The sequence below is a fragment of the Pristiophorus japonicus genome, chromosome 3, assembly GCF_044704955.1.
Source record: "Pristiophorus japonicus isolate sPriJap1 chromosome 3, sPriJap1.hap1, whole genome shotgun sequence".
NCBI classification, from domain to species: Eukaryota; Metazoa; Chordata; class Chondrichthyes; family Pristiophoridae; genus Pristiophorus; species Pristiophorus japonicus.
The window spans coordinates 4,862,141-4,934,229 of NC_091979.1; the positions used below are offsets into that span (position 1 = coordinate 4,862,141).

The 72,089-nt window shown below is 50.0% G+C and overlaps 1 protein-coding gene across 1 annotated transcript; it reads right to left on the reverse strand.

Annotated features, from left to right (window-relative positions):
• Positions 1-26,586: 26,586 nt before the first annotated feature.
• Positions 26,587-49,973, reverse strand: LOC139256677 (gap junction gamma-1 protein-like). The gene is made up of 3 exons (XM_070874282.1): positions 49,873-49,973; positions 27,050-28,194; positions 26,587-26,758 (listed from the first exon to the last, which is right to left on the reverse strand). The coding sequence occupies exons 2-3, from the start codon at positions 28,152-28,154 to the stop codon at positions 26,745-26,747; spliced, it is 1,119 nt and encodes a 372-aa protein (XP_070730383.1). The 5' UTR covers positions 28,155-28,194; positions 49,873-49,973; the 3' UTR covers positions 26,587-26,744.
• Between the last annotated feature and the right edge of the window lie 22,116 nt (positions 49,974-72,089).

Consider the following 72,089-nt stretch of genomic DNA (forward strand, 5'->3'; position numbering starts at 1 on the left):
ACACTCCCAGGGAACCCCTGTAAATACTGACACACTCCCGGGGCCCCCCTGTAAACACGGACACACTCCCAGGGGCCGCCTGTAAATATTGACACACTCCCAGGGATCCCCTGTAAACACGGACACACTCCCGGGGGCCCCCTGTAAATACTGACACACTCACGGGGACCCCCTGTAAATACTGACACATTCCTGGGGCCCCCCTGTAAATACTGACACACCCCCGGGGACCCCCTGTAAATACTGACACACTCCCGGGGACCCCCTGTAAATACTGACACACTCCCGGGGACCCCCTGTAAATACTGACACACTCCCGGGGACCCCCTGTAAATACTGACACGCTCCCGGGGACCACCTGTAAATACTGGCACACTCCTGGGGCCCCTGTAAATACTGACACACTCCTGGGCCCCCCTGTAAATACTGACACACCCCTGGGGACCTCCTGTAAACACTGACACACTCCCGGGGACCCCCTGTAAATACAGACACACTCCCGGGGACTCCCTGTAAATAATGACACACTCCCGGGGACCCCCTGTAAATACTGACACACTCCCGGGGACCCCCTGTAAATACAGACACACTCCCGGGGACCCCCTGTAAATACTGGCACACTCCCGGGGGCCCCTGTAAATACTGACACATTCCCAGGGACCCCCTGTAAATACTGATACACTCCTGGGGACCCCCTGTAAATACTGATACACTCCCGGGGCCCCCCTGTAAATACTGACACACTCCCGGGGACTCCCTGTAAATACTGACACATTCCCAGGGACCCCCTGTAAATACTGATACACTCCTGGGGACCCCCTGTAAATACTGATACACTCCCGGGGCCCCCCTGTAAATACTGACACACTCCCGGGGGCCCCTGTAAATACTGACACATTCCCAGGGACCCCCTGTAAATACTGATACACTCCCAGGGACCCCCTGTAAATACTGATACACTCCTGGGGACCCCCTGTAAATACTGGCACACTCCCGGGGCCCCCCTGTAAATACTGACACACTCCCAGGGACCCCCTGTAAATACTGACACACTCCCAGGGACCCCCTGTAAATACCGACACACACCCGGGCCCACTGCAAATACTGACACACTCCCAGGGAACCCCTGTAAATACTGACTCACTCCCGGGGGCTCCCTTTAAAGACTGACACACTCCTGGGAATCCCTGTAAATACAGACACACTCCCGTGGACTCTCTGTAAATACTGACACACTTCCGGGGACCCCCTGTAAATACTGACACTGTCTTGGTTCCGTCTGTAACTCTCAGCACAGTATTCCTCCAATAAATCAGATTATCCAGTCATTATCTCATTGCTGTTTGTGGGAGCTTGCTGTGCGCAAATTGGCTGCCGCGTTTTCCACATTACAACAGTGACTACACTTCAAGGAAAGTATTTCATTGGCTGTAAAGAGTTTTGGGAAGTCCTCAGTTCATGAAAAGTACTGAAAGGGGGCTTGAGAGGGTAGATGCAGAGACAATGTTTCCCCCCGTGGGGGAATCTAGAACTAGGGGGGGCATAGTTTCAGAATAAGGGGCCGCCCATTTAAAGCGATGAGGAGGAATTTCTTCTCTCAGAGGGTTGTAAATCTGTGGAATTCTCTGCCCCAGAGAGCTGTGGAGGCTGGGACATTGAATATATTTAAGGCGGAGATAAGCAGATTTTTGAACGATAAGGGAGTGAAGGGTTATGGGGAGCGGGCAGGGAAGTGGAGCTGAGTCCATGATCGGATCAGCCATGATCGTATTAAATGGCGGAGCAGGCTCGAGGGGCCGAATGGCCGCCTCCTGCTCCTATTTCTTATGTTCTTATGAATTTGTTTATGAGCAATCTGTCTTGGAGGTTTAGTTTGTTTATTAAGACCTTCCGCTATTACGAGGCAATGGGGACTGAAACAATGAGTAAGGGAAGGATCTTGCCTCTCTATAGCGCCTTTCTCGTCCTCGGGGCATCCCAAAGCGTTTCACAGCCACTGAAGTACTTTATTAAAGTGTGGTCACTGCGGTAATTTGGGAAACATCCATCTATTTTGCGCACAGCAAGATCTTTTACATCCACCAGACAGAGCAAACGGGGCCTGGGTTTATCGTCTCATCCGATGGTCGGAGAGACCGGAGACTGCGGTGAAACAGGCGAGCGAGAGGCAGGATGCAGAGGGCAGGAGCTGGCCAAGGAATGGCCAGTCAGAGAAATTTACAGCACGGCAGGAGGCCATTCGGCCCATCGTGTCCGCGCCGGCCGACAAAGAGCTACCCAGCCTAATCCCACTTTCCAGCTCTGGGTCCGTAGCCCTGTAGGTTACGGCACTTCAGGTGCATATCCAAATACTTTTTAAATGTGGTGAGGGTTTCTGTCTCTACCACCCTTTCAGGCCGTGAGTTCCAGACCCTCACCACCCTCTGGGTGAAGACATTGTTCCTTATCTCCCCTCTAAAACTCCCCTCAATTACTTTAAATCTATGCCCCCTGGTTGTTGACCCCTCTGCCAAGGGAAATAGGTCCTTCCTATCCACTCTATCCAGGCCCCTCATAATTTTATACACCTCAGTTGGGTCTCCCCTCAGCCTCTGTTCCAAAGAAAACAACCCCAGCCTATCCAATCTTTCCTCATGGCTAAAATTCTCCAGTCCAGGCAACATCCTCGTAAATCTCCTCTGTACCCTCTCCGGTGCAATCACATCCTTCCTGTAATGTGGTGACCAGAACTGCACGCAGTACTCCAGCTGTGGTCTAACTAGTGTTTTATACAGTTCAAGCATAACCCCCCTGCTCTTGTATTCTAGGCACCGGCCAATAAAGGCAAGCATCCCGTATACCTTCTTAACCACCTGTCCTGCTATCTATTAGGATCTGTGGACCTGCACTCCAAGGTCCATCAGTTCCTCCACACCTCTCAGTGTCCTCCCATGTATTGTGCCATTTATTGTACTTCCTCTGGGAAGAACAGTGACGCGAGGAAAGTACCTGAAGGGCGCCAATGGTTATTTATTGCCCAACTCTCATCATTGGACCATTTACCATTTCCTTTCCCATCACACAGGGGCAACCTGACTCAGCTGCTCCAAATTAATCCCAGTCACACATCCGTGATGAGGAAATGTTTCACAACAATAGTCCAGGACAAAACTCTTCAGCAGTTGGGAAACTATGGGCTAATACATGCAAGCCAGCAAGAATTTGTTAAAGGCAAATCGTGTTTGACGAACATGATTGAGTTGTTTGATGAAGTAACAGAGAGGGGTGATGAGGGTAGTCTGGTTCATGTTGTTTATATGAACTTTCAAAAGTTGTTTGATAAAATACCACATAATAGACTTGTTAACAAAATTGAAAGAAATATTGCATTTATATAGCGCCTTTCACAGCCACCGGACGTCTAAGTGCTTTACAGCCAATGAAGTACTTTTGGGAGTGTAGTCACTGTTGTAATGTGGGAAATGCAGCAACCAATTTGCGCACAGCAAGCTCCCATACACAGCAATGTGACAATGACCAGACAATCAGTTTTTGTTGTCTCGATTAAAGGATAAATATTGGCCCAGGACAACGGGGAGAACTCCCCTGCTCTTCTTCGAAATAATGCTGTGGGATCTTTTATCTTCATCTGATGGGACAGGTAGTTTAACATCTCATCTGAAAGACGGCACTTCCGACAGTACAGCACTCACCCTCTGACAGTGCAGCACTCCCTCAGTACTGCCCCCCTGACAGTGCGGCACTCCCTCAGTACTGCCCCTCTGACAGTGCGGCACTCCCTCAGTACTGCCCCTCTGACAGTGCGGCACTCCCTCAGTACTGCCCCTCTGACAGTGCGGCACTCCCTCAGTACTGCCCCTCTGACAGTGCGGCACTCCCTCAGTACTGCCCCTCTGACAGTGCGGCACTCCCTCAGTACTGCCCCTCTGACAGTGCGGCACTCCCTCAGTACTGCCCCTCTGACAGTGCGGCACTCCCTCAGTACTGCCCCCCTGACAGTGCGGCACTCCCTCAGTACTGCCCCTCTGACAGTGCGGCACTCCCTCAGTACTGCCCCTCTGACAGTGCGGCACTCCCTCAGTAACAGCACTCCCTCAGTACTGCCCCTCTGACAGTGCAACCCCTCTGACAGTGCAGCACTCCCTCAGTACTGCCCCTCCAACAGTGCAGCACTCCCTCAGTACTGCCCCCCTGACAGTGCGGCACTCCCTCAGTACTGCCCCTCTGACAGTGCGGCACTCCCTCAGTACTGCCCCCCTGACAGTGCGGCACTCCCTCAGTACTGCCCCTCTGACAGTGCGGCACTCCCTCAGTACTGCCCCTCTGACAGTGCGGCACTCCCTCAGTAACAGCACTCCCTCAGTACTGCCCCTCTGACAGTGCAACCCCTCTGACAGTGCAGCACTCCCTCAGTACTGCCCCTCTGACAGTGCAACCCCTCTGACAGTGCAGCACTCCCTCAGTACTACCCCTCTGACAGTGCAGCACTCCTTCAGTACTGCCCCTCTGACAGTGCAGCACTCCCTCAGCACTGCACTGCGAGTGTCAGCCTAGATTTTATGCTCAAGTCCCTGAAGTGGGACTTGAACCCACAACCCTCTGACTTGGAGACGAGAGTGCTGCCCACTGAGCCACAGCTGACAGCTGAATTAAAGAGACAGTAGCTGTGTGGATGTGAAACTGGCTAAGGGACAGAAAGCTGAGAGCAGTGGGTGTTTTTCAGACTGCAGGGACGTTTACAGTGGTGTCCCCCAGGGGTCGGTATTGAGACCACTTTTTGAGATATATTAATGACCTGAACTTGGGCATCATTTCAAAGCTTGCTGATGACACAAAACCTGGGAATGTATTTATTATGTCTGTAATGTACTTATGAATGACTCCATGAGGCAATGTGTTGTACTCAAACTGTAGTGACCTTGGTCCTTTATTCGTAACTCCAGAGTGAGACAGCCCCATGGAGGCTACCCTTTGATACAGCCCCTGCCACCAGGGCAGGAAACCCCGGTTTCCACCAGTTGCACCCTCTAGTGGTGCCAGCATAGTATATACACAGTGTAAACCTTAGTGATAGTACATCAGGTAACAAGTCTCCATCTTATACAACGATATAGTGACTACACAGAGAGTATATCTATAGTCTGCATATATAACAGTATTAAACGTGAGGAGGATAGAAACAGATTTCAGGAATGTTATGCTCATAATAAAGTAATGTAGACAGTGAGTAAGTGTGATCTTAGCTCCTTTATTTAAACTCCAGAATGTTGGTACAGCGTGGGAGGCCTGCTTATATACAGTGCTCCCAAGGGATGCTGGGATTCCTTGGGACTCCAACAGGTAGACCCTCTGGTGGTGGTGTGATACAGGTTGTCTAGGGTTACATACATCATCACCGTAGGCAGGCCCCGGGAATCGAGGAAGACTTGCTTCCACTCCCAAAGTGAGTTCTTTGATGGCTGAACAGTCCGATACGAGAGCCACAGACCCTGTCACAGGTGGGACAGATATTCGTTGAGGAAAGGGGTCGGTGCTGGTTTGCCGCACGCTCATTCCGCTGTCTGCGCCTGACCTCTTCACGCTCTTTGCGCTGAGATTCGAAGAGGTCAACACCCTCCCGGATGGACCTTCTCCACCTCGGGCGGTCTGTGGCCAGGGTCTCCCAGGTGTCAGTGGTGATGTCGCACTTTACCAGGGAGGCTTTGAGGGTGTCCTTATAATGTTTCCGCTGCCCACCTTTGGCTCGTTTACCGTGAAGGAGCTCCACATAGAGCATTTGCTGAAGGAGTCTCGTGTCTGGCATGTGAACTATGTGGCCTGCCCAGCGAAGCTGATCGAGTGTGGTCAGTGCTTCAATACTGGGGATGTTGGCCTGGTCGAGGACACCAACGTTGGTGCGTCTGTCCTCCCAGAGGATTTGCAGGATTTTGCAGAGACATCGTTGGTGATATATCTCCAACATAACATACATAACAAGGAGAACCCATAGACAGACTGGTGAAATGGGCGGGCACATGGCAGGTTAAATTTAACAGAGAGAAGTGCGAAGTGATGCATTTTGGGAGCAAAAATGAGGAGGGGCAATATAAACTAAAGGGTACAATTCTAAAGGGGGTGCAGGAACAGAGAGACCTGGGGGTATATGGGCACAAATTTTTGAAGGGGTTAGGACATGTTGAGAAAGCGGTTAAAAAGCATATGGTATCCTTGGCTTTATTAATAGAGGAGGTTATTGTCATGTATTCAACCAGCATTGTAACCCATCTGACCTAAGTTGTACACTGTGAGAACAATGACCACTAGGTGGGAGAGACTCCTAACCTGGACCTTCAGGTACAAAAGGGGAAGCTCCACCCACCTTCATCACTTTGAGTGCTAAGGAATAAAGGACAGGTCACAGACTGGCCTTCTCTCAAGCATGGGCCTCGTGTGCATTTATACTGTGTCGTAAGGACCTATCAATGGCGACGAGAAACTGGGATTTAAACCACGCAGCAGAACAGATGAGAGGTACTGTGTTAAGGAATGGTTGGGACAGAGATTCAACATTGTTAAAGCAGCACACAGTTCTCCAGGCAGACAAGGGCAGTCGGGCATGCCCCAACATGTAGTCGAACCCAGAGGGGGAGTACGACAGAGACAATGGCAAGCTGAACGGCGATTCACACCATTGCAAGGGACAATGCGGCCAGTAATGGGGCCATCAACACCTGTTAATGGCGCACTCAAGGACAATAACAGGGGCAGTCAGGGACGATCGACTGGCAAGCGACCTTTTGTTTCAAACTGCAACTCATGCTGGAGGCGTGGAGGCATACATTCAGCCGGAGTTTGCAGAGATGAGCAAAATACCTGCAGAAATTGCAGAAATGAACGCTGGGGGAAATCGCTGGAAGCTGAAGTTCAGCGAGTTCATGTGGAGCACGTATACAGTTCATACACCAGGACGCCACCGATAATGATGAAAGTGCTCCTCAATGGCATCCCAGTATCAATGGAGCTAGACACGGGGGTCAGCCAGTCCCTGATGGGTATCAAACAGTTCGAAAAGTTGTGGGCATCCAAGGCCAGGAGGCCAAAATTATCACCGATTGACGCACAGCTACGGACTTACACAAAGCAGATCATTCTGGTGCTAGGCAGCGCCACGGTAGTCGTGACCCACAAAGATTCGGAGAACAGGTTGCCACTCTGGATTGTCCCAGGGGACGGTCCCGCACTACTGGGGAGGAGTTGGCTTGCTCATGAACTGGAAATGGGGCGATGTCAATGCAATTTCCTCTGTGGAGCGAGTATCATGCTCACAGATCCTGGACAAATTTGACTCATTATTTCAACCCGGCATTGGCACTTTCATGGGGGCCAAGGTAGTGATTCACATAAACCCGGACGCCAGGCCAGTACACCACAAGGCCAGAGCGGTGCCGTACGTGATGTGGGAAAAGATAGAAGGCGAATTGGACCGCCTGTTGAGGGAAGGCATCATCTCGCCAGTCGAATTCAGTGACTGGGCGAGCCCGATTGTGCCGGTGCTCAAGGCGGATGGGTCGGTCAGGATATGTGGCGATTACAAGGCCACCATCAATCGGGTGTCACTCCAATACCAGTACCCGCTACCGAGAGCGGAGGACCTCTTTGCGACTCTATCCGGTGGCAAACTTATTTCAAAATTGGACCTGACCTCAGCTTACATGACCCAGGAGCTGGCGAGTGAGTCGAAGAAGCTGACCACCATCACGACACACAAGGGGTTGTTTGAGTACAACAGATGTCCGTTCGGGATTCGCTCGGCCGCCGCGATCTTCCAACGAAATATGGAAAGCCTCCAAGTCGATTCCAGGGACGGTGGTTTTTCAGGACGACATCCTCATCACAGGTTACGATACTGAAGAACATCTCCACAACCTGGAGGAGGTGCTACGCAGACTGGACCGGGTAGGGCTGCGACTGAAAAAGGCGAAGTGCGTCTTCCTAGCTCCAGAGGTAGAATTCCTGGGGATGAGGGTAGCAGCAGATGGGATCAGCCCTACTGCGTCCAAGACGGAAGCGATCCAGAGAGCACCCAGACCCCGTAACACGATGGAGCTGCGTTCGTTCCTGGGGCTCCTGAACTATTTTGGTAACTTTCTTCCCAAATTGAGCACGCTGCTAGAGCCGCTACACGTGCTCCTACGCAAAGGTCGCGAATGGGTCTGGGGGGACAGCCAGGAAAGGGCTTTTAATAGAGCACGCAATTTGTTATGTCCCAACAATCTGTTAACGCTATATGACCCATGTAAGAAACTTGTGTTAACGTGCGATGCGTCGTCCTATGGTGTCGGGTGTGTGTTGCAGCATGTCAATGCCAAGAGTCAGTTACAGCCGGTAGCTTATGCCTCCAGGAGTCTGTCCCAGGCAGAAAGGGGCTACGGGATGGTAGAAAAGGAGGCGCTCGCATGTGTATATGTGGTAAAGAAAATGCACCAGTACCTGTTTGGCAGGAAATTTGAGCTGGAGACAGATCACAAACCCCTAATGTCCCTTTTGGCCGACAACAAGGCCATAAATGCAAACGCATCGGCCGACATACAGAGGTGGGCACTCATGTTAGCCGCCTATGACTACACAATTCGGCACAGACCGGGCACCGAAAACTGCGCCGATGCACTCAGCAGGCTCCCACTAGTCACCACTGAGGGGGCAACCGAGCATGGTGCTGAGATGGTCATGGCTGTTGAAGCTTTCGGAAGCGAAGGCTCACCCGTGACAGCCCGTCAGATTAAAGTCTGGACAAATAGAGACCTGCTATTATCTCTAGTCAAGAAATGTGTCCTGAATGAGGACTGGGCAGCCATGTACAGGGCATGCCCTGAGGAATTTAAACCATTTCACAGGCGCAGGGATGAACTCTCGATTCAGGCAGATTGCCTACTGTGGGGAAACCGCGTAGTCATGTTCCAGATGGGCAGAGAGGTGTTCATCAGAGAACTCCGCAATGAGCACCCGGGCATTGTCACGATGAAGGCAATTGCCAGGTCACACGTTTGGTGGCCAGGGCTAGACGCAGATCTGGAACTTTGTGTTCGCAGGTGCAACACGTGTGCTCAGCTGGGCAATGCGCCCAGGGAAGCCCCCCTTAGCCCCTGGCCATGGCCCGCCAAGCCATGGTCACGCATCCATGTGGACTATGCAGGTCCCTTCATGGGGAAAATGTTTTTGGTTGTAGTAGATACCTCCTCCAAATGGATCGAGTGTGACATTTTAAATTCAAGCACATCCTTTGCCACGGTAAAAAGTCTACGGGCAATGTTCGCCGCCCACGGTCTACCGGACATCTTGGTCAGCGACAATGGCCCGTGCTTCACAAGCACTGAATTCCAGGACTTCATGGCAGGCAATGGAATTAACCATGTCAGAACGGTACCGTTCAAGCCGGCCTCAAACGGCCAGGCAGAACGAGCAGTGCAGATAATCAAACAGGGGATGCTCAGAATCCAAGGGGGTTCCCTACAAAGCCGCTTACCACGCCTCCTGTTGGCCTATAGATCCCGACCACACTCGCTCACAGGGGTTCCACCCGCAGAGCTGCTAATGAAAAGGACGCTCAAAACCCGGTTATCCCTTATACACCCCACCATGAAAGAAACTGTCGAGAGCAGGCGCCAGTCACAATATCACTACCATGACAGGAATGCGAGGGCGCGATGTATTGATGTAAATGACCCTGTTTTTGTCCTCAACTATGCTGCAAGGCCCAAATGGCTCGCAGGCACTGTGGTTGCCAAAGAGGGAAATAGGATTCTGGTAGTTAAACTTACCAATGGACAAATCTGCCGCAAACACGTGGATCAAACAAAAAGGAGGTTCAGCAACCCCATAGAAGAAGCAGAGGGAGAACACGATATAGACTTCACTCCACCACAGGTGACCGAACACCGGAACCAAAGGGAGGAGAGCCCAGTCACTGTGGGCAGTCCGGACAGGCCTGAGGCACCGCAAACAGCCGACACTCAGGCCAGCGCCCAACAACCGGAGCCCCAACTCAGACTCAACCTGTGATCCCAATAAGACTTTGGGGGGGGGGGGGAGGTGATGTCATGTATTCAACCAGTATTGTAACCCATGTATAAACTGACCTAAGTTGTACACCGTGAGAACACTGACCACTAGGTGGGAGACACTCCTAACCTGGACCTTCAGGTATAAAAGGGGAATCTCCGCCCACCTTCACCACTTGAGTGCTAAGGAATAAAGGACAGGTCACAGACTGACCTTCTCTCAAGCATGGGCCTCGTGTGCATTTATACTGTGTAGTAAGGACGTATCAGTTATTGCTAAACCTGTATAAAACACAGGTTAGGCCCCAGCTGGAGGAATGAGTAATTCTGGGCTCCGCACTTTAGGCAGGATGTGAAGGGCTTAGAGAGGGTGCAGGGGGGATTTACGAGAATGGTTCCAGGGATGAGGGACTTCAGTGACGTGGATAGACTGGAGAAGCTGGGGTTGTTCTCCTTGGAGCAGAGAAGGTCGAGAGGAGATTTGACAGAGGTGTTCAAAATCATGAGGGGTTTTGATAGAGTCACGAAGGAGACACTGTTTCCTGTGGCAGGAAGGTCGGTAACCAGAGGACACAGATTGAAGATGATTGGCAAAAGAACCAGAAGTGATGCTGCATTTGAGTATAGGAGCAGGGAGGTCTTACTGCAGTTGTACAGGGCCTTGGTGAGGTCTCGCCTGGAATATTGTGTTCAGTTTTGATCTCCTAAACTGAGGAAGGACATTCTTGCTATTGAGGGAGTGCAGCGAAGGTTCACCAGACTGATTCCCAGGATGGCAGGACTGACATATGATGAAAGACAGGATCGACTCGGCTTATATTCACTGGAGTTTAGAAGAATGAGAGTGGATCTCATAGAAACATAAAATTCTGACGAGACTGGATAGGTTAGATGCAGGAAGAATGTTCCCGATGTTGGGGAAGTCCAGAACCAGGGGTCACAGTCTAAGGATAAGGGGTAAGCCATCTAGGACTGAGATGAGGAGAAACTTCTTCACCCAGAGAGTGGTGAACCTGTGGAATTCTCTACCGCAGAGTGTTGTTGAGGCCAGTTCATTGGATATATTCAAAAGGGAGTTAGATATGGCCCTTACAGCTAAAGGGATCAAGGGGTATGGAGAGAAAGCAGGAAAGGGGTACTGAGGTGAATGATCAGCCATGATCTTATTGAATGGTGGTGCAGGCTCGAAGGGCCGAATGGCCTACTCCTGCATCTACTTTTTATGTTTCTATGACACGAGGGAAACATTTTTTTACGCAGCGAGTTGTTGTGATCGGGAACGCGCTGCCTGAAAGGGCGGTGGGAGCAGATTCAATAGTAACTTTCAAAAGGCAATTAAATAAACACTTGAAGGGAAAAAACTTAACGGGGCTATGGGGAAAATCTGGGGGACTGGGACTAATTGGATAGGTCCAACAAAGGATTCAATGGCACTATTTCGAAGAAGAGCAGGGGAGTTATCCCCGGTGACCTGGGGCCAATATTTATCCCCCAGTCAACATAACAAAAACAGATTATCTGGTCGTTATCACATTGCTGTGTGTGGGAGCTTGCTGTGCACAAATTGGCTGCCGCGTTTCCCACATTACAACAGTGACTACACTCCAAAAGTACTTCATTGACTGTGAAGCGGTTTGGGATGTCCCGAGGTTGCGAAAGGCGCTATATAGATGCAAGTCTTTTATGTTTATGCGCAACATGTTCTGTAACAGGAGGGGGCTTTCCCTGTGGAGTAAGACCTCCCACTGTTGGGAGGCAGTGGGGACGCAAGCAATGAGAAAGGAAAAGATCTTGCCTTTATATAAGCATCTTTCCCCACCCCAGGACATCCCAAAGCCCTTCTCAGCCAATGAAGTGCCTTTTGGAACTGTGGTCACTGTTGTAATGTAGGAAACGGGGCAGTCATTTTGTGCACAGCAAGCTCCATTACATCCACCTGTGAGGGCAGACTGGGCCTCGGTTTAATGTCTCATCCAATGGTCGGAGAGACCGGAGACTGTGGTGAAACAGGTGAGGGAGAGACGGATGCAGCCGGCCAAAGAACGGCCCGTCTGCTTTGATTCACCTGGGAGGAACGATGAGTCAGGGAAAGTACTGAAGGGCGCCAATAGTTATTCATTGCTTAACTCAAAGCACTGGAGAACATAAGAACATAAGAAATAGGAGCAGGAGTCGGCCATTCGGCCCCTCGAGCCTGCTCCGCCATTTAATACGATCATGGCTGATCTGATCATGGACTCAGCTCCACTTCCCCGCCCGCTCCCCATAACCCTTGAAGTACCACCAATGCTGCCTCTGTAAAATCCTGCAAATTCTCTGGGAGGACAGACGCACCAACATCAGTGTTCTTGCTCAGGCCAACATCCCCAGTATCGAAGCACTGACACACTCGACCAGTTCTGTTTGACGGCCACATTGTCCGCATGCCCGATGCTAGACTCCCGACACTAGCGCTCTACTCCGAGCTGTGTCACGGCAAGCGAGTCCCAGGAGGGCAGAGATAATATTTCACGGTCGTCCTCAAAGCCTCCTTGCAAAAATATCACATCCCCACCGACTCTTGGGAATACCTGGCGCTAAACCGCTCAAAGTGCAGGAGAAGCATCCGGGAGGGCGCCGAACACCTCGAGTCCCTTCGCTGGGAGCACCCGGGAGCCAAGTACAAACAGCGGAAGGAGCGCACGACAACCCAAGCCCCCCCACCCACCCGTCCCTCCAACCACCGTCTGCCCCACCTGTGACAGAGACTGTAGGTCCCGCATTGGACTCATCAGTCACCTGAGAACTCCTGTTGGTGTGGGAGCAAATCATCCTCCACCCCGCGGGACTGCCTAAGATCGCCTAACTCTCCTCATTGGACCGTTTACCACATCCCTTCCCTCACACAGGACCAATCTGTTACCCTTACTCAGCCGCTCCACATTAATCCCAGTCACACGTGAGAATACACAGTCAACAGGAAGCTTCAAGCCACAAAATTATTCCGTGTCAGCCAAGGCTGAGTGGGCAGTACACTTAGCTCTGAGTCAGAAGGTTGTGGTTTGAAGTCTCATTCCAGAAAACTGAGATTATAATCAAAATTTAATGAATTGACGCTCCCAGTGCAATACTACAGGAGTGCCTCCACTTGTGCATAACATCGCCCGTCTCCGCCCTCTGCTTCAGCTCATCTGCTGCTGAAACCCTCATCCATGCCTTTGTTATCTCTAGACTTGACTATTCCAACGCACTCCTGGCTGGCCTCCCACATTCTACGCTACGTAAACTAGAGGTGATCCAGAACTTGGCAGCCCGTGTCCTAACTCGCACCAAGTCCCGCTCACTCATCACCCCCTGTGCTCGCTGACCCCGTGTCCTAACTCGCACCGAGTCCCGCTCACCCATCACCCCCTGTGCTCGCTGCCCCGTGTGCTAACTCGCACCGAGTCCCGCTCACCCATCACCCCCTGTGCTCACTGCCCCATGTCCTAACTCGCACCGAGTCCCGCTCACCCATCACCCCCTGTGCTCGCTGCCCCGTGTCCTAACTCACACCAAGTCCCGCTCACCCATCACCCACTGTGCTCGCTGCCCCGTGTCCTAACTCGCACCAAGTCCCGCTCACTCATCACCCCCTGTGCTCGCTGACCCCGTGTCCTAACTCGCACCGAGTCCCGCTCACCCATCACCCCCTGTGCTCGCTGCCCTGTGTACTAACTCGCACCGAGTCCCGCTCACCCATCACCCCCTGTGCTCACTGCCCCATGTCCTAACTCGCACCGAGTCCCGCTCACCCATCACCCCCTGTGCTCGCTGCCCCGTGTCCTAACTCACACCAAGTCCCGCTCACCCATCACCCCCTGTGCTCACTGCCCCATGTCCTAACTCGCACCGAGTCCCGCTCACCCATCACCCCCTGTGCTCGCTGCCCCGTGTCCTAACTCACACCAAGTCCCGCTCACCCATCACCCCCTGTGCTCGCTACCCGTGTCCTAACTCGCACCGAGTCCCGCTCACCCATCACCCCCTGTGCTCGCTGCCCCGTGTACTAACTCGCACCGAGTCCCGCTCACCCATCACCCCCTGTGCTCACTGCCCCATGTCCTAACTCGCACCGAGTCCCGCTCACCCATCACCCCCTGTGCTCGCTGCCCCGTGTCCTAACTCACACCAAGTCCCGTTCACCCATCACCCCCTGTGCTCGCTACCCGTGTTCTAACTCGCACCGAGTCCCGCTCACCCACCACCCTCTGTGCTCACTGCCCCGTGTCCTAACTCGCACCAAGTCCCACTCACCCATCACCCCCTGTGCTCACTGCCCCGTGTCCTAACTCACACCGAGTCCCGCTCACCCATCACCCCCTGTGCTCGCTGCCCCGTGTCCTAACTCACACCGAGTCCCACTCATCCATCACCTCCTGTGCTCACTGCCCCGTGTCCTAACTCGCACCCAGTCCCGCTCACCCATCACTCCCTGTGCTCACTGCCCCGTGTCCTAACTCACACCAAGTCCCGCTCACCCATCAACCCCTGTGCTCACTGCCCTGTGTCCTAACTTGCACCAAGTCCCACTCACCCATCACCCCCTGTGCTCACTGCCCCGTGTCCTAACTCACACCAGTCCCACTCACCCATCACCCCCTGTGCTCACTGCCTCGTGTCCTAACTCGCAACGAGTCCCATTCACCCATCACCCCCTGTGCTCACTGCCCCGTGTCCTAACTCACACCAAGTCCCATTCACCCATCACCCCCTGTGCTCACTGCCCCGTGTCCTAACTCACACCAAGTCCCACTCACCCATCATCCCCTGTGCTCACTGCCCCGTGTCCTAACTCGCAACGAGTCCCACTCACCCATCACCCCCTGTGCTCACTGACCTACATTGGCTTCCGGTTAAGCAATGCCTCGTTTTCAAAATTCTCATCCTTGTTTACAAATCCCTCCATGGCCCTCGCCCCTCCCTATCTCTGTAATCTGCTCCAGCCCCATGTAATATTGTGTATACAGCTCCATCTCGTGGACTCCTGTGGCACTGCAGCCAGTGCTGTGTACAAATAAAGAGAGAGCTGGTCACTTGACTAGAGTTCCGGAGTGTTCTGCCATCTTAAGTGTTGTGTATTGCTCTGGTACATTGAAGTGATGTTGTGTATTGCTCTGGTACATTAAATGTATGATAAGTACAATGGTGCACCACAGAGGGTGCTGTGGTGGGAGAGCTGAAAGTACCTGCACGAGGCAGTATAAAAGGCTGCCCACCACACCTGTGGGGCACTCTGGAGCCGTTCAATAAAGGACAAAGGTCACAGCTGTTAGATCAACACCAGACCGTGTGGAGTCAGTGATTTGTGTGCTACATACACCACATTAAGGCTATGTGTGTGTTTGTGAGTTGTACTGAAGATATAACACACCACAACCCCCCCGAGATGTCTGCGCTCCTCTAATTCTGCCCTCCTGACCATCCCTGATTATAATCGCTCCACCATCGGTGGCCGTGCCTTCTGTTGCCTGGGCCCCAAGCTCTGGAACTCGCTCCCTAAACCTCTCCACCTCTCTACCTCTCTCTCCTCCTTCAAGACGCTCCTTAAAACCGACCTCTTTGACCAAGCTTTTGGTCACCTGCCCCTAATATCTCCGCATATTACTCGGTTTCATGACGTTTTATAACGCTCCTGTTTTACTACATTAAAGATGCTACAGAAACACAAGTTGTGTTTGCTGCTGTTGAGTGCTGCACTGTCGGGGGTGCTGCCTTTCAGGGAGACGTTAAACCGAGGCCCCGCCTGCCCTCTCAGGTGGACACAAAAGTTCCCACGGCCACTATTTGAAGAAGAGCTAGCAATTCTTCATGTTGACCTGGGCCGATATTTATCCCTCAACCAACATCAATAAGGTGATGGGAAAAAGAACCAAAGGCGATGAGGAAAAACGATTTTACGCAGCGAGTGGTTAGGATCTGGAATGCGCTGCCTGAGAGGGTGGTGGAGATAGACCCAATTGCGGCTTTCAAAAGGGAGTTGGATAAATACCTGAAGGAAAATTTTGCAGGGCTACGGGGAAAGGGCGGCGGGAGTGGGACTGGCTGAAGTGCTCTTGCAGAGAGCCGGCACGGGCTCGATGAAAGTTAGTATGCAGGTACAGCAAGTGATCAGGAAGGCCAATGGAATGTTGGCCTTTATTGCAAGGGGGATAGAGTATAAAAGCAGGGAAGTCCTGCTACAACTGTGCAGGGTATTGGTGAGGCCACACCTGGAGTACTGCGTGCAGTTTTGGTCTCCGTATTTACGAAAGGATATACTTACATTGGAGGCAGTTCAGAAAAGGTTCACTCGGTTGATTCCGGAGATGAGGGGGTTGACTTATGAGGAAAGGTTGAGTAGGTTGGGCCTCTACTCATTGGAGTTCAGAAGAATGAGAGGTGATCTTATTGAAACGTATAAGATAATGAGGGGGCTCGACAAGGTGGATGCAGAGAGGATAATTCCACTCATAGGGGAAACTAAAACTAGGGGACATAGTCTCAGAATAAGGGGCCACCCATTTAAAACTGAGATGAGGAGGAATTTCTTCTCTCAGAGGGTTGTAAATCTGTGGAATTCTCTGCCCCAGAGAGCTGTGGAGGCTGGGTCATTGAATATATTTAAGTGGAGATAGACAGATTTTTGAGCGATAAGGGAGTGAAGGGTTATGGGGAGCGGGCGGGGAAGTGGAGCTGAGTCCATGATCGGATCAGTCATGATCGTATTAAATGGCGGAGCAGGCTCGAGGGGCTGCTCCTATTTCTTATGTTCTGATGATGGGCCGAATGGCCTCCTGCTGTGCTCTAACCCTTCTAAGATTGTAGATCACTAGAAACAGATTATCAGGTAATTTACCTCCGTGCTGTTTGTGGGAGCTTGCTGTGCACAAATCGGGACCAGGTGGGATGCATCTGAGCTTACTGAGGGAAGTTAGGGTCGAGATTCCGGGGATGCTGGCCGATGTTTCCTGTAAGCCTCACTTTGTTCCGCGCAGGCCGTTTTACTCCCTGGTAAATGTCTGCGCACGTGCGGCATTCACGTGGCAGAGCCGGTGTGCGGCCTGCCCCTGGGGATTACTGCGTGTCCGCCCGGCATCAGCGCAAACATTGGTGCTGGTCACAACCTTTCACACCTCCTTAGGTACAGGAGTGAACAGATAGGAGCAGGAGTCGGCCATACATCCCCCTCGAGCCTGCTCCGCCATTTAATAAGATCGTGGCTGATCATCGATCCCAACTCGCCAGGATGGGTCGGAGAGGAACTTTCCCAGATTTTTTCCCCCAATTGGTCTGGGTTTTTTATCTGGTTTTTGCCTCTCCCAGGGGATCACATGGCTCCGGTTGGGGTGGAGCGTAGAATGTTTCAGTATAAGGGGTGTCGCAGTTGTGTGGGGCGGACTGGTTCATTGTTCATTGTTCATAGGTTTATATGTAACCTTCAGGGCTGCTGACCGAGGGCCGTGCGGCTCTTTGTCGGCCGGCGCGGACACGATGGGCCGAAATGGCCTCCTTCTGTGATAATAGCATGTGAAGGAGGCCCCCGTGGCCAATTCCTATAACGAAGATATCTCGCAATGCTTCGTTGAGGTGCGCGCCAAAATCACACGGTGCTACAAGTCTCCTGAGGTCGGCAACATATTTTGCAATCTCCTGGTCTGCGGTGAGTGTAGAATCTCTGCCTGGCTGTGAGGATACTCTCTTTTGGTTTAAGTTGGTCGCGAATTAGATCAGTCAGCTCATCGTATGTCTTATCCTTGGCCTTCGTGGGTGCCAGCAAGTCCCTGATGAGGTGGTAGACCTCGGGTCCACAACTGGTCAGCAGTATAGCCTTGCCCTTCTCCGCCAATGTGTCCATCTCCCCTGCCAGGTCTTTTCCGTGAAGGCATCCCAATCATCACCCTCTGCAAAGTCTTTTATTGTGCCAAAGGTAGCCATGATCGCGTGAAAGTCCTTTATTCTCGTCGCCAGTTGTTATGTCTATAATGTACTTATGAATGACTCCACGGGGCAATGTGTTATACTCAAACTGTAGTGACCTTGGTCCTTTATTCCAAACTCCAGGGTGCTGTACAAGTATGGTGGGCAGCCTTTTATACAGGGCCCTGCCACCAGGGCAGGAAACCCCCGGTCTCCACCAGTTGCACCCTCTAGTGGTGCCAGCATGTATGTACACAGTGTAAACCAGTCTCCATCTTATGCAATCACACAATGACTACACATAGACTACATCCATAGTCTGCATATATAACAGTTTACATGGGTCAATAATGTGCCAGCAGCTTGTTCGAGCAAAGCAGATTGGTGGCTTTCTTGAAGACTCTGTCTTGCAATGCGCCCCACACCCAGTTGTTGCCTTTTCTCAATAGCATGTGCAGTGGTTCTAGTAAGGTGCTCAATTTAGGCAGGAAGTTGCCAAAGTAGTTGAGTAGACCCAGGAATGAACGCGGCTCCGTCACATTCTGTGGCTTGGGTGCATTCTTGATGGCCTTGGTTTTCACATCAGTCGGTCTGATGCCATAAGCGGCGATTTTCCTCCCGAAGAATTCGACCTCCGGTGCCATGAAGATGCACTTCGAGCATTTCAGTCTGAGTCCCACTCTATCCAAACGCAGTGGAACCTCTTCCAGGTTGTTCAGATGTTCCTCGGAGTCACGAACGGTGATCAGAATGTCATTTTGGAACACGACGGTTCAGTAGACTTTTTATATTCCTCTGGAATATTGCTGCAGCCAAGCGAATTCCAAACGGACACCTGTGGTAAATAAACAGCCCTTTGTGCGTGTTAATGCACCTAAGTCTCTTCAACGTCTCAACCGACTCTTGCGTCATATCGGCCGACGTCAAGTCCAGTTTTGGGAACGACCTCCCTCCGGCTAGCGTCGCAAGCAAGTCATCAGCCTTCGGTAACGGGTACTGATCTTGTTTCGAAACCCTGTTGATCGTAGCCTTGTAGTCTCCACAGATTCTGACTGTGCCATCACTTTTCAGCACAGGAACAATGGGGCTGGCCCATTCATTAAATTCGACCGGTGCTATGATCCCTTCACGCTGGAGTCTGTCCAGTTTAATTTCGACCTTCTCCCTCATCATATACGGAACTGCCCGAGCTTTATGATGGACGGGTCTTGCATCTGAGTCCACGTGGATCTGCTCCTTGGCTCCCGTGAAGTTGCCGATATCCGGTTCGAACAGCGAGGGGAATTTGCTCAATACTTGAGCACATGTATCTTCCGACGACGATAATGCCTTTATGTCATTCCAGTTGCATCTGATTTTCTCCAACCAGTTCCTGACGAGCAGCGTTGGGCCATTGCCTGGAACAATCCACAGCGGTAACTCATGAACCGCACCGTTATACGACACGCTAATTTGTGCACCGCCAATCACCTTTATCAGCTCTTTGGTGTACGTGCGTAGCTTGGTGTTAACAGGGCTCAGCCTGGGCCTCACAGTCTTAGTATCCCACAGCTTATTAAATGCCCTCTCATTCATGATCGATTGACTTGCCCCTGTGTCCAGTTCCATCAATACCATTAAACTTCACATTAATCAAAATTGGTTTACTCTTGGTTATGAAGGAGTACAGGCCATACACTTCCTCCTCTGGCATCTCGGATTGCGTATCCGGATCCGTGCTAGTCTAACTCTCATCTTCCACGTGGTGTGTCGCAGCTCGCTTACTCATCTGCCAACACTTGCGCTGGAGATGCCCCACTCGAAGGACATTGAGGAAACCCTGAAGGACACTCAAGGGTGGGAACATGTATGGAATTGGGGAATGAATGTGAATATCCCTCCGTGGATTTGTATAGCCTCTCACATATTGGTGGTCATACAGTTAGGGCTAGCTGTCGGATGGGGAATTGGGTTATGCATGGCATACAGAAAAAGGCAACGGAGAAGGAAAACAGAAGCTTTAATTATGGAACAGCGAAAGTTGTTAGCAGAGTACCCTGAAATACTTTGAGACCTAGATCACGTCCCGAGTCCCCAAAGCGCGTGGCTGATCACCACAGAACGGAGCAGGGGACGCTGCTATTTCATCTTTAATGATTGATTCCAACATTTTCCCCACTACCGATGTCAGGCTAACCGGTCTATAATTATCAGTTTTCTCTCTCCCTCTTTTTTTAAAAAGTGGTGTTACATTAGCTACCCTCCAGTCCATAGGAACTGATCCAGAGTCTATAGAATGTTGGAAAATGATCACCAATGCATCCACTATTTCTAGGGGCACTTCCTTAAGTACTCTGGGATGCAGACTATCGGGCCCCGGGGATTTATCGGCCTTCAATCCCATCAATTTCCCTACTGCAAGGGACCTACATTTGTTTTCGCTAATGTGTTTCTCTTCACATATCTATCGAAGCTTTTGCAGTCTGTTTTTATGTTCCCTGCAAGCTTAATCTCATACTCTATTTTCCCCCTCCTAATTAAACCCTTTGTCCTCCTCTGCTGAATTCTAAATTTCTCCCAGTCCTCAGATTTGCTGCTTTTTCTGGCCAATTTATATGCCTCTTCCTTGGATTTAACACTTTCCCTAATTTTCCTTGTTAGCCACGGTTGAGCTACCTTCCCCGTTTTATTTTTACTCCAGACAGGGATGTACAATTATTGAATTGTTGATGTTCATCCATGTAATCTATAAATGTCTGCCATTGCCTAGTTGGAATAGTCAAGACTAGAGGTAACAAAGGCATGCATGAGGGTTTCAACAACAGAAGAGCTGAGGAAGGAGCAGAGGCGGGCGATGTTACGGAGGTGGAAAAAGGCGGTTTTAGTTATGTCGTGGATATGTGGCCGGAAGCTCATTTCAGGATCAAATATGACAACTAGGTCGCAAACAATCTTGTTTACCCTCAGATTAATGCTAGGGAGAGGGATGGAGTCAGTGGTTAGAGAACACAAATCTTGTTGTGCGAGGTTCCTTGGGGAAGAGTGACCATAATATGGTAGAATTCCTCATTAAGATGGAGAGCGACACAGTTAATTCAGAGACTAGGGTCCTGAACGTAAAGAAAGGTAACTTCGATGGTATGAGATGTGAATTGGCTAGGATAGACTGGTGAATGATACTCAAAGGGTTGACGGTGGATAAGCAATGGCAGACATTTAAAGATCATTGTTAAAGGCACTGTACAAATGCAAGTCATTGTTATTATGATTCCGTGATTCTTAGTGTACATTAAAAGGCCAATAGGGGACAGAGCAAAGTCACAGAGAAACAGAGAAACATAGAAAATAGGTGCAGGAGTAGGCCATTCGGTCCTTCGAGCCTGCACCACCATTCGATAGGTTCGTGGCTGAACATTCCCTCAGTAACCCTTTATTGCTTTCTCTCCATACCCCTTGATCCCCTTAGCTGTAAGGGCCATATCTAACTCCCTCTTGAATATATCCAATGAATTGGCATCAACAACTCTCTGCAGTAGAGAATTCCAGAGGTTAACAACTCTCTGAGTGAAGAAGTTTCTCCTCATCTCAGTCCTAAATGGCCTACCCCTTATCCTAAGATTGTGTCCCCTGGTTCTGGACTTCCCCAACATCGGGAACATTCTTCCCGCATCTAACCTGTCCAGTCCTGTCAGAATCTTGTATGTTTCTATGAGATCCCCTCTCATCCTTCTAAACTCCAATGTATAAAGGCCCAGTCGATCCAGTCTCTCCTTATATGTCAGTCCTACCATCCCGGGAATCAGTCTGGTGAACCTTCGCTGCACTCCCTCAATAGCAAGAATGTCCTTCCTCAGATTAGGAGACCAAAACTGAACACAATATTCCAGGTGAGGCCTCACTAAGGCCCTGTACAACTGCAGTAAGACCTCCCTGCTCCTATACTCAAATCCCCTAGCTATGAAGGCCAACATACGATTTGCCTTCTTTACCGCCTGCTGTACCTGCATGCCAACTTTCAGTGACTGATGAACCATGACACCCAGGTCTCGTTGCACCTCCCCTTTTCCTAATCTGCCACCATTCAGATAATAGTCTGTCTTCGCGCTTTTGCCCCCAAAGTGGATAACCTCACATTTATCCACATTATAGTGCATCTGCCATGCATTTGCCCACTCACCTAACCTGTCCAAGTCACCCTGCAGCCTCTTAGCATCCACCTCACAGCTCACACCGCCACCTAGTTTAATGTCATCTGCAAACTTGGAGATATTACACTCAATTCCTTCATCTAAATCATTGATGTATATTGTAAATAGCTGGGGTCCCAGCACTGAGCCCTGCGGCACCCCACTAGTCACTGCCTGCCATTCTGAAAAGGACCCGTTTATCCCGACTCTCTGCTTCCTGTCTGCCAACCAGTTCTCTATCCATGTCAGTACATTACCCCCAATACCATGTGCTTTAATTTTGCACACCAATCTCTTGTGTGGGACCTTGTCAAAAGCCTTTTGAAAGTCCAAATACACCACATCCACTGGTTCTCCCTTGTCCACTCTACAAGTTACATCCTCAAAAAATTCCAGAAGATTTGTCAAGCATGATTTCCCTTTCATAAATCCATGCTGACTTGGACCGATCCTGTCACTGCTTTCGAAATGCGCTGCTATTTCATCTTTAATAATTGATTCCAACATTTTCCCCACTACTGATGTCAGGCTAACCAGTCTATAGAACATAGAAACATAGAAAATAGGTGCAGGATAATTACCCGCTTTCTCTCTCCCTCCTTTTTAAAAAAAGCGAGTTCGAATCCCACCCGGAGAATTTTGCAATTTATTTTTTAATTAATCTGGAAATAAAAAAATCTTGTAACATGAAAAAGTACCATGAAGCTGTTGGACTGGCGTAAAAAACCCAACAGGCTCACTACTGTCCCTTTCAAAATTTAAAATTTCTCATCCTTGTTTTCAAATCCCTCCATGGCCCTCGCCCCTCCCTATCTCTGTAATCTCCTCCAGCCCCACAACCCTCCGAGATCTCTGCACTCCTCTAATTCTGCTCTCCTGACCATCCCTGATTATAATCGCTCCACCATCGGTGGCCGTGCCTTCTGTTGCCTGGGCCCCAAGCTCGGGAACTCCCTCCCTAAACCTCTCCACCTCTCTACCTCTCTTTCCTCCTTCAAGATGCTCCTTAAAACCCACCTCTTGGACCAAGCTTTTGGTCACCTGCGCTAACTTCTCCTTATGTGGCTCGGTGTCAAATTTTTAAAATATCATAATACTCCTGTGAAGCGCCTTGGGCCGTTTCACTATGTTAAAGGCTCTATATAAATACAAGTTGTTGTTGCTTAGGGAAGGAAATCTGCCCTTAACCCGGTTTGGGGGAAATCCCACGCCAATTACTATTTAATGTGATTGACGTACCAGGCCAGAGGGCTGTGGCTGGATTAGTTCAGGGAGCCCCAGATGTTTAGTAGAACTGGAGCGTGGCCCCCCCCAACCTTCCCCCCCCTCCCCCCCTCCACTTCCCCCCTCCCCCCCGCCTTCCCCCTCCCCCCCACCCGCCAAAGCTGTTTTTTGAAGGCATTGGGCAAGCTCCGCCCACTAGCGGAATGGGCCGTCCCAGAATGTAAACAATGCCCTGGGGCCAATATTTATCCCTCGATCAACATAAACAACAGAAAACAGATTATCTGGTCAGTATCACATTGCTGTGTGTGTGGGAGCTTGCTGTGCGCAAGTAGGCTGCCGCGTTTCCCACATTACAACAGTGGGTGCACTCCAAAAAGTACTTCATTGGCGTAAAGTGCCTTGAGACGTCCGGTGGTCGTGAAAGGCGCTATAGAAATGCCAGTCTTTCCTTTCTAAAGAAGCAGCTCTGTGACACGGGAAGGATCAGAGAGGACGCGATTCCGAAGCAGAGGGAGGAACCCAGAGAGAGAGAGGGAGAGAGGGAGAGAGGGAGAGAGGGAGAGAGGGAGAGAGAGAGAGGGAGAGAGAGAGAGGGAGAGAGGGAGGGAGAGGGAGGGAGGGGGAGAGAGAGGGGGAGAGAGAGGGAGAGAGAGAGGGGGAGAGAGGGGGGGAGAGAGAGAGAGGAGAGAGAGAGAGGGAGCGAGGGAGAGAGGGAGAGAGGGAGGGAGGGGGAGAGAGAGGGGGAGAGAGAGGGAGAGAGAGAGAGGGAGCGAGGGAGAGGGGGAGAGAGGGAGGGGATGCAGAGAAGGGCCAAGCTCTCAGTCTGTCCCTTACAACCAGCTGTCTCGCGGGGCTTGGTGCCTGTGGGTAGAATGACCTCAAGGGGTTGCAATGCTGTGAGGAGGATGTCGTGGCCAGAAGCAGGCCCCTCTGTAGCTCTCTTTAAAACAACCGACACCACAAATAAAAATGATAACTCAAAACTGCCCGTTACCAATTTCACCGGAGTCAGCTTAGGCCTGCATTACTCACATAGACAATTCAGATGAACAAGGTTCTAATGTATGCACCTGTCCCTACATTCCTGTTCTTTGGGCACCCTGTGCGGAGGGGAGCGGGCAGGTCAGAGGGCCACCTCGTGGGACTGCTCCTGGGCCTGGGCAAGGTGGTCATTAACCGGTCCAGGCAGCGGGCGGTCGAGGGGGTCGTTCAGCCCGACTGCCTGCCTCTCTTCCGCGGTTACATCCGAGCCAGGGTGTCCCTGGAGATGGAGCACGCGGTGTCCACCGGTACGCTCGCGGCCTTCCGCGAGAGGTGGGCGCCGGAGGGACTGGAGTGCATCATCACCCCCGGCAACAATATTAATTTGATTTGACATGGTTGCATTGTTAATTTGTGGGGGCACTTGATTTAATGTTGTACAAAAATAGTTGTAGAGTTGTTGCTGTGTGAGTAGATTAGCCAGACACATGATGTTCACAAGACTCAATAAAACCCCAGCCAATTGGGTTCTGGGGATCAATGATGAGGTATGCAGTTGTGAGCCTGGTGGATGACCCGGTAATGTGTAGTGTGATTGTTAAACCTTTGTCAATAACCCAACTCGTTTTTAATAGCAATGTGTTGCTATGAATTCTTTCACAAAGAACCCATGAAGCAAATACATTTCAATGGGGATTAAAATTATTTTACCAAGAGATTTGATGAAGGTTGTTCGGGGGGGGTGGTGGGGGAGAGGAGGAAGGGGGACAAAATGATGTGTAAACACGCACACCCAACCAAGAAATAAAGTGTGGCAACTGGGTGGTGGGATGGTGCGGCATTGAGCGGGGGGAGGGGGACCCGTAGGTAAGGCTGAGGTGCGGGGAGAACACAGTAGGCCCCGAAACCGAAACTGAGCGAAAAACGGGTCACAAAATGAAGCACAACAACTCATCGGAAGTTCCAACAATTAAAAAATGTTTTTAAATCAATCATTTTAAAAAATAAAGTAGAAACGCATTTGATCGTTGCTCTCTCTCTCAACGTACAAAGTTCTGGAATGTTCTAAGGCTGTAAACAATCGTAATTAAACAAACGAATCGCAATCGAAAGTCCTATCGCTACCAATTTTTTTTTTAAATGTAGTTTTATTTGTGTTATATATATATATATATAATATATAAACCCAGAAAAGAGAGAAAAAAGCAGAGCTTTTGTCGATAAGGATAGTGACCCCTGAGACCAAGTACACAGAATGAATTAATACAACACAAGGTTTTCTGCCGAGCCAGTTCGGTTGGGATTCCACCCGGTGGTATTGCAGCCGGAGATCACCCCCCCCCACTGCCCGCCCCCCAAACCCTCTCCCCACCCTACGGAATGGGGTGCCCCCACCTCTTAAAAGCCTCAGTGCTACAGTAGACACCTCAAGTTGCTGGAGAAATATCACCAACGATGTCTCCGCAGGACCCTACAAATCCCCTGGGAGGACAGACGCACCAACGTTAGCCAGGCCAACATCCCCAGCATCGAAGCACTGACCACACTCGACCAGCTCCGCTGGGCAGGCCACATTGTCCACATGCTCGACACGAGACTCCCAAAGCAAGCGCTCTACTCGGAACTCCTTCACGGCAAACGAGCCAAAGGTGGGCAGAGGAAACGTTACAAGGGACACCCTCAAAGCCTCCCTGATAAAGTGCAACATCCCCACTGACACCTGGGAGTCCCTGGCCAAAGGCTGCCCTAAGTGGAGGAAGTGCATCCGGGAGGGCGCTGAGCACCTCGAGTCTCGTCGCCGAGAGCGTGCAGAAACCAAGCGCAGGCAGCGGAAGGAGCGTGCGGCAAACCAGTCCCACCCTCCCCTTCCCTCAACCACTGTCTGTCCCACCTGTGACAGGGTCTGTGGCTCTCGTATTGGACTGTTCAGCCACCTAAGGACTCACTTCAGTAGTGGAAGCAAGTCTTCCTCGATTCCGAGGGACTGCCTATGGTGATGCCAAAAGAGGAGCGGGAATTGACGTTAGATCCTAAAGGTGGCCCCAAGAGGTATCGGACACGACTTGTGCAGGTTGCGCATGGAATGTTCCAGAATACACAAAAAAACAAAAAGCACCAAATAGGTGCACAAGCCACCAACCATCACCGGGGTTGGCATTAACTGCTCAGCCCTTGTCAAGTTCCTCCATACCGCGCTCCGTCCCCAGCCAAACCCACTCTCTCCCCACCCCACCGCCCCCCAACCCAGATTTTTCCAGTGGTTTATTTTCTTTTAAACATAACAAAAAATGTTGGCGTCATTATTGCCGAGGAAGTGATAATAAAATGCATTTCTTTCCAGTCGAGGTCCCTTTATTGCTTCAAGCGTCGACTCCCCCCGAACCCCACGGGCGAACGGACGCTTCCCCCATCGCAATCACGCCCTCAGACCTGCGGGGGAAAGGAAGAAATGGTTACCCAGGCAACCATTAATGGATTTTCCGCCGCGACCCCGCGATCTAACCTTGTTGTGTATGTGACCCTCACCGGTGTGTAAGAGTTACCACTAGGGGGCACACCTGTGGGAGGCCTATGGGTCACCTGTGGTACCCTGGAGCAAGCAGGTATAAAAGGCAGTCCTCCACGCTGCTGCCTCACCTTGGAGTTATATTAAAGAGACCAAGGTCACAATGGTTTGAGCTTACAACACAGTCTCATGGAGTTATTCTGAACGTAACAAACCTTTTCCTCCTTTCTCGGAACAGGCGCCTTCCTTCTCCTGGGCGAAGTTGAGTGGGTTCTGTTCGATGGCCGTACCGTTGGACTCGGGGCTGCTGCTCCTGGGGAGGTGGGGCACCTCGCCAGACGCCAGATAGGCCATGTTGAGCTGCTCCTGGGCCAGCTTGAGGTACCGGTGCACCGTGTCGGACATCTCGAAGCTGCCCGGCTCCGGCCCACCCAGGTTGTGGCTGTAGGCCATGTTGCCGTTGCCCAGCTTGGACCTCTCCTTGCGCAGCACCGAGTGGTAGCCCGGCGGCGGGTACTTGGGCCGGCGGAAGGCCAGCTGGCGGCCCCGCAGCCCGTCGCGGATGCCCCCACAGCCCAGGTGGAAGAGCTCGCAGATGTTGAGCAGTAGGCAGAGGCCGCTGACCACGTACATGACCAGCAGGAAGATGGTCTTCTCGGTGGGCCGCGACACGAAGCAGTCGATCCGGTAAGGGCACGGCGTCTTCTCGCAGACAAAGCCCGGCAGGACCTCGAAGCCGTACAGCAGGTACTGGCCGGCCAGGAAGGCCATCTCGAAGAGTGTCCGCAGCAGGAGCTGGAGCACGTACATCTTCATGAGGCCGTCCTCCTTGATCCACCGTCGGCCGTCGTGCTTCTTCTCGGGGGACTTCTTGGCAGCCTCGGGCTCAGGCTCAATCTCCTCGCAGACCATGGGGTCCTCCTCATTGTCATCCTCTGCCTCCTCGTAGTCTCGGGCGGCCCCCCGGTGCACGATGGGCGTCTTCTTCTTGGGGGGTGGGGTCCGTCCGCCCTCCACCCGCGCGATCCGGTGCATGGCGTAGCCCAGGTACATGATGGAGGGCACCGAGATCATGATGATCTGGAAGACCCAGAAACGCACGTGGGACAGGGGGGCGAAAGAGTCATAGCACACGTTCTCGCAGCCGGGCTGCAGGGTGTTGCACACGAACTTGCTCTGCTCATCGTGGTAGATGGACTCGCCGCCCACCGCCGTCAGCACGATGCGGAAGACGATGAGGACAGTCAGCCAGATCTTGCCGACGAAGGTCGAGTGGTTGTGGATCTCCTCGAGAAGTCGTGTCAGGAAACTCCAGCTCATCGTGGCAGGGCAAACCCGTCAACATTAAAAATACCCAGCGCTGGAAGGGAACCGAGAGAAAACAAAGGATGAAAACATCGCCACCATTGCTGAAACCCCAGTTTCTGCACATCACATAAACGTGGAACAGGAGGAAGTCGCTCATCCCCTCGACCCTGCTCCACCATTCAATCAGACCATGGCTGTCCATGTCCCATTCACCCATCACCCCCTGTGCCCCATGTCCTAACTAGCACCGAGTCCCATTCACCCATCACCCCCTGTGCTCACTGCCCTGTGTCCTAACTCGCCCCGAGTCCCGCTCACCCATCACCCCCTGTGCTCGCTGTCCCCGTGTCCTAACTCGCACCCAGTCCCGCTCACCCATCACCCCCTGTGCTCACTGCCCCATGTCCTAACTCGCACCGAGTCCCATTCACCCATCACCCCCTGTGCTCGCTGCCCTGTGTCCTAACTCGCACCGAGTCCCATTCACCCATCACCCCCTGTGCTCGCTGCCCTGTGTCCTAACTCGCAGCGAGTCCCGCTCACCCATCACCCCTTGTGCTCGCTGCCCTGTGTCCTAACTCGCACCGAGTCCCGCTCACCCATCACCCCCTGTGCTCACTGCCCTGTGTCCTAATTCGCACCGATTCCCACTCACCCATCACCCCCTGTGCTCGCTGCCCCGTGTACTAACTCGAACCAAGTCCCATTCACCCATCACCCCCTGTGCTCACTGCCCTGTGGCCTAACTCGCACCGAGTCCCACTCACCCATCACCCCTTGTGCTCACTGCCCTGTGTCCTAACTTGCAACAAGTCCCATTCACCCATCACCCCCTGTGCTCGCTGCCCTATGTCGTGACTTGCATCGAGTCCGGCTCACCCATCACCCCTTTGCTCGCTGACCCGTGTCCCAACTCACACCAAGTCCCGCTGACCCATCACCCCCTGTGCTCGCTGCCCCGTGTCCTAACTGGCACCAAGTCCCACTCACCCATCACCCCCTGTACTCACTGCCCCGTGTCCTAACTCGCACCGAGTCCCGCTCACCCATCACCCCCTTTACTCACTGCCCCGTGTCCTAACTTGCACCGAGTCCCGCTCACCCATCACCCCCTGTACTCACTGCCCCGTGTCCTAACTCGCACCGAGTCCCGCTCACCCATCACCCCCTGTACTCACTGCCCCGTGTCCTAACTCGCACCGAGTCCCGCTCACCCATCACCCCCTGTACTCACTGCCCCGTGTCCTAACTCACACCGAGTCCCACTCACCCATCACCCCCTGTACTCACTGCCCCGTGTCCTAACTCGCACCAAGTCCCACTCACCCATCACCCCCTATGCTCGCTGACCTACATTGGCTCCCGGTTAAGCAACGCCACGATTTCAAAATTCCCATCCTTGTTTACAAATCCCTCCATGGCCCTCGCCCCTCCCTATCTCTGTAATCTCCTCCAGCCCCACAACCTCCCGAGATGTCTGCGCTCCTCTAATTCTGACCTCCTGACCATCCCTGATTATAATCGCTCCACCATCGGTGGCCGTGCCTTCTGTTGCCTGGGCCCCAAGCTCTGGAACTCCCTCCCTAAACCTCTCCCCCGCTCTACCTCTCTCTCCTTCTTCAAGACGCTCCTTAAAACCGACCTCTGTGACCCAGCTTTTGGTCACCTGCTGTAATTTCTTCTTCTGTGGCTCGGAGTTAAATTTATCTTCTTTTTCTTATATCACTGCTGTGAAGCTTCTGCAGAGGTTTTGCTACGTTAAAGGCGCTATATAAATAAAAGTTGTTGTGTATCTTAAATCCATTTACCCCCTGGCTAGCAATAATCTAGATTTAAAATGATTAATTGAGCTTTTTGTGGAAGAGAGTTCCATATTTCTACCACGCTTTGTGTGAAGAAGTGGACCATGTACAGTAGACACCTCAAGTCGCTGGAGAAATACCACCAACAATGTCTCCGCAAGATCCTGCAAATCCCCTGGGAGGACAGACGAACCAACGTGATTGTCCTCGACCTGGCCAACATCCCCAGCATCGAAGCACTGACCACACTCGGCCAGCTCCGCTGGGCAGGGCCACATTGTCCACATGTCTGACATGAGACTCCCAAAGCAAGCGCTCTACTCGGAACTCCTTCACGGCAAATGAGCCAAAATTGGGCAGAGGAAACGTTACAGGGACACCCTCAAAGCCTCCCTGATAAAGTGCAACATCCCCACTGACACCTGGGAGTCCCTGGCCAAAGACCGCCCTAAGCGGAGGAAGTGCGTCCGGGAGGGCGCTGAGCACCTCGAGTCTTGTCGCCGAGAGCATGCAGAAACCAAGCGCAGACAGCGGAAGGAGCGTGCGGCAAACCAGTCCCACCCACCCCTTCCCTCAACCACTGTCTGTCCCACCTGTGACAGGGACTGTGGCTCTCGTATTGCACTGTTCAGCCACCTGAGAACTCACTTTTAGAATGGAAGCAAGTCTTCCTCGGTTCCGAGGGACTGCCTATGATGATGAAGATGATGTGAAGGAGCATTTCCTATTTTCTAAATGTGGCTCTGATTTTAAGGTCATATCCCCTTGTCCTAGACATCCCCACCACTGGAAAATGTTTCTCTCTATCTACCCTCGGGTTAATTTCAAAATCATAAAAACCTCAATCAAACCATCCCGTCACCTTCTGTATTCCAGGGAATACGAGTCCAGTCATCGCTCCTCATAATCTGACCCATAGACCCCCGTTAACATTTGGGAAAATCGGCACTGCACTGCTCCCAAGGTAAATATATCCCTTCTGAGTGAGTCCTGCCGAAAGGTCATCGACCTGAAACTTTAACTCTGTTTCTCTCACCACAGATGCTGAAAGATTGACTTACCTTTCTATAGCGCCTTTCACGACCACCGGACGTCTCAAAAGCGCTTTACAGCCAATGAAGTACTTTTGGAGTGCAGTCACTGTTGTAATGTGGGGCATGCGGCAGCCAATTTGTGCACAGCAAGCTCCCACACACAGCAACGTGATAATGACCAGATAATCTGTTTTGTGTTATGTTGATTGAGGGATAAATATTGGCCCCAGGACACCGGGGATAACTCCCCCTGCTCTTCTTCAAAATAGTGGCAATGGGATCGTTTACATCCACCTGAGAGAGCAGACGGGGCCTCGGTTTAACGTCTCATCCGAAAGACGGCCCCTCCGACAGTGCAGCACTCCCTCAGCACTGCACTGGGAGGAACAGCCTAGCTTTATGCGCTCAAATTCTTGGGGTGAAACATGAACCCACGGCCTTCTGCCCCAGAGGCAAGGGCGCTGCCCACTGAGACACAGATGCTGCCTGACCTGCTGAGTATTTCCAGCATTTTCTGTTTTTTTAACCCTTTCTAAGGTGCAGTTCCCAGAGCTGTATACAGTGCTCCAGTTATGGTCTAACCAGGGCTTCCAGTAACCTTTGAGGTAAAATAAAGGTTGTGCCTCAGTTTGCTTGTTTTATGACCTTATTAACTTTGTGATTTGTATATCGGTACCCCTCGATCCCTCTGCCCCTCTACTCCATTCAGACAATTCTTTTACAAGCAGTATGTGGCCTCGATATTCCTATTATCAAAATGTTCCACCTCACACTTATCTTTATTGAAGTTTATTTGCCAATTACACGACCATCCTGGCAAATTTATTCACCAAAATTTGGAGTCAGCTGTGGCTCAGTGGGTAGCACTCTCACCTGTGACATCAGGAGGTTGTGGGTTCAAGTCCCACTTCAGGGACTTGAGCATATAAATCTAGGCTGACACTCCCAGTGCAGGGCTGAGGGAGTGCCGCACTGTCGGAGGGGCCGTCTCTCAGATGAGATGTTAAACCGAGGCCCCATCTGCTCTCTCAGGTGGGCGTAAAAGATCCCATGGCCACTATTTTGTAGAAGAGCAGGGGAGTTCTCCCCGGTGTCCTGGGGCCAATAGTTATCCCTCAATCAATATCACTAAAAAACAGATTATCTGGGTCATTATCACATTGCTGTGTGTGGGAGCTTGCTGTGCACAAATTGGCTGCCGCGTTTCCCACATTACAACAGTGACTACACTCCAAAAGTACTTCATTGGCTGTAAAGTACTTCATTGGCTGTAAAGCGCTTTGAGACGTCTGGTGATCATGAAAGGCGCTATATAAATGCAAGTCTTTATTTTTTTTTCTTTTATTTATAAAGACGAACCAGTGCCAGGTGTTTTTAGAAAAACTTTCAAAGAAAAATGTTAATAGGACGCTGGCACATCTTAACATCAACAGGCAATGCTACGACAAGTTGGAAGAAGCAAACACAGGTTGTACCAGGGAACAGCTGCCCTGGGAGGATTCTAGCTTATCGAATCTTACTTACCGCACAGAAGGAGGCCATTCTGACCACCGTGCCTGTGCCGGCTTGGTACAAGAGCTGTCCGAGTTAGCCCCACACCCCAGGTTTTTTCCCCAACAACCTATAAATTCAAGGACATGTCCAATTGCCCGTTGAAAGTTCCTCTGGAATCTGATTCTCCTGCCCTTTCAGGGCCTGCATTCTACATCCTGACAATGTGAGCTGGAACATTTTGGGAAGGCCAATGGAATGTTGGCCTTTATTGCGAGGGGGATGGAGTATAAAAGTAAGGAAGTCCTGCTACAACTGTACAGGGTATTGGTGAGGTCACACCTGGAGTACTGCGTGCAGTTTTGGTCTCTGTATTTAAGGAAGGATATACTTGCATTGGAGGCTGTTCAGAGAAGGTTCACTCGGTTGATTCTGGAGATGAGGGGGTTGACTTATGAAGAAAGGTTGAGTAGGTTGGGCCTCTACTCATTGGAATTCAGAAGATTGGGTTCAATTTGCCCCAGTGCTTTGTGCCGTTTCTTTTGGAGCAGGCTGCTCTTTTTGGCTTAAGTTGAAAAAACAGAGTTTCCCCGATCAGTTTGCACCAGCGTAACTCAGTTACTTACGATTTTTTTAGGTCAGTTTTTTTTCAGCCAAAGGGGACGTAACCTGCCACCCCCCCCAATTCTGATCATTTAGGGAAGTTTGGCCAGCTGAGAGTTACTCCAGTTCTGCGTAGGCCGGCGTATGTGGCCTCTGCAGAAAACCCTTGCAGACAGTTAAATAAATTGCCGCAGGTAAGGAAATCGCCACAGCTGGTGCTCGGACACACACAGCACAGGAATTGAAAAACACATAGCAGCAACTTACCTCCAACCCCACCCGAAGGCTGTCCAGTCCCATTCTAGGCCCCATTCTCCCTGAGAGTGAGAGAGAGTGAGAGTGAGAGTGAGAGAGAGTGAGATTGAGGGAGGAGAGGAGAGAGTGAGAGAGAGAGAGAGTGAGAGAGTGAGAGAGTGAGTGAGAGTGAGGGAGGAGAGAGTGAGAGTGAGGGAGGAGAGGAGAGAGTGAGAGTGAGAGTGAGAGAGAGAGAGGGAGAGGGAGAGAGACAGTGAGAGTGTGAGTGTGAGAGAGAGAGAGAGAGAGTGAGAGTGAGGGAGGAGAGAGTGAGAGTGAGAGTGTGAGAGAGAGTGAGAGTGAGAGAGGAGAGGAGAGAGTGAGAGTGAGAGTGTAAGAGAGTGAGAGTGAGAGTGTAAGAGAGAGAGGAGAGGAGAGAGTGAGAGTGAGAGAGAGAGTGAGAGAGAGAGAGAGAGAGAGGGGGAGGAGAGGAGAGAGAGAGAGAGTGAGAGTGTGTGAGAGAGAGAGAGAGAGAGAGAGAGAGTGGGGACCGACAATGAGACCGGACTGGGAGACTGGGGACCGAGAATGGGAGCGGACCAGCAAACCCCTCGGGCGGGGTTGGAGGCAAATTGCTGCCATGTGTTTTTCAATTCTTGTAGTGTGTTGGGAGCAGGCTGTATGCTTCATTTGCTAATGCAGTTCGGGAGTGTTTAAACTACTATGGTAGGGGGATGGGAACCTCTGCAGCGAGACAGGGCGAAGTAATATGGAGTCAGAAACAGATGGTAGAAAGGTAAAAAGCAATAGTGGAAGGCCGAGTAAACAAAGGCAAGAAACAAAAAGGTCTACGCTATATCATAATTCTAAAAGGACAAAGGGTGTTAAAAAAACAAGCCTGAAGGCTTTGTGTCTTAATGCACGGAGTATCCGTAATAAGGTGGATGAATTAACTGTGCAAATAGTTAACAGATATGATGTGATTGGGATTACAGAAACGTGGTTCCAGGATGGTTCCAGGATGATCAGGGCTGGAAACTCAACATCCAAGGGTATTCAACATTTGGAAGGATAGAATAAAAGGAAAAGAAGGTGGGTAGCATTGCTGGTTAAAGAGGAGATTAATGCAATAGTTAGGAAAGACATTAGCTTGGATGATGTGGAATCTATATGGGTAGAGCTGCAGAACACCAAAGGGCAAAAAACGTTAGTGGGAATTGTATACAGACCTCCAAACAGTAGTAGTGATGTTGGGGAGGGCATCAAACAGGAAATTAGGGGTGCATGCAATAAAGGTGCAGCAGTTATCATGGGTGACTTTAATATACATATAGATTGGGCTAACCAAACTGGAAGCAATACGGTGGAGGAGGATTTCCTGGAGTGCATAAGGGATGGTTTTCTAGACCAATATGTCGAGGAACCAACTAGTGGGGAGGCCATCTTAGACTGGGTGTTGTGTAATGAGAGCGGATTAATTAGCAATCTCGTTGTGCGAGGCCCCTTGGGGAAGAGTGACCACAATATGGTGGAATTCTACATTAGGATGGAGAATGAAACATTTAATTCAGAAACCATGGTCCAGAACTTAAAGAAGGGTAACTTTGAAGGTATGAGGCATGAATTGGCTAGGGTAGATTGGCGAATGATACTTAAGGGGTTGACAGTGGATGGGCAATGGCAGACATTTAGAGACCGCATGGATGAACTACAACAATTGTACATCCCTGTCTGGTGTAAAAATAAAAAAGGGAAGGTGGCTCAACCGTGGCTATCAAGGGAAATCAGGGATAGTATTAAAGCCAAGGAAGTGGCATACAAATTGGCCAGAAATAGCAGCGAACCCGGGGACTGGGAGAAATTTAGAACTCAGCAGAGGAGGACAAAGGGTTTGATTAGGGCAGGGAAAATAGAGTACGAGAGGAAGCTTGCAGGGAACATTAAGACGGACTGCAAAAGTTTCTATAGATATGTAAAGAGAAAAAGGTTAGTAAAGACAAACGTAGGTCCCCTGCAGTCAGAATCAGGGGAAGTCATAATGGGGAACAAAGAAATGGCGGACCAATTGAACAAGTACTTTGGTTCGGTATTCACTAAGGAGGACACAAACAACCTTCCGGATATAAGAGGTCAGAGTGTCTCGTAAGAAGGAGGAACTGAGGGAAATCCTTATTAGTCGGGAAATTGTGTTGGGGAAGTTGATGGGATTGAAGGCCGATACATCCCCAGGGCCTGTTGGACTGCATCCCAGAGTACTTAAGGAGGTGGCCTTGGAAATAGCGGATGCATTGACAGTCATTTTTCAACATTCCATAGACTCTGGATCAGTTCCTATGGTGTGGAGGATAGCCAATGTAACCCCACTTTTTAAAAAAGGAGGGAGAGAGAAAACAGGGAATTATAGACTGGTCAGCCTGACATCGGTAGTGGGTAAAATGATGGAATCAATTATTAAGGATGTCATAGCAGCACATTTGGAAAGAGGTGACATGATAGGTCCAAGTCAGCATGGATTTGTGAAAGGGAAATCATGCTTGACAAACCTTCTGGATTTTTTTGAGGATGTTTCCAGTGGAGTGGACAAGGGAGAACCAGTTGATGTGGTGTATTTGGACTTTCAGAAGGCTTTCGACAAGGTCCCACACAAGAGATTAATGTGCAAAGTTAAAGCACATGGGATTGGGGGTAATGTGCTGACATGGATTGAGAACTGGTTGTCAGACAGGAAGCAAAGAGTAGGAGTATATGGGTACTTTTCTTAATGGCAGGCAGTGACTAGTGGGGTACCGCAAGGTTCTGTGCTGGAGCCCCAGCTGTTTACATTGTACATTAATGATTTAGATGAGGGGATTAAATGTAGTATCTCCAAATTTGCGGATGACACTAAGTTGGGTGGCAGTGTGAGCTGCGAGGAGGATGCTATGAGGCTGCAGAGCGATTTGGTGAGTGGCCAAATGCATGGCAGATGAAGTATAATGTGGATAAATGTGAGGTTATCCACTTTGGTGGTAAAAACAGAGAGACAGACTATTATCTGAATGGTGACAGATTAGGAAAAGGGGAGGTGCAACGAGACCTGGGTGTCATGGTACATCAGTCATTGAAGGTTGGCATGCAGGTACAGCAGGCGGTTAAGAAAGCAAATGGCATGTTGGCCTTCATAGCGAGGGGATTTGAGTACAGGGGCAGGGAGGTGTTACTACAGTTGTACAGGGCCTTGGTGAGGCCACACCTGGAGTATTGTGTACAGTTTTGGTCTCCTAACTTGAGGAAGGACATTCTTGCTATTGAGGGAGTGCAGTGAAGGTTCACCAGACTGATTCCCGGGATGGCGGGACTGACATATCAAGAAAGACTGGATCAACTGGGCTTGTATCCACTGGAGTTCAGAAGAATGAGAGAGGATCTCATAGAAACATTTAAAATTCTGACGGGTTTATACAAGTTAGATGCAGGAAGAATGTTCCCAATGTTGGGGAAGTCCAGAACTAGGGGTCACAGTCTAAGGATAAGGGGTAAGCCATTTAGGACAAAGATGAGGAGAAACTTCTTCACCCAGAGAGTGGTGAACCTGTGGAATTCTCTACCACAGAAAGTTGTTCAGGCCAATTCACTAAATATATTCAAAAAGGAGTTAGATATAGTCCTTACTACTCGGGGGATCAAGGGGTATGGCGAGAAAGCAGGAATGGGGTACTGAAGTTGCATGTTCAGCCATGAACTCATTGAATGGCGGTGCAGGCTCGAAGGGCCGAATGGCCTGCTCCTGCACCTATTTTCTATGTTTCTATGTTTCTATGTTTCACTTTGTAGCCTGGTTACCATGGCAGGGCCAATCATTTTGGCGCAGATTAAGGCTCCACCCCCAAACCTAAAGGACAGGTCAGGCCAAAATGAAGAAATCCAACCGGGAAACTTAGAACTTTTTTTTGGCACACCTCGGCCCCTAAAAATCGGGAGTAACTCTTCAAATACCCCCGAAAAAAGCTTTGGGGGAAAATTGAGCCCAATGAGAGGTGATCTTATCGAAATGTATAAGATAATGAGGGGACTCGACAAGGTGGATGCAGAGAGGATGTTTCCACTGAAACTAAAACAAGAGGGTATAGTCTTAGAATAAGGGGTCGCCCATTTAAAACTGAGATGAAGTGGAATTTCTTCTCTCAGAGGGTTGTAAATCTGTGGAATTCTCTGCCCCAGAGAGCTGTGGAGGCTGGGACATTGAATATATTTAAGGCGGAGATAGACAGATTTTTGAGCGATAAGGGAGTGAAGAGTTATGGGGAGCGGGCAGGGAAGTGGAGCTGAGTCCATGATCAGATCAGCCATGATCTTATTAAATAGTAGAGCAGGTTCGAGGGGCCAACTGGCCGACTCCTGCTCCTATTTCTTATGTTCTTAACCCTTTGCATGAAGAAATCTCTAATTTCCCTACTCGTGTAATTGGTATCACGGAGACATGGCTCCAGGGTGACCAAGGCTGGGAACTCAACATCCAGGGGTATTCAACATTTAGGAAGGATAGACAGAGAGGAAAAGCAGGCGGGGTGGCGTTGCTGGTTAAAGAGGAAATTAATGCAATAATAAGGAAGGACATTAGCTTGGATGATGTGGAATCTGTATGGGTGGAGCTGTGGAATACCAAAGGGCAGAAAACGCTAGTGAGAGTTGTGTACAGACCACCAAACAGTAGTAGTGAGGTTGGGGACAGCATCAAACAAGAAATAAGGGATGTGTGCAATAAAGGTACAGCAGTTATCATGGGCGACTTTAATCTACATATTGATTGGGCTAACCAAACTGATAGCAATGCGGTGGAAGAGTATTTCCTGGAGTGTATTAGGGATGGTTTTCTAGACCAATATGTCGAGGAACCAACTAGAGAACTGGCCATCCTAGACTGGGTGATGTGAAATGAGAAAGGACTAATTAGCAATCTTGTTGTGCGAGGCCCCTTGGGGAAGAGTGACCATAATATGGTAGAATTCTTTATTAAGATGGAGAGTGACAAAGTTAATTCGGAAACTAGGGTCCTGAACTTAAGGAAAGGTAACTTCGATGGTATGAGGCAAGAATTGGCTAGAATAGACTGGCAAAGGATACTTAAAGGGTTGACAGTGGATAAGCAATGGCAAACATTTAAAGATCACATGGATGAACTTCAGCAATTGTACATCCCTGTCTGGAGTAAAAATAAAACGGGGAAGGTGGCTTAAACATGACTAACAAGGGAAATTAAGGATAGTGTTAAAGCCAAGGAAGGGGCATATAAATTGGCCAGAAAAAGCAACAAACCTGAGGACTGTGAGAAATTTAAAATTCAACAGAGGAGGGCTAAGGGTTTAATTAGGAGGGGGAAAATAGAGTACAAGAGGAAGCTCGCAGGGAACATAAAAACTGACTGCAAAAGCTTCTATAAATATGTGAAGAGAAAAAGATTAGTGAAGACAAACATAGGTCCCTTGCAGTCGGATTCAGGTGAATTCATAATGCGGAACAAAGAAATGGCAGACCAATTGAACAAATACTTCGGTTCTATTTTCACGAAGGAAGACACAAATAAGCTTCCGAATGTACACTGGGACAGTGGGTCTAGTGAGAAGGAGGAACTGAAGGATATCCTTATTAGTCAGGAAATTGTGCTAGGGAAATTGATGGGATTGAAGGCCGATAAATCCCCGGAGCCTGATAGTCTGCATCCCAGAGTACTTAAGGAAGTGGCCCTAGAAATAGTGGATGCATTGGTGATCATTTTCCAACAGTCTGTCGACTCTGGATCAGTTCCTATGGATTGGAGGGTAGCTAATGTAACACCACTTTTTAAAAAAGGAGGGAGAGAGAAAACGGTTAATTATAGATCGGTTAGCCTGACATCAGTAGTGGGGAAAATGTTGGAATCAATCATTAAGGATGAAATAGCAGCGCATTTGGAAAGCAGTGACAGGATCGGACCTAGTCAGCATGGATTTATGAAAGGGAAATCATGCTTGACGAATCTTCTGGAATTTTTTGAGGATGTAACTAGCAGAGTGGACAAGGGAGAACCAGTGGATGTGGTGCATTTGGACTTTCAAAAGGCTTTTGACAAGGTCCCGCACAAGTGATTGGTGTGCAAAATCAAAGCGCATGGTATTGGGGGTAATGTACTGACGTGGATAGAAAACTGGTTGGAAGACAGGAAGCAGAGAGTCGGGATAAACGGGTCCTTTTCAGAATGACAGGCAGTGACTAGTGGAGTGCTGCAGGGCTCAGTGCTGGGACCCCAGCTCTTTACAATATACATTAACGATTTAGATGAAGGAATTGAGTGTAATATCTCCAAGTTTGCAGATGACACTAAACTGGGTGGCAGTGTGAGCTGTGAGGAGGATGCTACGAGGCTGCAGGGTGACTTGGACAGGTTAGGTGAGTGGGCAAATGCATGGCAGATGCAGTATAATGTGGATAAATGTGAGGTTATCCATTTTGGGGGCAAAAACACAAAGGCAGAATATTATCTGAATGGCGGCAGATTAGGAAAAGGGGAGGTGCAACGAGACCTGGGTGTCACTGAAAGTGGGCATGCAGGTACAGCAGGTGGCGAAGAAGGCAAATGGTATGTTGGCCTTCATAGCTAGGGGATTTGAGTATAGGAGCAGTGAGGTCTTACTGCAGTTGTACAGGGCCTTGGTGAGGCCACACCTGGAATATTGTGTTCAGTTTTGGTCTCCTAATCTGAGGAAGGACGTTCTTGCTATTGAGGGAGTGCAGCGAAGATTCACCAGACTGATTCGAGGGATGGCTGGACTGTCATATGAGGAGAGTCTGGATCAACTGGGCCTTTATTCACTGATGTTTAGAAGGATGAGAGGAGATCTCATGGAAATGTATAAGATTCTGATGGGACTGGACAGGTTAGATGCAGGAAGAATATTCCCGATGTTGGGGAAGTCCAGAACCAGGGTACATAGTCTTAGGATAAGGGGTAGGCCATTTAGGACTGAGGTGAGGAGAAACTTCTTCACTCAGAGAGTTGTTAACCTGTGGAATTCCCTGCCGCAGAGAGTTGTTGATGCCAGTTCATTGGATATATTCAAGAGGGAGTTAGATATGGCCCTTACGGCTAAAGGGATCAAGGGGTATGGAGAGAAAGCAGGAAAGGGGTACTGAGGTGAATGATCAGCCATGAGCTTATTGAATGGTGGTGCAGGCTCGAAGGGCCGAATGGCCTACTCCTGCACCTATTTTCTATGTTTCTCTGTTTCTATGCATTTGACAATTATTTTTTAATCGGTACCTCAGGTTACCGACCCTCTTGCCAGAGGGAACTGTCTCTCCCTACTTGCTCTATCAAAACCCCTTCATCATTTTCAGCTGCTCCATCCGGTGTCCCCTTCGCCTTCTCTGCTCCAAGGAGAACTATTGCAGCTTCTCCAGTCCCTGCACATGACTGAACTCTGAACTCCCACATCCCTGGCACCACGCGAGTAAAATCCTCAGCACCCTCTCCAAGGCCTCGACATACTTCCTAACGTGTGGTGCCCAGAATTGGACACAGTATTACAGCTGGGGACCTAACCAGAGGTTTATATTCAATGCCCCTATTTACAAAGCCAAGCATCCCATATGCATACTTAACTGCCTTATAGTGTCAGCTGTGGCTTAGTGGGTAGCAAACTTGAGCACAAAAATCTAAGCTGACACTCCCAGAGCAGGGCTGAGGGAATGTCGCACTGTCGGAGGTGCTGCCTTTCGAATTAGGCTCAGCATGTTTTGCTATTCAATGCCCCCATTTCGTTTTGGAAAGATAAGGATAATGGCGACCGTTTATAAAATAATTGTTCTTGGGACCTGGGCTAGGCCGCCATTTATTGTCCATCCCTGGTTGCAAGGAGCCTTCTCCTTGAATCATCGGTTTTGGTACAACTAAGCGTCTTGCTAGGTCACGTCGGAGCGCAGTTAGGAGAAAAATTTGGTCACGGGACGTGGGCGTCGCTGGCAAAGCCGGCAATTGCCCCTCCCCAATTGCCCCTTGAGAAGGTGGTGGTGAGCCGCCTTCTTGAACCGCTGCAGTCCGTGTGGTGAAGGTGCTCCCACAGTGACTTTGAAGCTTGGTACAACAGAATGTCTCGCTGGGCCATTTCAGGGGGACAGTTAAGAGTCATCATCATCATCATAGGCGGTCCCTCGAAGCGAGGATGACTTGCTTCCATGCCAAAAAAGGGATTTGCTCACAGGTGTTTCAATGAAGGACCTAATATTCCAGGTTCCGAACTACATCCTGAAGGGTGGAAGATCCCTGTGCGTGGATTGTTTTAACATGGGGTGACCGTTGCATCCCAGCCACCACACGGGCTTGACAGAGCTAGGTCTTCGTCCAGTGGCAAGGGTTAACCAAGACTAACTGCAGACCAGCTCTGTTGCACGGACCTAGTGCGCTCACATATCACAGTGTGGGCTGGCCCGTGCTTCCCCTGGGCCCTCGCCTCTCCTGGGCCCCAATCACATCCCTCTATGAACTCTTGCTGCTCCTTCGCCCCTCGTGCTGAACCTGGCCGCACTGCAGTCAGCCGTCGCCCCCCTGCAGTGGTATAGCGCCGCACGCTGCTCCCTCAATGGCCCCGGCCTGATAGTCTTGCATCAGGGACCACACCGATTTCCGGGCCGGGCCACCTCACGCTGCTCTTTCTAAGAGTGAAAATTCAACCACATTGCTGTGTGTATGGAGTCACGTATAGGCCAGGCCGGGTAAGGATGGCAGATTTCCTTCCCTGAAGAACATTAGTGAACCAGAGGGGTTTTTGCAACAATATGGTAGTACCATTACCATTTTTTAAAATTCCAGATCTATTCCCCAGCGGCCGTGGTGGGATTTGAACTCATGTCCCCGGATCATTAGCCCAGGCCTCTGGATTATGAGTCCAGTAACGTGACCACTGAGCTACCGATCCAGTGTAGGACTGGATTCATAGACAGACCAGACCGGGTAAGGCCGGTAGGTTTCCTTCCCTAAAGAGACATTAGCGAACCGCTTGGGTTTTAACGACAATCCAACAGCTTCATGGTCACTTTTACAGACAAAAACTTTTTATTTCCAGGTTTGCTTTAAATGGAGATCAAATTCTCAAACTGCCCTAGTGCGAGTTGCCTGGATTATTGGGCCATCTTCTGGATAACTTAACCATGACAATACCGTACCCGTACCTGCCGAGACGGTGGACCTTCTCCTTGAATTACTGCAGGCCTTGTGCTGGTGATAGGCAAAGGAATTTCAGGACAGGTCGAATGGCCTCCTTCTGTGCTGTAAATATCTATGACTCTATGAACATGTATGAGCACCACCACCTCCCAGTCACACACCATCCTGACTTGGAAATGTATCGGCCGTTCCTTCATCGTCGCTGGGTCACAATCCTGGAACTCCCTCCCTAACAGCACTGTGGGAGCACCTTCACCACACGGACTGCAGCGGTTCAAGAAGGCGGCTCACCACCACCTTCTCAAGGGGCAATTAGGGATGGGCAATAAATGCCGGCCTTGCCAGCGACGCCCACATCCCAGGAACAAATGTTTTTGTAAATTCTAAGATATTGACCCAGCGACTATGAATGAATGGAGGGATATGTTCATAGAATCACACAACAGTTACAGCGCGGAAGGCCATTCGGCCCATCGAGCCCGTGCCGGCTCTCTGCAAGAGCACCTCAGCCAGTCCCACTCCCCCGCCCTTTCCCCATAGCCCTGCCATTTTTTCTCCTTCAAGTATTTATCCAACTCCCTTTTGAAGGTGACGATTGAGTCTGCCTCCACCACCCGATTAGACAGTGCATTCCAGATCCTAACCACTCGCTGCGTACAAAACACTTTTCCTCATGTTGCCTCTGGGTCTTTTGCCAATCACCTTAAATCTGTGTCCTCTGATTCTCCACCCTTCCACCAATGGGAACAGTCTCTCTATCTACTCTGTCCAGGCCCCTCATGATTTTGAACACCTCGATCAAATCTCCTCTCAACCTTCTCTGCTCCAGGGAGAACAACCCCAGCTTCTCCAGTCTCTCCATGTAACTACAGTCCCTCATCCCTGGGACCATTCTCGTAAATCTCCCTCTGCACCCTCTCTAAGGCCTTCACATCCTTCCCAAAGTGCGGAGCCCAGAATTGGACACAATACTCCAGCTGGGGCCGAATGAGTGTTTTATCTGAGCGTACTTGGAGAAAACAAGAGTTAAACAAGCTCAGCATTTCTCGTTCTGGCACCAAATACTAACCCACAGGTATGCTCACCATGCAGGGCGGTAAGAGGCTGGCTGAGGTGATGTACAATAGTTGGCAATGGGTTGGGAGGATGTCTGCTACAGTGAGGAGCTGACAGGTTGATTAGCGAGGCCACTGAAGACCATATCTCATTGAAACGTATAAAATTCTGGGGAGGGCTTGACAGGGTAGATGCAGGGAGGGTGTTTCCCCCGGGCTGGGGAGTCTAGAACCAGGGGTCACAGTCTCAGGATAAGGGGTCGGCCATTTAGGACTGAGATGAGGAGGAATTTCTTCACTCAGAGGATGGTGAATCTTTAGAATTCTCTGCCCCAGAGGGCTGAGGGGGCTCAGTCTTTGAGTATATTCAAGGCTGAGATCGATAGGTTTTTGGAGATTAAGGGAATCGAGGGACATGAGGACAGTGCAGGAGAGTGGAGTTGAGGTCAAAGATCAGCCGTGATCTCATTGAATGGCGGAGCAGGCTCGAGGGGCCGAATGGCCGACTCCTGCTCCTTTTTCTTACGTTCTTAAAGGTTCTCAGGGCATTTTCTTCTCTAACTCCAGCATCCACTGATCCCGTACTCCATCCCACTGGAAACCTGTCTTCACCTGCGATGAGTTCAAATCACATTTTCTCTTTGGACCCTCCAGCGGCAAGAGATGTTGATGGAGAGTGTGTTGGTGAAGATGGGTTTCCTTCCGATTTGCTCCCCCCTGTGATATTCACCCCCCACTTATCCCTTCGAGAGAGGCATCCACCCTCGCTGCGCTACAGCTCCACAGCGATCAGCCTCGCCTCTGGTGCGGGTACAAGCCCAATGGGTACTGGCAGGCTATTCGCCTGTCGTGGGCCCCATACCCCAAGCCAGACCCTATCCTCACCAGGCACCGACACTTTTCAACACAGGCGAGCTGCTCAGACTCAACCTCCGAGTCAGAAGGTTGTGGGTTCAAGGCCCACTCCAGGTACAATAATCGAGCCCTACACTCCCTGTGCAGGGCTGAGGGAGCGCTGCCCTGTCGGAGGTGCCGCCTTTCGGATGAGACGTTAAACCGAGGGCCCCGTCTGCCCCCTCGGATGGATGCGAAAGATCCTATTTCGAAGAAGACCAGGGGAGTTATAAGAACATAAGAAATAGGAGCAGGAGTTGGCCATACGGCCCCTCGAGCCTGCTCCGCCATTTAATACGATCATAGCTGATCTGATCATGGTCTCAGGTCCACTTCCCTGCCCGCTCCCCATAACCCCCTAATCCCTTATCTCCGGTGTCCTGCTTCCGTAACCTTTGGTACCCTTACCCAAATAAATCAAGCGATCTCAGTCTTGACATAGAAACATAGAAACATAGAAAATAGGTGCAGAAGTAGGCCATTCGGCCCTTCGAGCCTGCATCACAATTCAATAAGATCATGGCTGATCATTCCCTCAGTACCCCGTTCCTGCTTTCTCTCCATACCCCTTGATCCCTTTAGCCGTAAGGGCCATATCTAACTCCCTCTTGAATATATCTAACGAACTGGCCTCAACAACTCTCTGCGGCAGGGAATTCCACAGGTTAACAACTCTCTGAGTGAAGACGTTTCTCCTCATCTCGGTCCTAATATTTTTAATTGCCGCCTCAAAAGCTTTTTGGGGACAAGAGTCCCAGATTTCCTCTGCCTTTTGCGTGAAGAAGTGCTTTCTCATTTTTATTCGCAATTCAAATCCTTTAATCATCCAACAGTCCTTGTGGACCAACATCCCAGTGTGCTGTCTGAGCTTGTCGGCCAGAAGGATATTAGGATGAGGGAGCGGTGTACAGAACTGTACCTAAACAAGCAACAACTTGTGTCGACTGTGGCTCAGTGGGGCGCACACTCACCTCTGAGTCAGAAGTACATAAGAAATAGGAGCAGGAGTCGGCCATTCGGCCCCTCGAGCCTACTCCGCCATTCAATAAGATCATGGCTGATCCGATCATGGACTCAGCTCCACTTCCCTGCCTGCTCCCCATAACCCTTTACTCCCTTATCGCTCAAAAATCTGTCTATCTCCACCTTAAATATATTCAATGACCCAGCCTCTCTGGGGCAACGAATTCCACAGATTTACAACCCTCTGAGAGAAGAAATTTCTCCTCATCTCAGTTTTAAATGGGCAGCCCCTTATTCTAAGACCATGCTCTCTAGTTCTAGTCTCCCCCATCAGTGGAAACATCCTCTCTGCATCCACCTTGTCAAACCCCCTCATAATATTATACGTTTCGATAAGATCACCTCTCATTCTTCTGAATTCCAATGAGTAGAGGCCCAACCTACTCAACCTTTCCTCATAAGTCAACCCCCTCATCTCCAGAATCAACCCAGTGAACCTTCTCTGAACTGCCTCCAAAGCAAGTATATCCTTTTGTAAATATGGAAACCATATTAGATCATCAAAATGTCTTGGATGAGTACAGAAAATAATCAAAAATGCTGATGGAATGCTGGTCTTTATATCTTGAGGACGAGAATACAGGGGGGTAGAAGTTATACTGCCGCTGTACAAAGCCCTGGTTTGACCACACCTGGAACACTGTGAGCAGTTCAGGGCACCACACCTTAGGAAAGATATATTGGTCTTGAAGGGAGTGCAGTATAGGTTTACCAGATTGATACCCGGACTCCAAGGGTTAACTTACGAAATATTACATAAACTAGGGCTGTATTCCTGAGAATTTACAAAGTTAAGCGGTGAGGTGATTGAATTTTTCAAGGTTTAAAGGTGAACGATAGGGGAGATAGAGAGAAACTGTTCCCACTTGTCTAGGACTAGGGAGCGCAGTCTATAAGTTAGAGCCAGACCTTTCAGGAGTGAAGTTAGGAAACACTACTGAAGAAAGAAAAGACTTGGATCACCACCACAGCCCTAGTGGAGCCAATGAAATACATTTGGAGTGTAGTCACTGTTGTAATGTGGGAAAGGGAGGTAGAAGCAATGTACACACAAAGGGTGGTAGAAATTTGGAACTCTCTCCCGCAAATGGCAATTGATGCTAGATTAATTGTTAATTTAAATCGGAGACTGATAGATTTCCGTTAACCAAAGGTATTAAGGGATATGGGGCTAACGCAGGTATACGGAGTTAGGGCACAGATCAGTCATGATCTCATTGAATGGCGGAACAGGCTCGAGGGGCTGAATGGCCTTCCTATGTCCCCAACAACTTATATCGTATTATTTCCAGCAATTTCACAAAGCCTATATCTTCAATACCCCAACTCTCCCATCGAAGCCCATCCCTCCAGTCCCCTAACTCCCCCATCGAAGCCCATCCCTCCAGTACCCTAACACTCCCATCGAAGCCCATCCCTCCAGTCCCCTAACTCCCCCATCGAAGCCCATCCCTCCAGTACCCTAACTCCCCCATCGAAGCCCATCCCTCCAGTCCCCTAACTCCCCCATCGAAGCCCATCCCTCCAGTACCCTAACTCTACCATCGAAGCCCATCCCTCCAGTCCCCTAACTCCCCCATCATAGCCCATCCCTCCAGTACCCTAACTCTCCCATCGAAGCCCATCCCTCCAGTACTCTAACTCTCCCATCGAAGCCCATCCCCCCAGTCCCCTAACTCTCCCATCGAAGCCCATCCCTCCAGTACCCTAACTCTCCCATCGAAGCCCATCCCTCCAGTACCCTAACTCCCCCATCGAAGCCCATCCCTCCAGTCCCCTAACTCTCCCATCGAAGCCCATCCCTCCAGTACCCTAACTCCCCCATCGAAGCCCACATCTCCAGTACTCGAACTCTCCCATCGAAGCCCATCCCTCCAGTCCCCTAACTCCCCCATCGAAGCCCATCCCTCCAGTCCCCTAACTCTCCCATCGAAGACCATCCCTTCAGTACCCTAACTCCCCCATCGAAGCCCACCCCTCCAGTACTCGAACTCTCCCATCGAAGCCCACCCCTCCAGTCCCCTAACTCTCCCATCGAAGCCCATCCCTCCAGTCCCCTAACTCTCCCATCGAAGCCCACCCCTCCAGTACTCGAACTCTCCCATCGAAGCCCACCCCTCCAGTCCCCTAACTCTCCCATCGAAGCCCATCCCTCCAGTCCCCTAACTCTCCCATCGAAGCCCACCCCTCCAGTCCCCTAACTCTCCCATCGAAGCCCATCCCTCCAGTCCCCTAACTCTCCCATCGAAGCCTACCCCTCCAGTCCCCTAACTCTCCCATCGAAGCCCATCCCTCCAGTACATTAACTCTCCCATCGAAGCCCATCCCTCCAGTACCCTAACTCTCCCATCGAAGCCCATCCCTCCAGTCCCCTAACTCTCCCATCGAAGCCCATCCCTCCAGTACATTAACTCTCCCATCGAAGCCCATCCCTCCAGTACCCTAACTCTCCCATCGAAGCCCATCCCTCCAGTACATTAACTCTCCCATCGAAGCCCATCCCTCCAGTACCCTAACTCTCCCATCGAAGCCCACCCCTCCAGTCCCCTAACTCCCCCATCGAAGCCCATCCCTCCAGTCCCCTAACTCTCCCATCGAAGCCCATCCCCCCAGTACCCTAACTCCCCCATCGAAGCCCATCCCTCCAGTCCCCTAACTCTCCCATCGAAGCCCATCCCTCCAGTCCCCTAACTCTCCCATCGAAGCCCATCCCCCCAGTCCCCTAACTCTCCCATCGAAGCCCATCCCTCCAGTCCCCTAACTCTCCCATCGAAGCCCATCCCCCCAGTACTCTAACTCTCCCATCGAAGCCCATCCCTCCAGTACCCTAACTCCCCCATCGAAGCCCATCCCTCCAGTACCCTAACTCTCCCATCGAAGACCATCCCTCCAGTACCCTAACTCCCCCATCGAAGCCCATCCCCCCAGTACCCTAACTCTCCCATCGGGGCACCCAGTTATCTTGACCTCTCTTTCCATGCTTTGGAGATTATACCAGACATTTCTCAATCTAAGTGAAGACGTTTTATCTCATATCTGTTCTAACTCGACCTTCCAGCCAACAAGTTAATAATGGGCTGCAATGGAAGGAGAGAGAGACAGGCTGTTGCAAAATTTCCTAAATCCAACTCAAAGCAGTGTCATAGAAAAAGAGTTAGAAATTGGGAGATTCAGCATTTCCAAATTTACATCGAATGTACGGCCATTCACCCTAGCGGCTCCGTGCCGGGGTTTATGTCCCACCGGCTCCGTGCCGGGGTTTATGCTCCACACCAGCCCCCTCCCACCCCTCTCCATCTCACCCCATCACCATATCCTTCTATTCCTTTCTCCCCCATGTGTTTATCCAGCTTCCCCTTAAATGCATCGATACTATTCGCCTCAATCCCTCCCTGTGGCAGCGAGTTCCACACTCTCACCCCTCTCTGGGTAAAGGAGTTTCTCCTGAATTCCCCGTGGGATTTATCAGTGACTGTCTTATATTGGTAGCCCCTAGTTCTGGTCTCCCTCCACAAGTGGAAACATCTTCTCTACATGTACCCGATCAAACCCTCCATCAGATTATCCCTCAGCCTTCTCTTTTCTAGAGAGAAACAAAGAGCCCAAGCCTGTTCAGTCTCAGTTCTGGTATCATCCTTGTGAATCTTTTTGCACCTTTGCCAGTGCCGCTATATCCTTTGTCGAACATGGAGACCAGAACTGTGCACAGTACTCCAAGTGTGGTCTAACCATTGCATGTGGCAGCGAGTTCCACATTCTCACCCCTCTCTGGGTAAAGAAGTTTTCCTGAATTCCCCGTGGGATTTAAGAACATAAGAACATAAGAAATGGGAGCAGGAGTCGGCCATTTGACCCCTCGAACTTGCTCTGCCATTTAATATGATCATGGCTGATCTGATCATGGACTCAGATCCACTTCCCCGCCCGCTCCCCATAACCCCTTATCCCCTTATTGGTTAAGAAACTGTCTATCTCAGTCTTAAATTTATTCAATGTCCCAGCTTCCACAGCTCTCTGAGGCAGAGAATTCCACAGATTTACAACCCTCTGAGAGAAGAAATTTCTCCTCATCTCAGTTTTAAATGGGCGGCCCCTTATTCTGAAACTATTCTAGTCTCTAGTCTCCCCCCCCCACAAGTGGAAACATCTGTACATCTACCCTATCGAACCCCTTTCATTAATTTTCTTTTTTCAAGACCTTGATCAGGTCACCAATTCGATCGGGGTGGGAATTTGCTGATTACACCCACGTGTGGGGTATTGGGAACAACACCACGGCGTGGACCTGAACTTTCGCAGCAAACATGCCCTGGGTGTCAGCTGCTCTCCCGGGTCTCAGTCCCACGACAGAATAAACAAACTGCTACAGTACAAAGAGACAGCTTCTGTCAGGTGCAAAGCACAGTTCCAGCTTACCTTCAAACGTGGGGAACAATAAAAAGAGACCTTGCTCCAAGCTCTTCGAAAACCAGTTCCTTTTAGCACCAGAGAGAGAGAAACAAAACACTGTGTTTAAGACCCACGGCACCCAACAAGACTGAGCAAAGCAAGAAGGCACCCGACGATTTAAAACTTAGGCCCCTCCCCTCCAGCAACCTTTCATTAAGTAATTCGAGAGAGAGAGAGGAAAACATCCTGTTACGTTCAGAATAACTCCACAAGTCTGTATACTGTTAGCTCAAACTGTTGTGACCTCAGTCTCTTTAATGTAACTCCAGAGTGAGGAGGTAGCATGGTAGACTGCCTTTTATACCTGCTTGCCCAGGGTGTGCAGGTGACCAGTGGGTCTCCCACAGGTGTGCCCCCTGGTGGCAAGTGTTACACATTGGTAACGTTTACATACATAACATCACTCTCCCCCAAAGTCAGATAGAAGTTATTTACAAGTTGTGGCGATCTGGCGCTTTGCGTTCCCGGGTTGATTGCCTGAGTTGGAGTCCTGGCCTGGGTGAGTTGGTCTTATCATTGCTGCACTGCAGCGCGGACTGTCGGGCATGGTGGGTTCATCCTCGTGGTTGACCGCGAGGTCGATTGCTGGTTGGGTGTGTGTGGGTGGATCAATGATGGTAATGTCCTCTTCAAACTGTTCTTGGTTGTCAGTGAATCGCAGTTTGGTCTGATGCAAGTGCTTTCTGCACGTTTATCCATTCAACAGTTTCACAACAAACACTCTATTCCCCTCCTTGGCTAACACCGTGCCAGCAACCCATTTGGGACTGTGACCGTAATTAAGAAGAAACACAGGGTCATTGACCTCAATGTCACGTGATATAGCCGCGCGATCGTGGTACACGTTATGCCGGTGACGCCGGGTTTCTACATGATCTTTGAGATCCGGGTGGACTAAGGATTTGAGTGCTCTCTTCATTAGCAATTCTGCAGGGGGAGCGAGTGGGGTCACGTGCGGTAGCTGAGCAGAATCCGAGATAACCGGGTCTGCAGGGAACCATCCATCATGCGTTTCAAGCTCTGCTTGATGGTTTGGACTGCCCGTTCCGCTTGACCATTGGATGCGGGCTTAAAGGGGCAGACTTGACATGCTTGATGCCATTGCGGGTCATGAACTCATTGAATTCCGAGCTGGTGAAACAAGGTCCATTGTCACTACCAAGGACGTCGGGCAAACCATGGGTGGCGAACATGGCCCAGAGGCTTTCAATGGTGGCAGTGGACGTGCATGACGACATTATTATACATTCAATCCATTTAGAGTAAGCGTCCACTGCTACGAGGAACATCTTTCCGAGAAAGGGGCCAGAGAACTCTACGTGGACCCTGGACTACGGTTTGGAGGTCCATGACCACAGGTTCAGGGGGGCCTCTCTTGGTGCATTGATTAACTGTGAGCAAGTGTTACATTGGTGTACGCATTACTCCAATTCCGAGTCAATGCCGGGCCATCAAACGTGCGACCGGGTGATAGCCTTCATTGTGACTATGCCTGGCTGGGTACTGTGAAGGTCGAGTATAAACGTTTCCCTGCCTTTTTTGGCAAAACTACACGATTCCCCCATAGGAGACAGTCCGAATGGATGGATGCTTCATCCTTACATCGGTGGCATGGCTAAATTTCGTCTTGCATTTCCCTGGGAACAGCCGACCAGCTCCCATTGAGTACGCAGCTTTTTACTAGTGATAGCACCGGGTCCCGGCTAGTCCAGGTCCTGATCTGGCGAGCCGTGACGGGTGACCCCTCGCTCTCAAAAACATCCATTACAAGAAACACCCTGGTGGTGGGCAATGGTAGCCGACTGAGGGATCAGCACAGTTCTCAGGGCCTGGTCTGTGGCGGATTACATCATCATACACAGATAACGTTAGTGCCCATTTTTGGATGCGGGATGAAGCATTGGTGCTAATACCTTTGCTTTCTGAGAACAGCAAAATGAGCGGCTTGTGGTCGGTTTCGAGCTCGAACCGGAGTCCAAATATATATTGGTGCATTTTCTTAACCCTGTATACACATGCTAAAGCTTCTTTTTCAACCATGCTGTAGGCTCCTTCAGCCTTAGATAAACTTCTGGATGCAGATGTAACCGGTTGCAGTTTGCCTGACACATTGACTTGCTGTAACACAACTGACCCCGTACGAAGATGCATCACAAGCTAGTAATAAACGTTTACACAGGTCATACAATACAAGTAACTTGTTAGAACATAGCAGGTTTCTGACCTTGTTAAAGGCTGTCTCTTGAGCTTTACCCCAGACCCAGTCGTCACCCTTGTGTAGCAATAAATGCAAAGGTTCCAGCAAAGTGCTCAACCTCAGTAGAAAGTTACCAAAATAGTTGAGGAGTCCCAGGAACGAACTCAGCTCCATCACATTCTGTGGTCTGGGTGCAATCTTGATGGCCTCCGTCTCAGAGTCCGTGGGTCTGATGCCGTCCGCCGCAATCTTTCTTCCCAGAAATTCGACCTCTGGTGCCAGGAAAACACACTTGGAGCATTTCAGCCTCAGTCCCACTCTGTCCAGTCGCTTGAGAACCTCTTCCAGGTTGTGTAAGTGTTCGGTGGTGTTGCGACCAGTGATCAAGATGTCATCTTGGAACACCACGGTGCGCGGAACCTATTTCAGCAGACTCTCCATGTTCCTCTGGAAGTTGGCCGCAGCTGAGCGAATCCCAAAGAGTCATCTGTGGGACATGAACAGTCCTCTCTGCGTGTTGATGCACGTCAACTTTTTCAAAGGTTCAGCCAGCTCCTGTGTCATGTAAGCAGAGGTTAGATCCAACTTGGTGAACAACATCCCCCCTGCTAGCGTTGCGAACAGGTCCTCCACTTTGGGTAGTGGGTACTGGTCCTGTAACGAGACTCAGTTGATCGTTACCTTGTAGTCCCCGCAGACTCTGACCGTCCCATCGCTTTTCAACACTGGAACAATTAGACTGGCCCACTCGTTGAACTCGCCTGGCGATATGATCCCCTCGCGTTGAAGTCTGTCCAGCCCGATCTCGACTTTCATATATGGAACCGCTTGGGTCGTGCATCAGGGACTAGATGGATCTGCACTTTGGCGCCTGTGAAGTTGCCGATGTCTGGCTCGAATAACGACGGGAATTTGTTTAGCACTTGGGCGCACGAGGCATCATCCTCCGAAGACAGTGCTTTGATGTCGTCCCAGTTCCATCGGATCTTTCCTAGCCAGCTTCTGCCGAACAGCGTAGGGCCATCGCCTGATACAATCCATAGTGGTAAATCATGCACAGCTCCATCGTACGATGCCTTCACTGCCGCACTGCCAGTGACTGGTATGAGCTCTTTGGTGTAAGTGCACAGCTTGCTGTGGATCGGGCTTAGTTTTGGCCTTTGTGCCTTGTTGCCCCACTGTTTCTCAAAAGCCTTCTGGCTCATTCTGACTGACTCACCCCCGTGTCCAATTCCATGGAAACTGGAATGCCGTTTAATTTGACTTTTAACATTATTGGAGGGCTTTTGGTGGTGGAGGTGTGTACCCCATACACTTCCTCTGCAGCCTCGGGTTGAGTTGCCTCTCTAACTCGTTCAGCGTGATCCGCGCCGGATCGGTCATCTTCTGCCGACTCTGCCACGTGGTGAGTCACAGCACGTCTGCACATTCACTGGAGGTGCCCCATTGTACCACAGCCCTTGCACACGTAGTGCTTGAATCGACATTGATGGGCTCGATGATTACCCCCGCAGCGCCAACATGGTGCTAATGGATTCGCATTCACGCCCCACGGCGGGCTCTGAGTCACCCTAGGTCTGGCCTCTGCAGGTACACTCATAATAAAGAATGAAACTGAGTACTGTGTACAATGAGCAAGTGTGACCTTAGCTCCTTTAATAAAACTCCAGGGTGCAGGGACCTCGTGGGTGGCCTGCTTATAAACTGTGCTCCCAAGGGATGCTGGGATCCCTTGGGACTCCAACAGGTGAGCCCTCTGGTGGTCAGGTGTGATGCAGATTACAAGGGGTTAAATACATAACATCACTCCCCCCGTGAAGTAAACAGTACACTTACTTACAGGGTGAGACGATCTGGGGCTTTACGCTCCCTTGTCGATCGTCTCGGTACAAATGCGGGGGTGGGTGGGTTGATTAGTTCTTCACTGGGCTGTTGGGCAGCCGGCCTTGCTGGGCTGCTGGGGATGGTGAATTTGGCTTCGTGGTCAACCATGATGTCAGTTGCCACTTGTGTGTGTGTGTGTGTGTGTGTGTGTGTGTGTGTGTTGGAGGGTCAAAGTTGGTGGTGTCTTCTTTGGGTTGTTCATAGCTGTTGTTGAACCGCAATTTGATTTGGTCCAAATGTTTTCTGTGCGTTTGTCCATTGGTCAGTTTGACCTGAAACACCCCACTCCCCTCTTTGGCTGTGACCGTGTCCATAATTGAGCACAAACACAGGATCATTGATCTCAATATCGCGTGACAAATTTGCGCGGTCATGGTACACACTTTGTTAATGCCGCTTGCCCTTCACGTGACCATGGAGATCAGGGTGGACAAGAGAGAGCGTTGTTTTAAGCGTCCTTTTCATGAGCAGCTCGGTTGGGAGAACCCCGGTGAGTAAGTGGGGTCTGATGCAGTAGATGAGCAGCACTCGGGACAGTCGGGTCTGCAGGGAGCCTTACAGCACTCGTTTCAAGCTTTGCTTGATGGGTCTGAACTGCCCGTTCTGCCTGGCCATTGGATGTGGGCTTGAACGGGGCAGATGTGACGTGTTTGATCCCGTTGCGGGTCATGGCCTAGAAATGAGCCTGCATAGTCTACGTGGATCCTCGACCACGGCTTGGAGGGCCACGACCACAAACTTAGCGGTGCCTCTCTGGATACATTGCTCAGCTGAGAGCAAGTGTTGCACTGGCGCACGCATGACTCCAAATCCGAGTCGATGCCAGGCCACCACACATGGGATCTGGCTATGGCTTTCATCATTACAATGCCTGGGTGGGTGCTGTACAGTTTACATATGATCGTATCTCTGCCTTTCTTGGACAAGACCACGCGATTGCCCCACAATAGACAGTCCGCCTGCAGGGACAACTCGTCTTTGCGTCTGTGGAACGGCTTAATCACCTCCTGCATCTCCACTGGGACACTGGGCCAGCTCCCATGGAGGACACAGTTTTTTTACCAAGGACAGTAAAGAATCCTGGCTGGTCCAGGTCCTGATCTGGCAGGCCATAATGGGGGACTTCTCATTCTCGAATGCCTCCATGACCATGAGCAAGTCCGCTGGCTGTGCCATTTCCACCCCGGTGGTGGGCAATGGCAACCGACTGAGAGCATCTGCACAGTTCTCTGTGCCCAGTCTGTGGCGGATTACATAGTTGTATGCCGACAGCGTGAGTGCCCATCTTTGAATGCAGGCAGAGGTATTGGTATTAATCCCTTTGCTCTTAGAGAACAGCAATATGAGCGGCTTGTGGTCAGTTTCAAGCTCAAACTTGAGGCCAGTTAAGTACTGGTTCATTTTTTTTACCCCGTAGACGCACGCCAGAGCATCTTTTTCAATCATGCTGTAGGCCCTTTCGGCCTTGGACAAACTCCTGGGCGCATAAGCGACCGGTTGCAAAATCCCCGGTTTTATTAGCCTGTTGTAACACACACCCGACCCCGTATGACGACACATCGCAAACTAGCACTAATCGTTTACAAGGGTTATATAGGACAAGCAGTTTGTTTGAACACAACAGATTTCTGGCTTTCTTAAAGGCAGCCTCTTGTGAATTCCCCCGTACCCAGTTGTCTCCCTTGCGCAGTAGCACATGTCGGGGTTCGAGCAGGGGCTTAACCCGGGTAGGAAATTACCCAAATAGTTAAGGAGTTCCAGGAACGACGGCAGCTCCGTCACGTTCTGTGGTCTCGGCGCGTTCTTGATGGCCTCCATCTTGGCGTCGGTGGGTCTGATGCCGTCTGCCGCGATTCTTCTTCCCAAGAACTCGACCTCCTGTGCTAGGAAAACACACTTTGAGCGTTTCAACCTGAGCCCCACACGATCCAACCAACTAAGAGCCTCTTCCAGATTCTTCAAGTGCTCAATGGTGACCCGACCTGTAACCAGTATGTCATCCTGGAAAACCACAGTGCGAGGAACCGACTTTAGCGGGCTCTCCATGTCCCGCTGGAAGATAGCCGCGGCTGACCGAATCCTGAACGGGCACCGGTTGTAGATGAACAGACCTTTGTGCGTGTTGATGCAGGTGAGGCCTTTCGAAGACACCTCCAGCTCCTGCGTCATGTAGGCCGAGGTCAGGTCCAGCGTGGTGAACATCTTCCCTCCAGCCAGGGTTCCAAATAGGTCATCTGCCTTGGGTAGCGGGTACTGGTCCTGCAACGAAAAACGGTTAATCGTTACTTTATAGTCTGCACAAATTCTAACCGTGCCGTCCTCTTTAAGTACCGGGACAATCGGACTGGCCCAGTAGTAGAATTCCACCAGGGCGATGATGCCTTCTCGTTGCAGCCTGTGCAGCACAATTTCCACTTTTTCACGCATCATGTATGGTACCACCCGAGCCTTGTGGTGGATGGGTCGCATACCGGGAACCGGATGGATCTGCACTTTAGAACCCGAGAAGCTTTCAATGCCTGGCTCAAACAACGATGGGAACTTGCTCAGAACCTGGGCACATGAGGCATCATCGACGGATGAAAGCGCTTGGATGTCATCCCAGTTCCAGCGGATTTTTCCCAGCCATCTTCTGCCAAACAACGTGGGGCCATCCCCTGGCACAATCCACAGCGGGAGTTCGTGTACTGCTCCGTCATAGGAGACTTTGACTTCTGCACTGCCAGTTACAGGGATTAGTTCCTTGGTGTAAGTCCTTAGTTTGGTGTGAATGGGGCTGAGTTTGGTGCCTTTTTGCCCCACAGCCTTTTTACTCATTATGGACTGACTTGTCCCCGTGTCCAATTCCATCGCTACTGGAATACCATTCAGTTCAACTTTCAACATTATTGGTGGACATTTTGTGGTGAAGGTGTGTACCCCGTACACTTCTGCCTCCTCGGTACGAGTCTCCAATTCAGCCTGATCCACAGTGGATCGATCTTCCTCTGCAACGTGGTGGTTTGCAGGGTTTGCAGCTCGCCTGCACATTCGCTGGAGGTGACCCATTGTTCTGCAACCGTTGCACACATAGTGCTTGAAGCGGCATTGATGGGGCCGATGATCATCTCCACAACGCCAACAAGGTGTTAACTGCCTCGCATTAACGATTGATGGCGGACTCTGGGTCATCTGAGGTCGGGCAGCAGCAGCCGGCGTGTACGTTCTGCCATGTACATTTCTGCTCGAAACTGACGTTACTTTGTTCACAGTACTGGCCGCAACTTCTTTACTCTGCGAAAACTATTTGGTGTTGTCACTGGTGGACACAAATGCCTGGGCTATCGTTATGGCTTTACTTAGATTCGTTGTGGCTTTACTTAGATTTAGATGAAGGAATTGAGTGTAATATCTCCAAGTTTGCACATGACACTAAGCTGGGTGGCAGTGTGAGCTGTGAGGAGGATGCTAAGAGGCTGCAGGGTGACTTGGACAGGTTAGGTGAGTGGGCAAATGCATGGCAGATGCAGTATAATGTGGATAAATGTGAGGTTATCCTCTTTGGTGGTAAAAACAGGAAGACAGAATATTATCTGAATGGCGGCAGATTAGGAAAAGGGGAGGTGCAACGAGACCTGGGTATCATGGTACATCAGTCATTGAAAGTTGGCATGCAGGTACAGCAGGCGGTGAAGAAGGCAAATGGTATGTTGACCTTCATAGCTAGGGGATTTGAGTATAGGAGCAGTGTCGGGGGTGGTCTCGGGGGTCAGGTTCACCTCTGACCTTCTGAGCGTTTCGAATCGCTCCCACTCCCTGGGTTCTAGATTTTGGATTTATTTGGGGATGTGACAAAGTGCAAGAGACAACTGGTTTTGGTGAAAAGTCCTTTGATTTTATTAAGGACAAGAAAGTACAATGACAAAACATCCAATCACTAGAATAAAGAACATTTTACCACATGTTCAAAAGGGGTTACAGTAAATAATACACCTCCCACCTCCCAATGCCTAACTCTGACTAGGTTGGACTCCAGGGTAAACAGGGATTATACTCACCAATCCTTTTATTGTCAGTTGGCGGTGATTCGCAGTTTTGGGTTCGCTGGACTCTGTAGGTTCTGCTTGCTGTACCCCCAACGTCGCGGAAGACTTCTTACTGCGTTGCCTTCAGTTGGGTGGTGTCCGCTGATGCAGTAGGGCGCGTATATTGGATTTATGGGGTGAGTACCCACTTTCTTCCGTCAGCAGTAGGTTTGAAAGTTCTTTTAGGTAATGTTTCACCTGTTAGTAGCTAGGAACAGATTGCTGAGTGGAAACTTGCGAGTCTTCGGTTTCGTCTTGAGGAGTTTTGTTCTTAGAATTTGTCGATCGTGGTGGTTTGATGTTACCACGTTGGCTGTGGTCAGTTGCTGCAGCGATGGCGATGTCCAAAGTTACTGGGAACTGCTTTTCTCTGCCTTGATGTTCTTCCTTCTTCTTCGGGAGCAGAGCAGTGTGGCCCAGGGGTGTCGTCGAGGCTGGAGATGTTGATGTTCGGAGAGCTGCATAGAAGGCTGTGTAGCAAGCTCTCTGGAAGGCTCCTTAAAACTGCTGTGCTGGTCTCTCCCTTTTTCCTCTCCAAGCTCGTTAAAAACCGGGCCCCAGTTATACTTTGGGAGCTGTTCTAACCTGCACACTAAATCAGCCCCGATTCTTTGTCTTCATTTTGGCTGGTTGATATTTCTTTGTCATATTTTGCCGGCTCGTTAATGGAAACCTGTTTCGGATGTGTCGATCTGTCGAATTCGTTTCTTGATCGATAAAATTAGTTTTGGTATTTGCGATGTCTGCCTGGGCCTGGATTTTTCCATGCGGGCTGGATGGGCTGTTAACATTATGCATGCGCTGGATGGGTTTCCTGCTTGGAGCTATGGCTGGCTATCTGTGGGTCAATTGTTGCCATGTTAATGTCTCCAGGGGAGAAGGGTTTTCAAGTTTACACAATTCTCCAGACAATTTGTTTAGCTTCAATACCCCAGACAGTTTCAATATCCAAAGACTGGCTTCTATAGAGGCTAGTTGTCCCTCAGTTTTTCAGCCCTTTTCACATGGACCCAATCTGCCTTGTAAAATCCCAAATTTGGCTAAAACTCGTAGTTTCTCCCATGTGCATTTTAGGATCCCAAACTTTCTGGCTGATAGTTCCAAATCGAATTTCCTTTCCAATGAATCCAAACACTGGGTTTTTTCCTCTCACGAATTTTGCAATCTTACAGCAGGGAGGTCTTACTGCAGTTGTACAGGGCCTTGGTGAGGTCTCACTTGGAATATCGTGTTCAGTTTTGGTCTCCTAATCTGAGGAAGGACATTCTTGCTATTGAGGGAGTGCAGCGAAGGTTCACCAGACTGATTCCCGGGATAGCGGGACTGACATATGAGGAAAGACTGGATCGACTGGGCCTTTATTCACTGGAATTTAGAAGAATGAGAGGGGATCTCATAGAAACATATAAAATTCTGACGGGACTGGACAGGTTAGATGCGGGAAGAATGTTCCCGATTTTGGGGAAGTCCAGAACCAGGGGTCACAGATTAAGGATAAGGGGTAAGCCATTTAGGACTGAGATGAGGAGAAACTTCTTCACTCAGAGAGTTGTTAACCTGTGGAATTCTCCGCCGCAGAGAGTTGTTGATGCCAGTTCATTGATATATTCAAGAGGGAATTAGATATGGCCCTTATGGCTAAAGGGATCAAGGGGTATGGAGAGAAAGCAGGAAAGGGGTACTGAGGGAATGATCAGCCATGAACTTATTGAATGGTGGTGCAGGCTCGAAGGGCCGAATAGCCTACACCTGCAACTATTTTCTATGTTTCTATGTTTCAATGTTTCTACAGTCAACAGCTTGCGGAGGATTGTCTCATGTCCGATGCCCAGTACAAAAAAGTCTCTGAGCATTTGTTCTAGGAATCCCTCAAACTCACAATGTTCTGCGAGGTGCCTTAGTTTGCCGACATAGCTCGCCACGTCCTGGCCCTCCGATCGTTGGCACGTGTAGAACAGATATCTCACCATCAAAACACTTTCCTTAGGATTTAGGTGCTTCCGGACCAGCGTGCACAATTCTTCGTAGGATTTCTCTGTTGGTTTTGCTGCGGCTAGACGATTCTTCATGAGGTCATAGGTCGTTGCCCTACAGACAGTTAGGAGGATCGCCCTTCGTTTGGCAGCGTTCTCGTCCCCTTCCAGCTCGTTGGCAACGAAGTATTGGTCGAGTCTCTCCACAAAGGCTTCCTAATCATCCCCTTCTGAGAACTTCTCCAGGATACCAACTGTTCTTTGCATTTTTGTGCAGTTGTTCGTTACCTCGTCGCCAATTGGTACACTCATAATAAAGGATGAAACTGAGTACTTCGTACAATGAGCAAGTGTGACCTTAGCTCTTTTAATAAAATTCCAGCATGCAGGTACCTCGTGGGTGGCCTGCTTATATACTTGGGACTCAAACAGGTAGGCCCTCTGGTGGTCAGGTGTCATGCAGGTTACAAGGGGTTAAATACATAACAATATCTGTTTAGTGTTATCGTTCATGGACATGAAAGCCTGGGCTATCGTGATGGCCTTGCTCAGATCTAGGGATTCGACAGACAGCAGTTTGCGAAGAATGAACTCGTGGCCGATTCCAAGCTCGAAAAAGTCCCGCAACACTTCCCCCAAAAATCCAGCAAATACGCACGGTCCCGCAAGGTGTCTTAGGAGCAGGAGTCGGCCATTCGGCCCCTCGAGTCCATTCCACCATTCAATAAGATCACGGCTGATCTTCGACCTCAACTCCACTCTCCCGCCCGATCCCCATATCCCTCGGTTCCCCGAGAGTCCTAAAATCTATCGATCTCAGCCTTGAATATAATCAATGCCCGAGTATCCACAGCCCCCTGGGGCAGAGAATTCCAGAGATTCACCACCCTCTGAGTGAAGACATTTCTCCTCATCTCTGTCCTGAATTGGTGGCCCCTTATCCTGAGACTGTGACACCTGGTTCTAGACTCCCCAGCCCGGGGGGAAACACCCTCCCTGCATCTACCCTGTCAAGCCCTGTAAGAATTTACACAACCTCAAGATATCTCAAAGTGCTTTACAACTAATTAAGTACTTTTCTTTTGGAGTGTGATCACTGCTGTAATGTGGGAAATGCGGCAGCCAATTTGTGCACAGCAAGATCCCACAAACAGCAATGAGATAAATGACCAGATATTCTCTTTATTAATGATGTTGGTTAAGGGATAAATATTGACCCAGGACACCGGTGCAAATTCTCCTTCTTGCTCTTCGAAATAGTGTCATGGGATGTTTTTTGTCCACCCAAAAGAGCAACGGGGTCTCTGTTTGACGTCTCATCTGAATGACGGCACCTCCGACAGTGCAGCACTCCCTCAGTACTGCACTGGGAGTGTCAGCCTGGATTACATGCTCAAGTCTGTGGACTGGGACTTGAACCCACAACTGTAATGTATTTTCTTCATGGGTTCTTGGCTTAAGAATTCATAGCAACACATTGCTATTAAGAACGAGTTGGTTTATTAGCAAAGGTTTAACAATCACACTACACATTACCAGTTCATCCACCAGGCTCACAACCACCTGCCCCATCGTGGATACCCCGAACCCCCTAAGATACTGAGGGGGCTGAACAGGGTAGATGCAGAGAGGATGTTTCCCCTCGTGGGGGAATCTAGAACTAGGGGGCATAGTCTCAGAATAAGATGCCGCCCATTTAGAACTGAGATGAGAAGGAATTTCTTCTCTCTGAGGGTTGTAAATCTGTGGAATTCTCTGCCCCAGAGAGCTGTGGAGGCTGGGACATTGAATATATTTAAGGCGGAGATAGACAGATTTTTGAATGATGAGGGAGTGAAGGGTTATGGGGAGCGGGCGAGGAAGTGGAGCTGAGCCCAAGATCAGATCAGCCATGATCGTATGAAATGGCGGCACTTAAATGGCCTACTCCTGCTCCTATTTCTTATGTTGTAACCCAACTGGCTGGGGTTTTATTGAGTCTTGTGAGATGTCATGTATCTTACATTATTATATATAACTGTATCCTAACCTACTATACATGACTGTAATAAGATATGACCTGTAACCACCAGCATACCTTACCACCAGGGGTGCACTTGCAAGAGACAGGTATATAAGGACAGGTCTCAGGCAAGTGCAGCATTCCAGAGCTGTGAAATAAAGGTGCAGGTCCAGAGTGACCTTGACTTCACTACATGCCTCGTGTGAGTCTGTACTGAGGGGACAAGTTATGTCACCCTCCCCCAAGGTCTTATTGTCTTTATAGGTTCAGTCTCTCAGGTGGTCTACGCTCTCGCGTGGAGCGTCTGAGTTGTGGTTCAGTTGTTTGCCTTGGTGTCTGTTTTTCTTTGGGTGTGGTTGCTGGTATCTCGCCTGGGCTGTCTGTTTCGATTGGTGTGATTGTTGTTAACTCGCCTGGGCTGTCTGTTGGGATTGCCCTTTCCTCAGGTTGTTCCCTCTGTCTGTCCACCAGGTGTGGTGCGAGTTCCACATTGTAGTCTGCCTCTGGTTCCGCAGTGTTGTTGGTAAATCTGCTTTTGACTTGGTCTACATGCCTCCGGCAGGTTTTGCCATTGTCCATTTGTACTACCAGTAGCCTGTTTTCTTCCTTGCCCGTTACTGTCCCTGCAAGCCATTTGGAACCTGCCATAGTTTAGTACAAGCACTTTGTCCCCTATCTCATTCCATCTCCCCCTCGAATTTCTGTCATGGTACTCATTCAGCTTACGGCGCTTTGCCTCAACGATTTCGTGCATGTCTGGGAGGATTAATGAGAGCCTTGTTTTTAAAGTCCTTTTCATCAACAGTTGCGCGGGGGGATCCCAGTCAATGAGTGCGGATGAGATCTGTATGCCAGCAGCAGTCGCGACAGGCGACCCTGCAGTGTGGGACCTTGGATTTTAAGCATGCCTTGTTTAATGATTTGCACTGCTCTCTCCACCTGGCCGTTGGAGGCCGGCTTGAACGGTGCCGTCTTGACGTGATTTATGCCGTGGTCAATTATAAAGTCTTGGAATTCTGCGCTGGTGAAGCACGGACCATTGTCACTGACCAATATGTCAGGGATTCCGTGTGTTGCAAACATGGTTGCGAGGATCTCCACAGTGGTGGAGGTTGTGCTCGAGTTTAAAATGGTGCATTCGATCCACTTTGAAAATGCATCTACAACTATGAGGAACATTTTGCCCATGAATGGGCCCGCATAGTCTACGTGCACCCGCGACCACGGTTTTTTAGGCCAGGGCCAGGGGCTCAGTGAAGCCTCCCTGGGAGCATTGCTGAGTTGGGCACAAATGGTGCACCTTCGGACGCGGAGCTCCAAGTCCGCGTCAATACCAGGCCACCAGACGTGGGATCTGACTATGGCCTTCATGAGAACGATCTCCGGGTGCTCACGGTGGAGCTCTCGGACAAATGCCTCTCTGCCTCGCAGAGGGATGACTACTCGGCTGCCCCACATCAGGCAGTCTGCTTGTAGTGATAGCTCATGCATGCACCTGTGAAAGGGTTTTAATTCCTCGGGGCAGGCATCGCGAGCCTCTGCCCAGTCACCGGTTAGGACACATCTTTTTACTAAGGATAACGTGGGGTCGCTGGCCGTCCAGGCTCTGATTTGGCAAGCCGTCATGGGCGAACCTGTGGACTCAAAGGCATTGATTGCCATGACTATCTCACAGTCCTGTTCGTCAGACCCTTCCGTGGTCGCCAGGGGTAGCCTGCTGAGCGCGTCGGCACAGTTGTCTGTGCCTGGTCTGTGCCTTATGGTATAGTCGTAGGATGCCAGCATAGAAACATAGAAACATAGAAAATAGGTGCAGGAGCAGGCCATTCGGCCCTTCTAGCCTGCACCGCCATTCAATGAGTTCATGGCTGAACATTCAACTTCAGTACCCCATTCCTGCTTTCTCGCCATACCCCTTGATCCCCCTAGTAGTAAGGACCTCATCTAACTCCCTTTTGAATATATTTAGTGAATGGGCCTCAACAACTTTCTGTGGTAGAGAATTCCACAGGTTCACCACTCTCTGAGTGAAGAAGTTCCTCCGCATCTCGGTCCTAAATGGCTTACCCCTTATCCTTAGACTGTGACCTCTGGTTCTGGACTTCCCCAACATTGGGAACATTCTTCCTGCATCTAACCTGTCTAACCCCGTCAGAATTTTAAATGTTTCTATGAGGTCCCTTCTCATTCTTCTGAACTCCAGTGAATACAAGCCCAGTTGATCCAGTCTTTCTTGATAGGTCAGTCCCGCCATCCCGGGAATCAGTCTGGTGAACCTTCGCTGCACTCCCTCAATAGCAAGAATGTCCTTCCTCAGGTTAGGAGACCAAAACTGTACACAATACTCCAGGTGTGGCCTCACCAATGCCCTGTACAACTGTAGCAACACCTCCCTGCCCCTGTACTCAAATCCCCTCGCTATGAAGGCCAACATGCCATTTGCTTTCTTAACCGCCTGCTGCACCTGCATGCCAACCTTCAATGACTGATGTACCATGACACCCAGATCTCTTTGCACCTCCCCTTTTCCTAATCTGTCACCATTCAGATAATAGTCTGCCTCTCTGTTTTTACCACCAAAGTGGATAACCTCACATTTATCCACATTATACTTCATCTGCCATGCATTTGCCCACTCACCTAACCTATCCAAGTCGCTCTGCAGCCTCACAGCATCCTCCTCGCAGCTCACACTGCCACCCAACTTAGTGTCATCCGCAAATTTGGAGATACTACATTTAATCCCCTCATCTAAATCATTAATGTACAGTGTAAACAGCTGGGGCCCCAGCACAGAACCTTGCGGTACCCCACTAGTCACTGCCTGCCATTCTGAAAAGTACCCATTTACTCCTACTCTTTGCTTCCTGTCTGACAACCAGTTCTCAATCCATGTCAGCACACTACCCCCAATCCCATGTGCTCTAACTTTGCACATCAATCTCTTGTGTGGGACCTTGTCGAACGCCTTTTGAAAGTCCAAATATACCACATCAACTGGTTCTCCCTTGTCCACTCTACTGGAAACATCCTCAAAAAATTCCAGAAGATTTGTCAAGCATGATTTCCCTTTCACAAATCCATGCTGACTTGGACCTATCATGTCACCTCTTTCCAAATGCACTGCTATGACATCCTTAATAATTGATTCCATCATTTTACCCACTACCGATGTCAGGCTGACCGGTCTATAATTCCCTGTTTTCTCTCTCCCTCCTTTTTTAAAAGGTGGGGTTACATTGGCTACCCTCCACTCCATAGGAACTGATCCAGAGTCAATGGAATGTTGAAAAATGACTGTTAATGCATCCACTATTTCCAAGGCCACCTCCTTAAGTACTCTGGGATGCAGTCCATCAGGCCCTGGGGATTTATCGGCCTTCAATCCCATCAATTTCCCCAACACAATTTCCCGGCTAATAAGGATTTCCCTCAGTTCCTCCTCATTACTGGACCCTCCGACCCCTTTTATATCCGGAAGGTTGTTTGTGTCCTCCTCAGTGAATACCGAACCAAAGTACTTGTTCAATTGATCCGCCATTTCTTTGTTCCCCGTTATGACTTCCCCTGATTCTGACTGCAGGGGACCTTCGTTTGTCTTTACTAACCTTTTTCTCTTTACATATCTATCGAAAGTTTTGCAATCCGTCTTAATGTTCCCTGCAAGCTTCTTCTCATACTCCATTTTCCCTGCCCTAATCAAACCCTTTGTCCTCCTCTGCTGAGTTCTAAATTTCTCCCAGTCCCCAGGATCGCTGCTATTTCTGGCCAATTTGTATGACACTTCCTTGGCTTTAATACTATCCCTGATTTCCCTTGATAGCCACGGTTGAGCCACCTTCCCTTTTTTATTTTTATGCCAGACAGGAATATACAATTGTTGTAGTTCATCCATGCGGTCTCTAAATGTCTGCCATTGCCCATCCACAGTCAACCCCTTAAGTATCATTCGCCAATCCATCCCAGCCAATTCACGCCTCATACCTTCAAAGTTACCCTTCTTTAAGTTCTGGACCATGGTCTCTGAATTAATTGTTTCATTCTCCATCCTAATGCAGAATTCCACCATATTATGGTCACTCTTCCCCAAGGGGCCTCGCACAACGAGATTGCTAATTAATCCTCTCTCATTACACAACACCCAGTCTAAGATGGCCTCCCCCCTAGTTGGTTCCTCGACATATTGGTCTAAAAAACCATCCCTTATGCACTCCAGGAAATCCTCCTCCACCGTATTGCTTCCAGTTTGGTTAGCCCAATCTATGTGCATATTAAAGTCACCCATTATAACTGCTGCACCTTTATTGCATGCACCCCTAATTTCCTGTTTGATGCCCTCCCGAACATCACTACTACTGTTTGGAGGTCTGTACACAACTCCCACTAATGTTTTTTGCCCTTTAGTGTTCTGCAGCTCTCCCCATATAGATTCCACATCATCCAAGCTAATGTCCTTCCTAACTATTGCCTTAATCTCCTCCTTAACCAGCAATGCTACCCCACCTCCTTTTCCTTTTATTCTATCCTTCCTGAATGTTGAATACCCCTGGATGTTGAGTTCCCAGCCCTGATCATCCTGGAGCCACGTCTCCGTAATCCCAATCACATCATATTTGTTAACATCTATTTGCACAGTTAATTCATCCACCTTATTGCGGATACTCCTTGCATTAAGACACAAAGCCTTTAGGCTTGTTTTTTTAACACCCTCTGTCCTTTTAGAATTTTGCTGTACAATGGCCCTTTTTGTTCTTTGCCTTGGGTTTCTCTGCCCTCCACTTTTCCTCATCTCCTTTCTGTCTTTTGCTTTTGCCTCCTTTTTGTTTTCCTCTATCTCCCTGCATTGATTCCCATCCCCCTGCCATATTAGTTTAACTCCTCCCCAACAGCACTAGCAAACACTCCCCCGAGGACATTGGTTCCGATTCTACCCAGGTGCAGACCGTCCGGATTGTACTGGTCCCACCTCCCCCAGAACCGGTTCCAATGCCCCAGGAATTTGAATCCCTCCCTGCTGCACCATTGCTCAAGCCACGTATTCATCTGAGCTATCCTGCGATTCCTACTCTGACTAGCACGTGGCACTGGTAGCAATCCCGAGATTACTACTTTTGCGGTCCTACTTTTGAATTCGCGCCGAGGCGTTGGCATTTATTGCCTTGCTCTCGGATAGGAGGGACGTGAGGGGCTTGTGGTCGGTTTCTAACGCGAACTTGGCCCCGAAAAGGTATTGGTGCATCTTTTTGACACCGTACACGCATGCGAGCGCCTCCTTCTCTACCATTCCGTACCCGCGCTCCGCCCGCGAAAGTGACCTGGAGGCATAAGCTATGGGTTATAATTTACCCGCACTATTGCCATGTTGCAAAACGCACCCGACCCCATACTCTGACACATCGAATGTGAGAATTAGCTTTTTACTTGGATCAAAGAAAGTCAAAACACTGTTGGAACACAGAAGGTTGCGTGCCTTATTGAAGGCGCGTTCCTGGGCGTCCCCCCAAAACCAATCGCACCCCTTCCTGAGTAGCATGTGGAGAGGCTCCAGCAGCGTGCTTAAGTTCTGCATAAAGTTCCCAAAGTAATTGAGTAGCCCGAGAAAGGCGCGCAGTTCCGGGGCCTGGGTGCCAGGCGAATTGCTTCTGTTTTGGACTCTGTTGGATGGATTCCATCAGCGGCAATCCTTCTGCCCACAAATTCAACCTCGGGTGCGAGAAACAGGCACTTGAATTTCTTGACTCGTAGGCCTACCCGATCCAACCGTTTTAGTACTTCCTCCAAATTACGGAGATGGGAGTCGGTGTCCCTGCCCGTGATAAGTATGTCGTCTTGAAATATAACCGTCCCCAGGATGGACTTGAGCAGACTCTCCATGTTGCGTTGGAATATGGCAGCTGCCGACCTGATGCCGAATGGGCATCGATTGTACATGAAAAGGCCTCGATGTGTGTTGATGGTGGTGAGTAGCTTGGATTCCTCGGTCAATTCTTGCGTCATATACGCAGATGTGAGGTCTAATTTTGAGAAAAGTTTACCTCCAGCCAACGCGGCAAATAAGTCCTCCGCTCTGGGCAGCGGATACTGGTCCTGTAGGGAGACTCTGTTTATGGTAGATTTGTAGTCCCCACAGATTCGTATGGATCCATCAGGCTTCATGACTGGGACGATGGGACTTGCCCAGTCGCTAAATTCCACAGGTGATATAATGCCTTCCCGCAGAAGCCTGTCCAGTTTGTGTTCAATCTATTCCCTCATCACATAGGGTACAGCTCGGGCCTTGTGATGGACCAGTCTAGCATTCTGTGTGATGTAGATTTTGACTTTGGCCCCTTTGAAAATACCCACACCTGGCTGAAAGAGATGTCCGAATCGCTTTATAACTGTTGAGCAGGAGGTCCATTCCTCTAATGACATGACATGGACATCATCCCATTTCCAGTTTAGTTTTGCCAGCCAGCTTCTCCCCAGCAGTGCTGGGGGGTCTCTGGGGACAATCCACAGGGGAAGTCGGTTCACTGTCCCTTTGTGTGTGACAGAGAGCATGGCGCTGCCGAGGACTGGTACGATTTCTTTGGTATAGGTCCTTAGTTTGGTGTCGACCCTTGTGAGTTTTGGTCTGTCTCTTTTATGCGGCCACAGTTGTTCAAATTGTTGAGCCCCCATGAGAGATTGACTCGCTCCCGTATCCAGCTCCATGTTGACAGATATCCCGTTGAGTAGGACCCTCATCATTATAGGAGGCGTCCTGTTGTAGGAGCAGCGGCCATCGATCGTGTTGACCCGCTGTACATCGGTGTCCCAGGGTACTGTCCCCACCGTCTTCTGGTCCGCTTTCCGACCCATCTGATTCGTATACCAGCCAAGCTGCCGTTTTTTTGCACATGCGGGCCAAATGCCCTGTATTTTCACAATTTCTGCAAACAGACTGCTGAAATCGACATCCCCTTGACGAGTGCCCACCCCCACACCTCCAGCACAGCCCTACACCCCTCCCTATCTCGGTAACCTCCTCCAGCCTCTACACCCCTCCCTATCTTTGTAACCTGCTCCAGCCCTACACCCTGCCCTATCTCAGAAACCTCCTCCAGCCATATAACCTTCCATATCTCTGTAAGCTCCTCCAGCCCCTACACCCCTCCCTATCTCGGTAACCTTCTCCAGCCCCTACGCCCCTCCCTATCTTTGTAACCTGTTCCAGCCCTACACCCTTCCCTATTTCAGTAACCTCCTCCAGCCATATAACCTTTCCTATCTCTGTAAGCCCCTCCAGCCCCACACCCCTCCCTATCTCTGTAACCTCCTACAGCCCCTACACTCCTCCCTATCTCTGTAAGCCCCTCCAGCCCCACACCTCTCCCTATTTCTGTAATCTCCTCCAGCCCCTACACCTTCTCCCGATCTCTGCATCCTCCTCCAGCCCCGACACCCCGCCCTATCCCTGTAAACTCCTCTGGCCCAACAACCCTCACTATCTCTGTAACCCCATCCAGCCTACAACCCCCTCTATCTCTGCAACCTCCTCCAGTCAGGCAACCCTCCCTATCTCTGTAACCTCCTACAGCCCCTACACCCCTCCCTATCTCTGTAACCACCTCCAGCCCCTACACCCCTCCCTATCTCTGTAACCTCCACCAGCACCTGCACCCCTCCCTATCTCTGTAACCACCTCCAGCCCCTACACCCCTCCCTATCTCTGTAACCACCTCCAGCCCCTACACCCCTCCCTATCTCTGTAACCCCCTCCAGCCCCTACAACCCTCGCTATGTCTGTAACCTCCACCGGCCCTACATCTCCACCTATCCTGTAACCTCCTCTAACACCACTGCCCTCCCTATCTCCAACTCCTCCAACCCTACACCCCTCCATATCTCTGTAACCTCCTCCAGCCCCTACACTACTTCCTATCTCTGTAAGCTCCTCCAGCCCCTACATATTGGCTGGGCTAACCAAACTGGTAGCAGTGCAGTGGAGGAGGATTTCCTGGAGTGCATTAGGGATTGTTTTCTAGACCAATATGTCGAGGAACCAACTAGCGAGCTGGCCATCCTAGACTGGGTGATGTGTAATGAGAAGGGACTAATTAGCAACCTTGTTGTGTGAGGCCCCTTGGGGAAGAGTGACCATAATATGGTAGAATTCATTATTGAGATGGAGAGTGACACAGCTAATTCGGAAACCAGGGTCCTGAACTTAAGGAAAGGTAACTTTGACGGTATGAGGTGTGAATTGGCTAGAATAGACTGACAAAGGCTACTTAAAAGATTGACGGTGGATAAACAATGGCAAACATTTAAAGATCACATGGATGAACTTCAACAATTGTGCATCCCTATCTGGAGTAAAAATAAAATGGTGAAGGTGGCTCAACCGTGGCGAACAAGGGAAATTAGGGATAGTGTTAAATCCAAGGAAGAGGCATATAAATTGGCCAGAAAAAGCAACACACCTGAGGACTGGGAGAAATTTAGAATTCAACAGAGGAGGACTAAGGGCTTAATTAAGAGGGGGAAAATAGAGTACGAGAGGAAGGTGCAGTGAACATAAAAACTGACTGCAAAAGCTTCTATAGATATGTGAAGAGAAAAAGATTAGTGAAGACAAACATAGGTCCCTTGCAGTCGGATTCAGGTGAATTTATAATGGGGAAGAAAGGAATGGCAGACCAACTGAAGCAATACTTTGGTTCTGTCTTCACGAAGGAAGACACAAATTAGCTTCCAAATGCACTAGAGGACAGTGGGTCTAGTGAGAAGAAGGAACTGAAGGATATCCTTATTAGGTGGGAAATTGTGTTAGGTAAATTGATGGGATTGAAGGCTGATAAATCCCCAGGGCCTGATAGTCTGCATCCCAGAGTACTTAAGGAAGTGGCCCTAGAAATAGTGGATGCATTGGTGATAATTTTCCAACAGTTTATCGACTCTGCATCAGTTCCTATGGACTGGAGGGTAGCTAATGTAACCCCACTTTTTAAAAAAGGAGGGAGAGAGAAAACGGGTAATTATAGACCGATTAGACTGACATCAGTAGTGGGGAAAATGTTGGAATCAATCATTAAGGATGAAATTGCAGCGCATTTGGAAAGCAGTGACAGGATCGGACCAAGTCAGCATGGATTTATGAACTGGAAATCATGCTCGTCGAATCTACTGGAATTTTTTGAGGATGTAACCAGCAGAGTGGACAAGGGAGAACCAGTGGATGTGGTGTATTTGGACTTTTAAAAGGAGTTTGACAAGGTCTCGCACAAGAGATTGGCGTGCAAAATCAAAGTGCATAGTATTGTGGGTAATGTACTGACGTGGATAGAGAATTCGTTGGCAGACAGGAAGCAAAGAGTCGGGATAAACAGGTCTTTTTCAGAATGGCAGACAGTGACTAGTGGAGTGCCGCAGGGCTCAGTGCTGGGACCCCAGCTCTTTAAAATATACATTAACGATTTGGATGAAGGAATGGTGTGTAATATCTCCAAGTTTGCAGATGACACTAAGCTGGGTGGTGGTGTGAGCTGTGAGGAGGATGCTAAGAGGCTGCAGGGTGACTTGGACAGGTTAGGTGAGTGGGCAAATGCATGGCAGATGCAGTATATTGTGGATAAATGTGAGGTTATCCACTTTAGTGGCAAAATCACGAAGGCAGAATATTATCTGAATGGTGGTCGATTAGGAAAAAGGGAGGTGCAACGAGACCTGGGTGTCATGGTACCAACGACATAAGTAAAAAATGGGATGAGGTCCTACGAAACGAATTTAAGGAGCTAGGAGCTAAATTAAAAAGTAGGACCTCAAAAGTAGTAATCTCGGGATTGCTACCAGTGCCACGTGCTAGTCAGAGTAGGAATCGCAGGATAGCGCAGATGAATACGTGGCTTGAGCAGTGGTGCAGCAGGGAGGGATTCAAATTCCTGGGGCATTGGAACCGGTTCTGGGGGAGGTGGGACCAGTACAAACCGGACGGTTTGCACCTGGGCAGGACCGGAACCAATGTCCTAGGGGGAGTGTTTGCTAGTGCTGTTGGGGAGGAGTTAAACTAATATGGCAGGGGGATGGGAACCAATGCAGGG

Coding starts and splice junctions, on each gene's coding strand:
- LOC139256677 (XM_070874282.1), bottom strand. CDS start 28,154: ATGAGCTGGAGTTTCCTGACACGACTTCTCGAGGAGATCCACAACCAC.